Here is a 61,370-nt window from a genome sequence, read left to right on the forward strand (position 1 = left end):
AATTTATTCCGGCACGTGCTCCAAATTTTGGGGGGTTATGGGAAGCCGCCGTAAAATCATGTAAACATCATTTAAGGAGAATATTGGTTAACTCTCCTCTTACATACGAGGAATTTGGTACTCTTCTTGCACAGGTTGAAGCTGTTCTAAACTGCCGTCCTTTGGTCCCTCTTTCCTCTAGTCCTGACGACCTTGAAGTATTAACACCTTCCCATTTCCTTATCGGACGAAAGCTCACTGCAGCTCCTGATCCAAGTTTAAAGGAAATTCCAGTCAGTCATCTGTCTCGTTGGCAACATGTACAGATGCTTCATCAACATTTTTGGATCAAGATTTTGTTTTATTTTTTGTGATTTATGGTATACAACCAGTTACAGGAATTTTTCCTTGTGATATAATTATGTTTTAGTTAGAGTATTAAAAAACTGGTCAAAGTTCAGAGCGTCATTTTCAGGACAGTGACAGTCGTCTTCAGTCGTCACAGTCTTCATTGGAGATACCTATATATTTAAACAAAACATTATAAACAGGTTATAATCTCTAATTATTACATAAAATATATCGTCAACTTAATGTGAAAGTGTGTAGTCTTGTTTATTCAACTAAGCAGAAAATGAGGATATATTGATGAAAAACATGGCTGTTAAAGTACATAACTTTTTTATTATCCAACATCAGCGAATTAATCAACAAACAGAATGTTGTTCTGAAGCTATTTCCTTGTGGCATTTTTATGATTAATTATTTATATGGGAAATAAGCCACAATTAAAATGAAAAAAATAATTTTATTAACGTTTCGACGCCCAAATCGGGTGCCGTTGTCAAAATACAAAATATTACTAAAATAAACTAAAGTGTTGTTGCTAAGCAAAAAAATTCTTCTAATAATTTATTTAATCTCACTCATTTATATTGGCAATTCAGACATATATTATACATTTTAAAGTAGAAGACTTTAAAATGATATTGCCAATATTTATGAGTTGCGTTCCTGGGACGACTTACTGAAAGATAGTTCATTCGATTACATGAAATTAACCCCAACTCAAGAATATCCGTCATAAAAAATTATAGCATGTGATATGTCTTTAAAAAGACAACCAAATGCAACGACAGTAAAATTCTCGCGTTAGAGACTTCATAGTAAATCACAAGGGAAAACCAGGAAAAACCCTGTGATACTATCCCGACATCGTAAGTATTTGGTCTTACATTAATTTACTCTCAAAAAATAATACCAAATTCTGACTTGTAACATGTTTAAATTATAAATAATATTAATAATACTAGATATATAAGTAATACTAAAATATAAAATATGTACTAGCTCGATATTATTGACTTACTAATCTTGGTATTTTCTTTCTATTGACTTCCTCTTTCAGTATGGGTAACCACATCCTACTGCATTCTACCGAGGAATTTGCGACACAATTGGTTTCATTTAGCATAATTAGAGCCGCTTCTTTGATTTTTCTCTTTTTACTATCTGATTCTTTCAGGACTATACTTGAATCTCTCCACTGAACTCTATGTTCATTATCCCATGCGTGTTGACATATTTGAGATCTCTCAAATTCTCTATTTTTAATATAAGATTGATGTTCACTTATTCTAACGTCTAATGGTCTTGATGTCTCACCTAAATAAAATTGTTCGCATTCACAAGGTATTTTATAAATGCAATTCTTTGTTCTTTCTTGATCATTGTTAGGTTTAGTTTTAGATAGAATAGATCTCAATGTGTTTGTTGTTTTGAATGTTGTTGAAATGTTGAATTTATTTCCTATTGTTTTAAGTTTCTCGGATAGTCCTTTTATATATGGTATTGATATTTTCCTCGTATTATTTCTGGTGAATGTTGTAGGATCCCGTTCTAAGTTGTTCTGTTCCATTCGATCCAATCTTGACAATTCAATTAGGTTAATTTCATGTAATCGAATGAACTATCTTTCAGTAAGTCGTCCCAGGAACGCAACTCATAAATATTGGCAATATCATTTTAAAGTCTTCTACTTTAAAATGTATAATATATGTCTGAATTGCCAATATAAATGAGTGAGATTAAATAAATTATTAGAAGAATTTTTTTGCTTAGCAACAACACTTTAGTTTATTTTAGTAATATTTTGTATTTTGACAACGGCACCCGATTTGGGCGTCGAAACGTTAATAAAATTATTTTTTTCATTTTAATTGTGGCTTATTTCCCATATAAATAATTAATAACAAACAGAATGTTAAGAAAACATGAGGCAATAGTTGGGTTTTAATTTCAGTATTTTATACCTAGTTAGAATATTTCACAGGGTCATGCAAACTTTGAGAGAAAAAATCACAGTTTGATTGGTACACCCGGTATACAATGACAATTTACTTGTCTAGCAACAACATTATTACAGCGACATTCTTAAAGAATAAAGACTATAATATATTAAAAAATCACACAAATCGAACAATAGATTTAGGAAATTTGCGTTAATTTCTTGGAGAAGTGTACCTTAGTGGCAGGTTATTTTTGCGGGCCAGTGTACATATACAGGGTGTTTCATTAATAATTGTCCATATAATAACTGGAGAAACCTTGCACAAAATACGAAGATTTAACCTAAAACACTTAAATATAATGTGGTTCCTTACTGAGTTACAGGGTGTTTTCTCTAAAAATTTAAAAACTATTTTTGCTCAGCATTTTAAAACTGTTCTACGTATCCTTTTCATACTTGGCAGAAAGTGCGACTACTATACACCCTAATAAATTATGATAAGCAAACGATTCTAGCTACTACCAGAGGAGTACGACAGGGGATAGTGAATGGTTGACCCTTCTCAAATTCTACGCCACTGGAGGAATTACTATTTTAGTGCCATTTTTAGATTCTCCAATACTTTCTACGTAAATAATATACTCTTCATTGGTCACGATAACGTTATTAGTTTTCGAGATATTTGAAGTTAAATATGAAACGGCACAGTTATTAATTTATAATATGATTCATATGATTAAAATTTAAAAATTATTTGTACCCAGTACTTTAAAACTATTTGGTGTATCCTTATCATACTTGGCAGAAAGTGTAGGCACTGTACACCCTACTAAATTAAGATAAATAAACGTTTCTAGCTACTACCAGAGGCGTACGACAGGGGATAGTGGTTGGTTGACTCTTCCCAAATTCTACGCAACTGACGAAATTGCTATTTTAGTGTAACTTTTTGATTTTCCAATACTTTTATGTAAATAATATACTCTTCATTCGTAAAGATAAAATTATTAGTTTTCGAGATATTTGAAATTAAAAATGAAGCGACACAATACATTAATCAAAATAACCGTGTCATTTCATTTTTAACTTCAAATATCTCGAAAACTAATTACTTTACCGTTACGAATGAAGAGTATATTATTTTCATACAAAGTATTGGAGAATCCAAAAATTGAACTAAAATAGTAATTCCGCCAGTGGCGTAGAATTTGGAAAGAGTCAGCCATTCACTTTCACCCGTCGTACGCCTCTGGTAATAGCCAGAAACGTTTGTTTAACGTAATTTAGTAGTTTGTATAGTACCTATACTTTCTGCTAAGTATGAAAAGGATACGTAGAATAGTTTTAAAATGCTGAGCAAAAATAGTTTTTAAATTTTTAGATAAAACCCTGTAACTCAGTAAGGAACCACATTTTATTTAAGTGTTTTAGGTTAAATCTCCGTATTTTGTGTTAAGGTTTCTCCAGATAATATATGGACAATTATTAATGAAACACCCTGTATAGCTTCATATTGATTTGATGTGCTTAGAACTATCTACCACGAGAACAAACATTTAAACCTCCTGTATTATTACGTATTTCAGTTAAATTTATGTTGATATTATTGCTACGTCTATAATTATCACTTTAACTGGTGACACACCAGTGTCTTACATAAGAATACTAAATAAAAATAAATATATCAAAAATTGTGTATTACAGGAACATTTTTAATACTGATGATATAAGACATTCAGAAACATTTCACTTAGTTATTTAATACGAACTTTAACAGCGAAATGTTCGGGTAAACGAAAATTTATAGAAAACATTCACCTTTACCACCTTCCTTATTGAGCTAAAGATCGAAATCAACAATACATTAAATTATATTATTAATAATAAAATATTGAAATGGGCTGGTTTCTATAAACTTTGAATTGCAGTGTTGGTGGAAAAATAAACGAAAATATTACATAATATCGTTGCAACTAAATATTCGGAATTATCTATACTAAAATCACAATAAAGATCACTAGAAATAAACAAACCAAGGCACGTTGAATGTTACGAGAAGCACTCCCGAATCATGATTTACAATGTATAAACTTTGTAAATCATATTTTGGGATTTACAATGTACACACACCGGCAAAATTAGCCGAACACGTTAAAAATTGGACATGTTTGATGTCTCGTATTTCATAAACCAGTGGTCTGATTTGAGTGATTCTTTTAGTATGTTATAGCCTTAATATTTAAGAATATCGTTGTAATAATATTGTTGCTAGACAGGTAAATACCATTTTATACCGGGTGTACCAATCATACTGTGTTTTTTTCTTAAAGTTTGGAACACCCTGTGGAATATTCTAGCATATGTAAAATATTAGAATTAATACTCGATTGTAGACTTAGGCTTGTTTAACATTTTCCTTTTCGATTCATTTACTTATGTGAGATAATAAAAAAGTTATGTGCGTTAACAACTATCCATGTTTTTCATCAATAAATCCTCATAGTAGGGGAGGAAAGTATACTAAATTTGCAGTTATTCGAGCGCTATGGGGACCTATTGGATTGTGAAGAGTATGTGCTAAAATCAGAAAAAGGTTAAGTGAAGTTTTCCATAAAGTGGGGGACTTTTCATTTTTTAATTAAATTTTCCATTTGAAACAATCATTTTTCTCCGATTATAGCGCTATCTATCCATAATTCGAAAAAATATGTCGAATAAAAGTTGCTTATTTTTAAGTAAAGAATCCAAATCTGCAATAAAAATTGGGGGCTCCTATTTAAGATTTTAAATTAAATCCCCCACCCCACCTCCGTGGGGGCTCGTGACACCCCACGGAGAGGGGTGGGGGGTAAATTAAAAATACGAACCCTGCGATATTTTGCGAAATGAACATCAGATCGTAAAACTGCAAAATACACATATTCAATATTTTTCAAAAATCTACCGAATGGCACCAAACATAACCCCCGCGGAGGTGGGGTGGGGGTTACATTAAAATATTAAATAGGAGCCCCCAATTTTTATTGCAGATTTGGATCCTTGACGTAAAAATAAGCAACTTTTATTCACAACATTTTTCCTATTATGGATAAATGGCGCTATAATCGGAAAAAACGATTGGTGGAAATGGAAAATTAAATTGAAAGATTGAGAATACCACACTTTATGGAAAACTTAACTTTTTTGGTTGTAGCACCCACTCTTCACAATCCACTTCAGGTCCCAAGAACGCTCGAGTAATTGCAAATTTAGCATACTTTTCTCCCCTACTATGAGGATTTATTGATAAAAAACATGGTTAGTTGTTAAAGCACATAACTTTTTTATTTTCCAACATAAGCAAATGAATCAAAAAAGAAAATGTTAAGAAAGCATAATTCTAAAATCGAGTTATAATTTTAATATTTTATATATGCTGGAATATTCCACAGGGTGTTCCGAACTTTAAGAAAAAACACAGTATGCTTGTTACACCCGGTATAAAATGACATTTACCTGTCTAGCAACAATATTATTACACCGATATTCTTAAATAATAAGGCTATAACATACTAAAAGAATCACTCAAATCGGACCACTGGTTTATGAAATACGAGACATCAAACATGTCCCATTTTTAACGTGTTCGGCTAATTTTGCCGGTGTGTGTATATATGTTACGGGTAAAGTTAACTAAACGGGCAATTCTAGTATTACCCGGGTAAAGTGCGAAATACTCGCGAGGTATCGGTAATATCCGATAGTAAGTCCGAAACATAATTTAAATATGAAAGATGAAGTAGTTTTCAATCCTAATAGCAAAATTAATAATATTGAAAATATTAAAAACATTACTAAAAGATTTTTAAATTGAAAACTTATTGGTACACTTTCCTGGTGACACCTCCAAGGCTTCTACAATTTGCAAGCACATGGATGCTGCAGTGAAGACAAAGGGAAGGAATTCTACACTATGCAATTCACATCCCCCGTCTGCAGCTTGGTAAAGTTCCAACAGAAAATGCACCTGGTTACTCTACAGAGTAATACGACTATAAAATAAAAATGTATACCATTTTTATTCAGTTGCAATGCGAAGGCAAAACAATCTTACTTTTCAATTAGAATACGGAGCGCAGTCCAGTCCTCTGAATCGCGATTTTCGGCTCTTATTGGAGCCTCATCGGAGATAACGTAGGCACTGTTCTCCATATCCTAAATGACCAGCACCGAGAGTTTTTCCGACCCATTGCAACCGAAGTAAAGGTATTAGGTGACTAGCGTCATCTGGCAATTGAAAGATGAAGTACATAGTTTTCAATCCTAATAGCAAAATTATACCAAAGCTATACAGGAAAGAAATGAAGCACATAAGAATTACATACTCAGACGTACTAGAGAGAGAAAAACAGAATTTGAGAACAAAAGACGAAGAGCAGATAAACTGTGCAGGCAGAAAAAGAGAAAGTACGAAAACCAACGGATACTAAACATAGAGAGGGAGTTTAAGGAAAACGAAACACGTAGTGCATACCAATTTATCAAACATTTAAGACAGGGATACAAACCGAAGACTAGCCTCTGCAAAAATAAGAAGCTTGAAATCATTAGCGATATGGACGAAATTAAGAGAACCTGGATGACATATTTTAACCCTTTGACTGCGGGAACCGCATATTTGCGTAATTTCAGTAGTGCACGAGATGTGCGGGAAACGCATTTATGCGACAGGGCTAACCGCTTCGCTGCGGTTAGCGATTATTTGCGGATAGACAAAAAATAACATAAACAAAATATAAAATATAATGTCATCAGATGTTTTCTTAATGAATGGGCGTGAACCGCCCACCTAAAGTGCCTCGAGCGGGATGAGTAGGAGGGGTAACTGGGTAACTGAGAAGGTGTTGCGAAGTATTGCGAATGCGTTAGTACCGTAAAGTGAAATTGTCGCTAATTATTACGTTTTGTTTGAGATAAAAAATACTGGTAATAACTATTACATCATGCCGCTGCCACCAAAAAGGGGTAAACATTATTCGATGACGGAATTGGAAGAACCATAAGAACAAATGAACCCTATCATTTGTTTTACTACATTATTTATTATATATATTATAATAGTTCTAGAATTGGCAATAAATAGTTGAAATAAAATAATAAAGTAAAACAAATGATACAATTCCAACAATTAAATCAACTGTAACCTAAAAGCCAAAAATAATTGCTTCACTGCGGGAGACGTCTATTAGCGCTGCAGTGACGAGATGCAAATACTCTCAGTAGCTCCGCAGCGAAAGGGTTAAGGAAGTATTAAACAAAGGGGCACAACCACCATTACAACAACAGAGGCAGCAGCAGGCACGGCAGGAGGTACAACAACAAGAGCTGGGGGAAGATGGAGAAGAAAATGAATTAACTAGACCCCCAACGCTAGAGGAGGTCCAAACGGCAATCCACATACAAAAAAGCCATAAAGCACCGGGAATAGATAAAATACCGGCAGAACTACTCAAGCAAGGAGGAAGGAATTTGAAACAACAGATGTACCAGCTAATACGAGAGATATGGATAGAAGAAGAAATCCCCCAACAATGGAAGAAAAGTATAATCTGCCCTATTCATAAAAAAGGAGACAAACTGTTGTGTCAGAATTATAGAGGCATCTCTTTACTTTGTTCGGGATACAAAATATTCACAAACATCCTTAATAGAAGACTTCAATCTCTCACGGAAAACATCATAGGGAATATCAAGCAGGGTTTAGGCAAAATAGTTCTACCATTGACCAACTATTTACAGTTAAACAAATACTAGCCAAAGCATGGGAATATGACATGGACGTTTACAATCTCTTTGTAGATTTTAAACAAGCCTATGATTCAATAGATAGAACAATTCTACCTAATTTATTGGCAGAATTTGGCATACCATCAAAATTAATACGATTAGTGCAAACGGCAATGACAGAAACAGAAGCACAGGTATGTATTCAAGGACAGATTTGTCTGTTGCTCGTTGGCTCCAACTCTTTTAATCTTGTTCTTGAATATATAATTAGACGGTTGACGGTGAGCGGAAATAACATACTTATAAACAAATCTACCCAATTAGCAGCATAGGCAGATGATGACAGCAAACATAATGAGCAGAACAAAGAATGCAGCGGAAGAAACCTACGTTGAGTTGAAACAGAGTGCAGAAGCAGTAGGGCTAGCAATAAATACAAATAAAACAAAACTACTCATACAAACCAGATCAAATAGACCGGCGCAACAACACTTTATTGACGATATAGAACATGTTACTAGATTCACGTATCTAGGAATGGATCTGGTCGCAAGCAATGAAGAAGAACCGGAAATAAATAGAAGGCTTGTGCTGGCAAATAAAGCCTATTTCGCGATGGGCCACATATTCAAATCGCGAGACGTACACCGGAAAACAAAACTACGGGTCAATAAAACAATAATCAGGCTCATAGTAAGTTACGGCTGTGAAACATGGGTGGTGACACAGAAATCTGCCAATGCATTAGATGTGTTTGAAAGAAAAATATTACGTAGGATATTGGGCCCAATAAGTGAAAATAACAACTGGCGAATTAGGTATAATAGAGAAATATACGAGCTATATAGCGAACCAACTCTAGCACAATACACTAAACTGCAGAGATTATGGTGGGAAGGGCACGTGGTCCGCATGCATGAGAATAGAATCCCCAGAAAATTGCTAAATGCAAGAACGCAGGGAAAAAGACCTGTTGGAAGACCTAAAAAGAGATGGGAAGACGAAGTCGATGAGGACGCCAGGAACTACCTGGGAACGCGTTCATGGAAAAGAACAGCGGTAAATCGAAATGATTGGAGAAGCTTGTTGAAGGAGGCCAAGGCTCGATTTGGGCTGTAGTGCATTGGATGGATGGATGGATATTATGTGGAAGAGGATATTATGAGGATTAGGATGACCTACAAAGACAACTTTATCGATTCTAACAAGCATGTCGACGACTCAACATGAACATATCCACGCAGAAAACAAAATACATTACCATTGCAAAAGATCTAATTAGATACAAGCTCGTGATATAGGAGAAACCCACAGAACAGCTAAACCAGTTCAAATACCGTCCTATTAGAGGTAAAATTCACTAACTACACTTTTCAGAAAGTGGAGAAAAATCGATTTAAAGGTACAAATTGTTTTTAAATTCACCTGACTTGAATATTGGAATTTTTTTAATGCAACTTTAAAGAATAAATAAAAACACATATTTTAAGCCATATTTCGTCACAGGAACTATGATACAATCAATATTACATCAATTATTGGATATTGATATTTTATTAGAGGTAAAACTCACTAACTACACTTTGTACTTTATGAGTTTTTCCTTGAACACAATTATGGATATTGAGAAGTTAATGAATTTGTCTCCATAAAATTTCGCTGACTTACAACAAACAAACTATAAAAAATCATTATTTAAAAAATGAACAATAAGTTTTGTTCTTCAAAAATAAATGCAATTCTTTCGGCATTTATGACAGCCACAAAAGTCGCCTGCTTAATCGCAAAATGGGTTATGTTATCTAAAGTATTGTTTGAAAGATCACTAAGTACCGATTCGGAATTCCAGATTGTAAGGAAAAATTCACTAAGTGCAATAATAAGTTTTAATGAGTTTTACCTTAAAACCGAAATTCACAATATTGCATTCCACATGGGAAGGAAAAATTCACTAATGGCAATAATACGTTTTAATGAGTTTTGCGCCCTGAAACCGAAATTCACAATAATGCACTTAGTGAATTATACCATAAATTATCTCAGCAATTAGAAGGGTTAGAGCCCCAGGTGACTTCTCCAGAGCTGGGCAGTAGCGCATTGAGTTCAAATTGATGAAAATGTCAAAATCTCAAAAAAGTGCCCTTAGCGAGTTTTATCTCTGATAGGACGATATGTAGGTGTAGATTTATAAAGTTAACATGACCCAGTCAGAGACCTAAGAGGGCAAATAAACAAGGCCGCAATCATGTCCGGATGTTTGAGAGATGTGGTCTGGAATAACCCATATATGAGAATGGACGGCAAAGTTAGAATTTATTATAAAACTTGCATCAGACCTATTATGACCTATGCTATTGAATCAAGAAAAGACACCAATAAAACCAAAAGTATGCTACGAATAGCCGAACTGAAAACACTAAGAGCAATAGCAGGGAAGACAAGAAGGGATAGAATACGAAACAACATCATCAGGGAACAATGTGGCGTGCAAGATGTAGTAAGATGGGGTAGGCAAAGACGAAGAGAATGGAGGAGCACAGACTACCAAGAATTGCAATAGAAGGAAAACCAGCTGGCAAGCGTTCACCGGGGAGACCACCAAAAAATGAAGAGATAGCGGGCAGTCTACCTCTCAAGAAATACTTCAACGTCGGAATTAACAGATCGACAGATCTACAACAAGTATAAGAAGAAGAAGATATTATGCAATATTTTCGTTTATTTTTCAGCCAACACTGCAATTCAACGTTAATAGAAACCAACCCCTTTTATTATTTTATTATTAATTGGGGTGGCGATTGGGCTATGCTGGTCTATTACGCAATCGAATTTAAAGCGGACTGTATGGAAATAATAACAAAAAAATTCTTACCTTATTTTAACTGGTAGGTCGAGAAGTCTTCAGTTATTAGTAAGGTGAAGGAAGGAGGGAGAAAGGGTTAATTTATTTTTTACTATAACTGAAACCGGCGTTTTTTGGCGACACTTGATAACTACAGGAAACGACTTAACAATTCAATTTGTTCTTACTTACTGACGACCACGACTAGTTAGTACTAACGAAAGGTAATTAAAGAGAAAACAAAAAATTTAGTACAATATCTGGGCAAGAAAATAGGCCAGGTACTTCGAATGAAATAAATTTAATGAGGCCAAAACATTAATGATAGACTTTAATGTATTGTTGATCTCGTCGTTTAATTCAATAACCAAGTTTGTGAAAATGAACGTTTCAATAAATTTTCGTTTGTTCAAACATTTAGCTGTTAGGGCTTGAAGTTATAATAATAGAAAAATAATACTTGTTATATTCTACACGTTTATGCGTAAAATAAAAATACGAATTTCTATTACTAAAGATTTGTAGTTTATAAATAATTAGTTAAGTTAAACTAAACGAGTATTCGATTAGAGATTGATTTATCTGTGAAAAAATTTAAATAAATATTTGCAATTTCTTTTAACCCTTTCAGTAATGAGTTTTGTTTGCAAAGATAAAAATTTAAAACTTTGAGGTTAAAATATATGTTTTTAAAGATTTATAAACAACAAATTTTGCCCATAAACATTATTATGCCTAGTACAACATACAGAGACGATTACAGAGATTCAATGTAAATAATGGGAATTAGTTGATGTTCGTTTAAATGAACATGGTGACTGAAAGGGTTAAATGCGAAAATAAACAATTCAACAATTTATATAGTACTAGAGTATGTGATGTATTTTTATAATTAATAAATAGTGGGAAGTAATTGTAAAATTGGAATTACTTTATTTACATCCAAGTTGACAGCCTTTTTCAAAATACAAGTTTTGAAAAATCAAACAAATCATTTTGTTTTTGGTTAGGTTATAAAATAAATGATTCAAATAGTTAAATTTTTTCAATATTCAACACATCACATATTATCATTGTCTGCCTGCCTGAGAGACTTTAAGTTGACGCCAGTGGCGGCTGGTCAGAGGAGGCAAGGGAGGCTTAGCCTCCCCATACATTTTTTACGTATGCTACAGTGTTTTGTTTACTTTGCTATTTTGCTTCGCGTTGGAGATATCGGAAAAAGTTTGAACAAGTTGTTCCAAATAATGTTCTAATACCACATACCAAATTTCATCACAAAATTCGCACTTTTAGTTTTTTCATTATTTGTAGTCAGGATCCTAAAATTGGAGCGGAGGCTGCTGCCCGGAAAGTCTCACTTGCTAATGCTCCGCGCAGCCCAGCAGCGTTTAAGGAGACCCGGTCTCCTTAGCGCTGCATTATCGCTTAACGCACACGCTGCCCAGAGATTTACCAAGGGCGGCTAATGGGCCAGCAGCCTCCGCTCCAATTTTAGGATCCTGACTACAAATAATGAAAAAACTAAAAGTGCGAATTTTGTGATGAAATTTGGTATGTGGGGTTAGAATAATATTTGGAACAACTTGTTCACATAACTTTTTCCGATATCTGTAGTGCAAAGCAAAATATCGACAAAAAACGACACAAACTTTGATAATACACTTTTACAATAATTAGTCTAACTATTTTTAAAATGATATTATGAAATTATGAATTATGAAGATATTACAAAATGTAAATAAAAAATGGTCAAAGAAATGGGGCCTTAAATTAGATTTTTTTGGCGGATTTTTTTTGCCACTGCAAATTTGTCTAGATATTTTACAATTAGGTATAGCCTCCCCTATTGTAAAAATCACGAGCCGCTACTGGTTGACGCATCCACTTATACAGGCGCCGGACTTTGAAAACATATTACATAAAAACCGGTATGGTGTAACCCGCCTATACAAAGAAATATGGAATGTAGTTTTTGATCAAGGCAACTAGATGCTTTGCGATTCGTCGGTGTCGAAGAAGATATCTGACGGTTTCTCGTTGGGACCAGGTCGAGAGTCAGGGTAGAATTTAATTTGAAGAATTTAGAATATGGCATGATTATGCTTTAACCGAATGGAGACATATGTTCACCGAAACATAAAAAAATACACTGAAATTTTTATTATGATGAATGACAATGCGACCATAACGGAAAAGGAAGATTTTTTCAACGCACTAAAAGGTATATTAGACAAGGCAAAGGAAAAATAAGATATTCTACTAATTGGAGATTTTAACAGCCGGATAGGATACGAAGACGAAGATATAGATATACATGGGAGGAACCTAAAAGGAATCCAAGATCAATTATTCATATAATAATAGTAAGAAAAGCCAGCAAAACAATAATACAAAATGTAAGAGTATACAGACAAGCAGAATGTGCAAGTAACCACCGATTAGTACTAGAGAAATTCATATACACGGGAAGGCGACAAAAGGACAATATCCAAAGAGATGAGGAGATGCCAAAAATCGAAAATACAAAAATAAAGAGATGAGGAGATGAACGAAGAATGGACACCATCAGAACAACACTTAAGGAAAAAATAAATAAAGCGGCAGACAAAGTGCTGGGTATTGAACAACACAAGAATAAATATTTGGAGGAATATAGTGACGAACTATAAGAGATGATTAAGAGTTTCATAAATGGCCAAACGAAAGAAACCCAAGAACACGAGAAGAATATGTTACCCTCAGAGAACAAGTCAAAGACTTAGTCTAGTCGCAACATAGGGGTCCCGTGGACACTTTTAGTTCGCCGCGATTTGATGGTGGTATTATAGGTTTTTTGGGTCGCTGAATCCAATGGAAGTAGTCTGGAAGGCCAAATGCGGTGCGTTTAATTGTTATTACAAATTATGGTAAAATTAGGTGTTTTTCAGGAATTATTAGAAGCCCTGTAAATAAATTGATAGTGTTAAGGTGTTCTCTGGTGTATTCTTGGCCGCTGAATCGAATGCGACTAGTCGCGACTACTCAAAATATGTTCTTATTTTGTTAATAACAAAATAATAGTTTATTCGCCGAACAGCTCGAAAAGTGCTATCTACAGCAAGTTTGTAGTCTTTTTCATAGTATTTTTATACGCTAAATCGATTGCAGCTAGTCGTGATAGCTTAAACCACGTTCCGACTTTGTTATTAATAAATTATTGCAAAGATAACGGTTTATAGTACGTTCACTCAGGGTTTTTGCTCTAAATTTTAAAAAATCACTTGGATTGACATGAAATTAAGTGACCATACACGTAGCTAACATGTCAAACAAAACAAGTGATATTGTGCCGATGTCTGCTTTTACCCTGGGGGTGAGCTTCACCCCTTTTCGTGGGTGAAAAAAGAAACCTTTAAAATAAGTCCGGAAGTGGATAAAGTGATTAATTCTAAGCAACTTTTGTTCTATACAGTTTTTTCACTAAGTCAATACGTTTGGAGTTATTTGGTTGTTTTGTTGAAAAATGAACATATTCACTCGCAAATAACTCGAAAAGTATTGACTTAGTGAAAAAACTGTATAGAACAAACGTTGCTTAGAATTAATCAGTTTATCCAATTCCGGACTTATTTTAAAGGTTTTTTCTTTCACCCACGAAACGGGGTGAAACTCAGCCCCAGGTTAAAAGCACACATCGGCACAATATCACTTGTTTTGTTTGACATGTTAGCTACGTGCATGCCAAATTTCATGTCATTCCAAGTGGTTTTTTTAAAATGTAGAGCAAAAACCGTGAGTAAACGTACTATAAACCGTTATTTTTGCAATAATTTATTAATAACAAAGTCGGAACGTGGTTTAAGCTGTCACGACTAGTGATAATCGATATAGCGTATAAAAATACTATGAAAAAGACTACAAACTTGCTGTAGATAACGCCTTTCGAGCTTTTCGGCGAATAAACAATTATTTTGTTATTAACAAAATAAGAACATATTTTGAGTAATCGCGACTAGTCGCATTCAATTCAGCGACCAAAAATACACCAGAGAAGACCTTAACGCTATCAATTTATTTACAGAGCTTCTAATAATTCCTGAAAAACACCTAATTTTACCATAATTTGTTAATAACAATTAAACGCACCACATTTGGGCTTCCAGACCACTTCCATTGGATTCAGCGACCCAAAAACCTATAATACCACCATCAAATCGCGGCGAACTAAAAGTGTCCACGGGACCCCCTATGTTGCGACTAGACTAACTCGAGAGAACGAATACTGGGAGATAATGTGCAGGGACATAGACAACACGATAGGGTTTAACCGATCAACGGAATCGTGGGAAAAAATAAAAAACATCAGAAGTAATAACCGAACATAAAATTATTGCAGGAGAATAGAACGGAGTATATCTAACAAGACCCTGTGACAATAATGATGGAGGAAACCGAAATTATAGAGGAAGATATAAAGCACTAAAGAAATCCAAAAATAACAAAGCAACATGACCAGGAACCATAACAATGGAACTGCTGAAATATGGAGACGCAAGGATCGTGTCCTTTATACGACTGTTGTTCAATAAAATTGAAGCAAGATGAGATTCCAGATGAGTGGAATCTATCATATAATATGTAATCCATTTTCAAAAAAGGTCAAGAGAAATGGGTGAATATAACACAAAGACTGTTTAAAGAAACAAAGGGGCACATAAAGTTAGACAATAAAATAACAAAAACAATGGTATGGAAATGTAGAACAATACCAGTATAAGAGAATGTATTACATTTACTACTTTTAGCCGATGACCAAGTCATTTTTACACAATATAGGGAGGATATCGAATATGTATATGATTAACTATTTATATGGGAAATAAGCCACAATTAAATTGAAAAAAAATAATTTTATTAACGTTTCGCCGCCCAAATCGGGTGTCGTTGTCAAAATACAAAATACTACTATTAAACAAAAATGTTGTTGCTAAGTAAAAAATTCTCCTAATAATTTATTTAATCTGACTCATTTATATTGGCAATTCAGACATTTATACATTTTAAAGTAGAGGACTTTAAAATGATATTGCCAATATTTATGAGTTGCGTTCCTTTCGATTACAGAAATCAACCCCAACTCAAGAATATCCGTCACAAAAAAAATCATAGTATGTGATCTGTCTTTAAAAAGACAACCAAATGCAACGATGACAGTAAAATTCTCGCGTTAGAGATTCCATAGTAAATCACGAGGGAAAACCAGGAAAAGTCTCGTGATACTATCCCGACATCGTAAGTATTTGGTCTTACATCTAATTTACTTTCAAAAACTAATACCAAAATCCGACTTTAATATGTTTAAATTATAAATAATATTAATAATACATACATATATACAGCGTGTCTACTTAAGTTGGAAACATATCAGAAACTTTTTTATTATTAATTTTACGAAAAAAAGTTATTCTTCATAAAAAGTTCTGCATGCTCTAAAACCTAAGATTCAATCATTAAATATCAAATTTTATCAATATTATACGAGGTATGTCAAAAAATATGAATTTCGTTCAAGGGTAAAGTACATTTATTTCTCTGAATATCGAAAATTCTTATTATGAAAAGTTGTTTGGAATTAAAAACTAAGATCAAATATGCATTTATATGCATCTAACTGAAAAAAAAAATATTTTCCAAACTTTTCTCAAAGGACAACGCACACATCTTATGGAAAATCTAATGTAACTCAAATTCAATAAAATTTATACGAATAGATTCGTTTTAAATTAACGGTCAATTCTTATCATTGCGCCAACTCTTAATTATGATTAATTACGGCGCAAATTGCAATTAAAGTTTATCGAAATCACATTTTTGGAGTCTATAAACGTGTCAGTTATAATCACTATTGCTCTGGGTGCTATTCAAAACAGCTTAAACCCCGCTGGGCCTAAGCGGATTAGTGAAACTATTATAATAAGATGGTTAATAGCCCGAGAAGATTTATGAAGTACCCATAATTTGGGTTTTTTTTAAATATTTTTTCTCTCTAACTTATTTACCTACCTATTTGATTTCAGATTGATTTATATCAATTTCTGCTCTTATTATTGAAAATTAAGAGTTGGCGCAATAATAAGAATTGACCGTTAAATTGAAACGAATATATTCATATAAATTTTACTGAATTTGAGTGACATTATATTTTCCATAAGATGTGTGCGTTGTGGATACTTAACTTCGTTTTTATTTATTACACATACAATAACTCTTTTATTATTACTTTTTCGAAAAAAAGGTATTTTTATAAAAATCTCTGTATGTCCTAAGCCCTAACGTGCAATCATCAGATATCACATTTTATTAATTTTATACGAGGTATGTCAAAAAATATGAATTTCACTCAGGAGTAAGTACCTTTATTTGTCACAATAGTGATAATTGTTATTACAAAAAGTTGTTTAGAATTAAAAACAATGTTTCAATATGAAATTACATCCTTCTATTTGAAATATTGTGAAATATAAAGGTACATACTATACTCATGAGCGAAATTCATATTTTTTGACACACCTCGTATAAAATTAAAAAATGTTGATATATTATGGTTGTATCTTAGTTTTTAGCCCATACAGAGCTTTTTATGAAGAATAACTTTTTTTCGTAAAATAAATAATAAAAGAGTTAAGTATCATATTATTTGTAATAAATAAAAATGATGTTGGGTATTCATAAATTTGAGAAAAATTTGTAAAATATTTTTTTTCTTCAATTAGAAGCATGTAATTGCATATTTGATCTGAGTTTTTAATTCCAAACAACTTTCCATAATAAGAATTTTCGATATTCAGAGAAATAAAGGTACTTTACCCTTGAACGAAATTCATATTTTTTGACATACCTCGTATAATATTGATAAAATTTGATATCTAATGATTGAATCTTAGGTTTTAGAGCATGCAGAACTTTTTATGAAGAATAACTTTTTTTCGTAAAATTAATAATAAAAAAGTTTCCCATATGTTTCCAACTTAAGTAGACACCCTGTATATATACAATAAGTAATACTAAAATATAAAATATGTACTAACTCGATGTGTTATTGACTTACTAATCGGGTTATTTTCTTTCTATTGCCTTTCTCTTTCAGTATGGGTAACCACATCCTACTGCATTCTACCGAGGAATTTTCGACACAATTGGTTTCATTTAGCATAATTAGAAAGAATCAGATAGTAAAAACAGAAAAATCAAAGAAGCGGCTCTAATTATGCTAAATGAAACCAATTGTGTCGCAAATTTCTCGGTAGAATGCAGTAGGATGTGGTTACCCATACTGAAAGAGGAAGTCAATAGAAAGAAAATACCACGACTAGTAAGTCAATAACATATCGAGTTAGTACATATTTTATTATTAGTATTAGTTTTTGAAAATAAATTAAATGTAAGACCAAATAATTACGATGTCGGGATAGTATCACGAGGTTTTTTTCTGGTTTTTCCCTCGTGATTTACTATGGAATCTCTAACGCGAGAATTTTACTGTCATCGTTGCATGTGGTTGTCTTTTTAAAGACAGATCACATGCTATGATTATTTTTGTGACGGATATTCTTGAGTTGGGGTTGATTTCATGTAATCGAATGAACTATCTTTCAGTAAAGTCGTCCCAGGAACGCAACTCATAAATATTGGCAATATAATTTTAAAGTCCTCTACTTTAAAATGTATAATATGTCTGAATTGCCAATATAAATGAGTCAGATTAAATAAATTATTAGAAGAATTTTTTACTTAGCAACAACATTTTTGTTTAATAGTAGTATTTTGTATTTTGACGACACCCGATTTGGGCGTCGAAACGTTAATAAAATTATTTTTTTCAATTTAATAGTGGCTTATTTCCCATATAAATAGTTAATCATAAAAATTCCACAAGGAAATAGCTTCAGAACAACATCGAATATATGATAAGGAAATTAAAAGAAGCGTATGGGGACTCAAGATAAATATTTGTAAGACCGATTAATACTTATGTATTGGATCCGAGGTTGCTGATTTCAACTTAGGTTTAGACGAAGCTATTAAGAGTTTCGTAAGACTAGTAAGACTTTGAAATATTTAAGGTCGGGAAAAGTATAGAAATGAAAATATCATGGGGAAAACAAGCAACGAAAGCACCATGGAGTGATATGGAACACAACTAAAAATCAAAAGAAGACTCTAACCGAAGAAAACAAAAAAGGATCTTCATGAACGCCAAAGTAGGACAAGAAGAGATGTAGAGACCAACCATGAGACTTTATAGTATACACAAAGAATTAAATGATAATGGGACGAAACGGAAATTATTAGATGGAAGATTGAAGGAAGAATACAAATAAGTATAATACAGCGACTTTCACCTATGAAGATGGCGCTGACAACTAAGGATGTACTATAATGTTATCTAAAATGTTGATGTCTATTATGATGGTATTTATAAATATATAATCTCATTGTTATAATCTCATTGTTTATTAGCAAACAAGATTTATTTTATCAGTTACTCAGTATAAAATATAAGTTTATTGCAAAATTTATTTCACAAATTGATAAGAATATACTTTACCACTTAACTTTAATAGGCAGACAGCAACAAATTCATTCACTTTACCACTACCATTCAAATCACTTTAATATACCTGGTACTACAATTTATTATGATAATGAACTTTTAAAATTTAATTTAAATATGAATAAACACTTCATAAGTAAATGATAATGAAATAAGCTGTTCTTAAATCAAATCTCATCAGTATGTCTTACGAAAACTTCCATGTTACTAGTAATAATATATGAAAATGACTGACCAAACTTGAGAGTAACATGGCAATAGTTGTATTCACATAACCTGTAGAATTTGGCTAGCTTCAAATGCTGTCCCTGGTAAAAGAATTACAGGACTTGATACGTGCCCCGCTTCTACACAAACCATATTTGGATACTCGTCATCTCCAAAATCTGACATGTCCTTCGCTTGGTCTATCCATGGATTCCAAATCACAGTATCAGGAAAATTATATTTTTGAATGCGCATCTTCCGACCAGATACGACATTGGTTATTATATGTTCTTGGGGAGTATTTTGGTAAATCCTATCAGTCCATTCTCCAATTGTTACAACATCACGAGCCTGAAAATTACATTGTTTAATTTTTTTTTGCTACCTAACATAATATAGAAATACAAGTATATGTTCTTCAGTAAAAACATGACACAACCAGCACATATTAGTATAAACGGCATTCAAATTGAAAAAGTATTAAGTTATAAATACTTGGGAACTTTAATAAACGAAACTGGAGGCCAAAACAATGAAATAAAAAGACGTATCGAAATTGGACCACCTTCATAAAGATGAGAAAATTCTTCTTCAACAGAGATATAAGCATCCCTCTACGATTAAGAATGCTAAGAGGCTACATATTTAACACGCTATTATACGGTGTAGAGGCCTGGACTCTCAAACATAACAACATAAAAATATTGAGTTTCGAGATGTGGTGCTACCGTCGAATGCTGAAGATAAGTTGGGTTGAAAGAGTCACAAACTGTGAACTAAAACGAAGGATAGGAAAAGACCCTGAGAGAGGACATAAAGACGTATTACTTCAAAATATACTGCAAGGAAAAATAGAAGGAAAACGGAATCCAGGCCGTAGAAGAATGTCATGGTTGCGGAATTTGGGAGAGTGGTTTGGCTGCACCACTAAAGAACTCTTTAGGTCAACTGTAAACAAGGTCAGGATAGCATTGATGATTTCCAATCTCCGATAAGAGTGGCAAAAGACGAAGATAGAAATACAAAAAATTTAAAAAAAAATTGTAATAGTCAATACAAGACAACACTATATGAATCTTTCTCCACTGCGCGTCATTTTCTTTTGTTCTTTTATCCTAATTAAATTAAATGAATTATCACACGTGTATTGAGAAGGTAGACCGAGCATGTAAAGAGAATAAACAAATTTGCAAAACCTATTAAATTATAAAATTCTCAGAACTCATTATTTACCAACTAACGAAGCTTCGCAATATTGTGGGAACTCTATGAATTATTGTAGTGTTCTAAAGAGTTTCTGAGATATCTTGGTGTTGCCCTTGTAACGTTCCTGTTTTCTTTGAGAAAAATTTCTCACTTGTGTTCAAAATTTTTATGATGGGTGAAAGGAGTGTGTAACGTTACAAACGTCACATCTTTGCTATTTTATTTTTAAATAATTATTTTACTTTATTTTCGTTAATATTTCATTAATAATTATCTTATGTATTCGTTTAACTTGTTTTTTCCGTTTAAAACCTGTTTGGCGCCCGTTCTATAGGCAACTCTCTTTTCATCTAAGTCATACTGAACATACTTCATAATCTTACATTCTAGCATCTGATCTAATCTTGTGTTCCATGGTCGTTATTTCAAACTTCATGTTCTGTGTTGTGTGTTTCGCTGATATGACAGTGACACTTCGTCTCTCAAAATGGTGGTGGAAAATTAATTTTGCTATAAAAGCCAATTACAAGGCTGATACCAGCTATTTTTTTCAGACTTTCATATCCTCTCTTGGGGTAAGTTTTTAACCATCACTGTACAAGATTTTCTAAGCCTGTATTAATTTTTTATAACCTTTTTAACCCATCTTCTAAACACATGTGTTCTGATATTTCTTTTCATCTATTAATATGCGTTTAGTAATCAAATTTTAACTAGTAGTATCAATTTTAATTCCATTTAATTTACCCCTTGCCACCTGCTACTTTTTGGGAAGGTACCTTTCTTCTAGATGTCAAAAATTATACACGTTTTGTATTCTAATTTTTGGATAAAAATCAACTTTTCTACCTTCGGAAGCCACCAGCTTCCATCACCGGTGATGTAACTTTAAAGACAAGACAACAAGATGCATCGAACAGACAGCAGCACCCGACATCTCTAGTTGCAGCGACCTAGGGCCACAACACCTGCCCAGGTCTACAAGTCTACAGCTGTACCATCCGACATCAAGAAGATCTACCATCAAATACCACAAGCCATACATAAGTATAATCCAGAATTGTTAGTTTTTGGCAAGAATTTGAATATATCTTTTAATGCATTTAATAAGTCACATTTTTATTACATCTTTATTGAACAATAAACATGATTGGTTAAAATATTGTTTTGTTTGCTTCCATTCTAAATTTTCAGAGTTCATTATCTAAGATTAGGACAAGACGAACACACACCCTGAGAGACTGAGCTGAGCTAGGGTGAACGATAGCTATCTTAGTTGGTTGAAATATTATTTTCGAATGGTATTTCGATTAGCTGGAGTAGTCTATCGAGTCCTTTTTTGTTTCACCCTGGCCTCCTTACAGTGAAGTGTATTTTTTAATAACGATGTTGTTACATTGCTGACTTGCTTACACTGCTTGTAATCAAAAGTCTGTTCATGCTGTTACGTTGCTAGAAACTGGAGCATGTCAAAGGGATGTTGTAAGGGAATTGAATATTAGTCAATAAACTATGGAGAGAACCTACCAACGATTTCTTGAGACCGGATCTCATCAACGGCGATCCAGTACGGGTGCCAAAAGGAAGAAAACAGTCAGAGAAGATCGCGTTCTCACTATTCCTGCATTGAGACACCGGACGTAAACTGCTAGAATGCTCCAAAGTCATATTCAGAAAGCTCAAGAAACAGTAATCAGAGTTTCTACTCTTCGACGAAGGTTAATAGAACATAGTATGGCAGCTTACAATCCCAGCAACGGGCCCATTACTTTCTGCTGCTCACAAAAGACGCAGACTTGCATTTGCCCGTGAATACCTTAATTAGACAAGAGACAATAGAAAAAAGTACTGTTTACGGACGAGTGCAGAATATCAATTTATGGTAAAGATGGCCGAAATAAGGTTTACAGAAGGGCTGGGGAACGTTAAGCTGCCCGCTGTTCGGTCACACCTGGTTGCTTTTGGTGGTGACTCATGTTTTGGGCAGGGATTTTTTTTGAAGCACACACGGATCTCGTCTCGATTGAGATGGTGCATTAACAGCACTCTTGAAAGTCTTCTATTTTTTTCCACTCCACGCATTTCCCACTTTAAAAATTGCATCTATGAAATACAAAACATTTACACACCCTGATCCATTGGTTGAGCAATTAATGTAACATCATGGCTGAAAAAAAAGGAAAAAAGAAATTTCCATCGTCAGATCTAAGGACTGCCTCATTTAGAGGAGCACCTACATTATCTATATCCAGAAGAAGAGTCTTTTGTGGCAATGTTCCTTCTTTAAGTAAGACTTTACTTGAGGAATTAACTTTTTATGGAACTAATCTTGGAAGTTATCAGAAGTTATCCAGGCAGTTTGATGGTTATAATAGTCAACTGGAAGATTCTGTGGCTTCATATTTTTAAAAGCGCGAGAATTTTGACTTTTCAACCCCAATGAGCTACAGTCTATGGTTGCCAGACCAGTGGCACAATGCAGTACTGTTACCATCGGCCTAATATGAAAAGGGCATAAGTTAAAAAATACCTACTTTTACAGGAGAGACAAAAAACTAACTGTGCATAACTCCATTTGTACACAAGTAAATATAATATGAAAATTGCACAAGTCAGTTTTAGTAATCAATTAGTTTAATTATCAAACAATATGTTGTGTACTTTAACCTGTACTCTGTAGGTACTCACCCGTTTACAATGAAAAGACTTTTATTGTATAAATATCAGAAAAGCACCTATAAGTTTGAACGGTTGGCCACAAGATCGGACTTGTGGGACTTGTGCAGATTTTATATAGTTTAAACATTAATGGACTTATACAGAATTCATTTTCGCAATTTTAGCAAAATCTAGTATACGATATTAGAAGAAAACAGAGCAGTACACAGCTTTTGGATAATGCTAACAGATGCCATCAAAAGTCTAAAATTGAATATTTTGGAATGGATGCATTTTTCACATTAGGCCGACATTATCCGGTTTTTACTTTTTATACCCCAATGCAAATATCTTTTTTCTGATCTCTGCATTTTTGTAATAGCACCGTTACCCAACGCGGGACAAAGATGGAAATCTTATTGTAGATCTAGAGAATAAAATAAAAAGATGGACAGAATACCTGAATGAATTATTTGAAGACGATAGAAACAACTTAACTCAGATAATCAATGCAACTGGGTCAGACATATTGAAAGAAGAACTAGAATACGCAATAAGAAACGCTAAAAATTGAAAAGCAAACGGACCTGATGAAATCCCTACAGAACTGCTGAAGCTTTTGAATGATAAATCCGTAACCATAATATTGCATATATTCAATACAATATACAGTACTGGTATAATACCGCAAGAATGGTTGCTGTCTACGTTTGTCACCATACCGAAGAAAACTAAGGCAATGCAATGTTCAGATCATCGAACAATCTCCTTGATGAGTCACCTGCTTAAAATATTTTTCTTAGAGTCATTCACAACCGAATCTATCAAAAACTAGACATTGATATTAACGATACACAGATGTGAACAGAAAAGGATTAGGTACAAGGGATGCTCTCTTTGCCTTGAACGTTCCAACACAGAGATGCCTAGATGTTAACCAAGTGGTACACGCCTGCTTTATAGACTTTGAAAAGGCCTTTGACAAAGTCCGCCACAGTAAACTCAAAGAAATCCTGGAGAGTAAGAACATTGACACCAGAGACATACAAATAATATTAAATCTGTACTGGAATCAGCGAGCTAATATAAAAATAGAAGACCAAACATCGGACGAAATAGAAATACGTAGAGGGGTACGACAGGGTTGTATATTGTCACCGCTCTTGTTTAATATCTACAGCGAACAAATATGCCAAGAAGCTCTCTCATATGTAAACTAAGGGATAATAGTCAATGGAGAAGCTATCAAAACATTCGATATGCTGACGATACTGTGATAATGTCAAGAACAGCGGAAGATCTACAACATCTAGTTGAAAGTATGAATGAGATATGTAATAACTACGGCATAAGGATGAACGTCAAAAAAACCAAATATATGACCTTCAGTAAGAATCCAATAAATGACACTAGTATCACAATAAACGGTACCCAACTTGAAAAAGTAAACGAATACAAATACTTGGGAACCCTTATCAATGAAACAGGTGACCAAAATCACGAGATAAAAAGACGTATTGAAATTGCCAGGTCTACTTTTATAAAAATGAAAAAATTATTTTGTAATCGTGATATTAGTATTCATCTACGAACTAGAATGTTAAAATGCTATGTATTCAGTACTTTGCTCTACGGTGTTGAGTCATGGACTCTTAAACAGAGGAATATTAAAAATCTTGAAAGCTTTGAGATGTGGTGCTACCGCCGTATAGTAAGAATAAGTTGGGTGGATAAAATTACAAATGAAGAAGTAATACGCAGAATAAATAACGAGCCAGAAGTTCTACTGAATATAAAAAAGAGAAAACTTAAATACTTAGGCCACCTGATGAGGGGACAAAAGTACACATTCCTAGAAAATATAATGCAAGGAAAAATCCAAGGACGAAGAAATCCAAGGACGAAGAAATCCAGGCCGTAGAAGAATGTCCTGGATGAGAAATTTGAGAGAGTGGTTTGGCTGTACCACTAACGAATTGTTCAAAACAGCAGTAAATAAAATTAGAATCGCCCTAATGATATCCAATCTCCGATAGGAGAGGCACTCAAAGAAGAAGAAGACCCAACGCAAAAAAATAAGAGGCCCAAGTCAAACCTTCGAAAGCCCTGATGCGACTTTGTCGTCAACATTGTATGGGTCTCTAAACGGCAAACACTCTTTTATCTGGTATATTTTTATTGCTTTTAACAATTGCTACCATTAAGTTGGTTAGCTTTTTCACTTGATATGATACTTATTCTTCCTACTACGCACTGAGTTTAATACTTATTTAATACAATGAGACAATTTGTGTAGTTTATTTCCGAAATTCGAATTAAATGGTGGTGAATCATTTCATTGAATCATTTCATCCGCGGTAGCGGGTAGGAACTCTTTAAATTCTTGAAGATAGTCCTATCAGGGAAATTGAATCAATCCCTGCCCTCCGCAGATTCCGGGGGTTTCCTGACCCGGGAAACTAGTACTTGTTTAGGGTCCCTTGTCCAGGGTTACGGATGAAGTCCACAACGGCAGCCACGGCGGAGAAGCGGAGCTTCGGTACGGTACGGATGGCGGAAGTGGCAACCCTCGACTTTAGGGTTACTATAGAATCAAACCAAACCTGCAGCGTCTGATCCAGAATGGGCGGTTGCAAACAGCGTCTGACCCAGAGTGGGCGGCTGATTTAGAAACTCACCAACACGCAAGGCAAGCGTGGTGTTTTAACTGCCAAAATTACCCCCGTCATGGCGAATTTCAAACGAATCGTGAATAGTGAACCCCAGGTGGGTAGATCAGTAATGGTAAGTCCCACACCTCATAAGGTCTGCCTCAAGGATTCTGGGGGAGGCAAAAATTCGCAAACGACAAAATCCAAAAAACACATATTGATGCATATTGCTACCTACAATGCGAGAAATCTGTTGTCAGAAGAAATACTTACAGAGATGGATAGTGAAATGTCAAATATCAAATGGGACATAATAGGAGTCAGCGAAGTGGGAAGGAAAGGAGAAAGTCTGAAGACCCGAAGTACAGGGCATCTTTTCTACAGTATGGGTAATGAAGAAACATCAGAGGGAAGCATTGGGTTTTTTATACATAGAAAGCATAGCGATAAAATTACATCTATTAAGGGCATATCGAACAGAGTTGCCTACTTAACATTACAACTCAATAAAAGATACAGCATTAAAATAATTCAAGTCTATGCACCAACAACCACCCATTCAGATGAAGAAGTCGAAGAATTCTACGACGATATCTCAATAGCCCTAAACGACGTACCCACACAATACGTGATAATATGTGGTGATTTCAATGCGAAAATAGGAATCAAAGCATGTCAAGAAGAAACATCACTTGGAAAATTTGGACTGAATGGAAGGAATGAAAGAGGAGAGACCTTAATTGGTTTTCTCCTTCAGAATAATCTAGTCCAAATGAATAGCTTTTTCTATAAGAAACCACATAGAAGATGGACCTGGGCAAGCCCAGATAATAAAACAAAAAACGAAATTGACTTCATAATTACAAACAAAAAAGAAATCATCCAAGACGTAACGGTCCTAAATGCATTCAACACTGGTAGTGACCATAGAATGGTAAGAGCAGAAGTTAAAATAAGCACAAAACAAGAGAGACGCAAATTAGTAAATACGAAACCAATACCAATATGGACCCAACCTAGGGATATTAAAGAATATCAAAACGACAACGAAACCAAACTGAGAAACAACACAGACATAACTCCCAACGAAAACATAGATGCACTAAACCAACATATTACGCAAGCCATTGGAGAAAGCATGAGAAAACACTGTCCAAGAAATAAGAACGAAGAAAAACTAAGTACTGACACCAGGAATTTAATGAAACAAAGAAATCTTATTACAGAAAGAAATGATCCAAATGGAGAGCAAAAGAGAAAGATAAACAGAGAAGTCAAGAAAGCAATAAGAAAAGACTTAAGAAAGTACAATACACTAAAAATCGAACAAACCATAGAAAATAATAAAGGCCTAAAAAGTCTACGAAGAAAACTAAATAATGAAAAAAGCCAGATCATTAAATTAAAAAACAAAAAGGGCGACATAACAACAAATAGAGAGGAGCTTTTAACAATAGTAGAAGACTTCTATGGAGAACTTTATAAAAGCAGACGGATGAACCAAACACAGCTAAATCATGCAATAAACAAAACAATATTAAATCAAGGCTCTGAACTCATGCCAGAAATATCTCTCAGTGAAATTAGACAAGCGATAAATAAAATGAAATCCAATAAATCACCAGGTGACGATGGAATAGTGATCGAGGCTGTGAAGAATGGCGGTGAACCTCTAATGAGAAAAATAAAAGATCTCTTTAATCTATGTTTGACAAAGAAATCCATACCATCTGAATGGAATAGAGCCAAAACAATTCTTCTGCACAAAAAAGGAGAAAAAACTGATCTGGAAAATTACCGACCGATCAGTCTGTTAAACCATCTTTATAAACTTTTCACGAGAGTAATTACCACAAGATTAGACAAGAAATTAGACCTATATCAAAGTAGAGAACAAGCTGGATTCAGAGCAAACTTTGTAACCAACGATCATCTCCAAACAATAAAACAACTCATCGAAAAATCCATAGAATATAACAAGCCCTTAGTTTTAACATTTGTAGATTTCCACAAAGCATTCGACTCAGTAGAACTCGACAGTGTTATAGAAGCACTAAACGAGAGCCGCATTGATAGCCGATATTCGAGGCTAATATGTAATGTATATATAAAAATGCGACAGGCTCGATACAACTACACGCTAACAGCAACCAAATAAAAATCCAAAGAGGTATCCGACAAGGTGATACTTTATCACCTAAACTTTTCATATCGGCTCTAGAAAAAGCGATAAAAACCCTCGAATGGGGTGACAAAGGAATAAATGTGGACGGAGAGATGCTACACCACCTAAGCTACGCAGACGATATAGTCCTGATTGCAGACGATTTGGGACAAACAAAGAAAATGTTGGAAGAACTTAGTACAGCCTGTAATAAAATAGGCTTAAAAATGAATATAACAAAAACAAAATATATGACGAACTTAGTACCAAGTAAACACGTTGAAATACAAAATGAACAAATAGAACTGGTAGACAAATATATATATCTAGGTCACGAAATTAAGATAGGTAAGGACAATCAAACAACCGAAGTATCCAGAAGAATAATACAAGGATGGGCAGCATACGGAGCTCTTAGGAACGTTTTTAAGAGTGACATTCCAACTAATATGAAGAAAAAAGTTTTCGATCCATGCGTGCTACCGGTGATGACCTATGGTGCAGAAACATTATCGCTCACAAAGAAAAACGCACAAAAACTAAGAGTAGCGCAGAGAAGATTGGAGCGATCAATGATAGGGGCCACTCTGCGAGACAGGATTAGAAACGAAGATCTACGAGCTAAGACCAAAGTCACAGACGTCATTGAAAGAAGCTGTAACTTAAAATGGAAATGGGCTGGACACGTTGCCAGAATGAAGGACGGAAGATGGACTCGTAAACTAGTTGAATGGAGACCAAGAGCCGATAAACGTAGCAGAGGAAGACCACCAACACGATGGCAAGATGACTTACGAAGGACAACAAAAAACTGGGTACAGCAAGCACGAGATAGAACACTTTAGAGACAAACAGGGGAGGCCTATGTCCAGCAGTGGATTGAGAGAGGCTGATGATGATGATGATGAATCATTTCATCACACCTCGCACTTAATGCCACGTTGTGAATCCGAACACTTCTTCTTCGTGTGCCTCATCATTTAAGGCCGTTGGCGATCATTATGGTCCATTTTACTCTGTCTGCAGAAGTTCTGAAGAGTTTTATTGTTGTTTTCCACTCCGCTGCTTTAAATTTTTCAACCAGAAGGTGCGTCGTCTTCCCGGTCCTCTTTTTTCTTCCACTTTTCCTTATATAACCAATCGTATCAACTCATATTTAACACTAATAATAAAAAATACTTTGGGGATAGAGAGACCTATGAACAACTGCAGGATAGATTCTCGATACAGAATGCTCATACACAATATTTATAAGAAAGCTACAATGAAAATACAAATAGATCAGAAAACCAAAGCTATACCAATCAACAGAGGAGTTCGCCAGGGAGACGTTATTTAAACAAAGCTGTTCACACTGGGACTTGAAGACGTGTTCAAAGACATTAACTGGGTAGATAAAGGAACAAATGTTAATGGAAGAAAACTGAGTCATTATTTGAGGTATGCTGACGACATTGTAATATTCGCTACAAGTTTCGAAGAATTACAGACCATGATGACGCAACTATTTCAAGCTTCGGAAAAAGCAGGTCTTAAGATGAACTTGGAAAAACAAAAGTAATGACGAATACACCGAACATTACAAAAATAACGTTGAATGACATATATTTAGAAACAGTAAGCGAATACATCTACCTGGGACAGATAATGAAAATTAAGTATTTTCGATGGGAAATAAGTTACAATTTTACCAAAAAAATGAATTTATTAACGTTTCGACGCCTAAGTCGGGTGTCGTTGTCAAAATACAAAATAATACTAAATAAACAAAAATGTTGTTGCTTAGTAAAAAAATTCTTCTAATCATTTATTTAATCTGACTTATTTATATCGGCAATTCAGGCATGTATTATACATTTTAAAGTAGAAGACTTTAAAATTATATTGCCAATATTGATGAGTTGCGTTCCTGGGACGACTTTACTAAAAGATAGTTCATTCGATTACATGAAATCAACCCCAACTCAAGAATATCCGCCCCAAAAAATCATAGCATGTGATCTGTCTTTAAAAAGACAATCAAATGCAACGAAGGCAGTAAAATTCTCATATATATCGGCTATAATGAAGTTATTGACATTATGTACTAATAATACCTATTTTCAACTAAATAATGAATTCTATAAACAAAATTTTGGTCTAGCAATGGGCTCTTCTTTATCTCCATTATTGGCTAATATATTTATGGAGGATTTCGAAACTAATATCATTTCTAAACAAAATTTAAAACACACAGTATGGTGGAGATATGTAGATGACGTGTTTTCAATATGGCCTCATAGATCAGAATTGTTGGATACATTCCTACATATTATAAACGATCAAGAAGAGACAATAAAATTTACAATGGAAAAGGAATATAATAACACTCTGCCTTTCCTCGATGTTTTAGTCTCAAAGAAGGATACTGGATATGAAACTCAAGTGTATAGGAAACCAACACACACCAACAGATATCTCAATTACAAATCAAATCACAACATCAACGTTAAAAAGGGAATCATAAATCCTTACATGATAGAGCCAAAATTACTTGTTCTAACGAAAATTCATTTTTAGAAGAAAAACATTTATTAACATCTGTTTTATTAAAATATGATTATCCTATATCGTTTATAAATAAGGAATTGTCAAGATTGGATCGAGTGGAACAGAACAACGCAGAACGGGATCCTATAACATCCACAAGAAGTAATACGAGGAAAATATCAATACCATATATAAAAGGACTATCCGAGAAACTTAAAACAATAGGAAATAAATACAACATTTCAACAACATTCAAAACAACAAACACATTGAGATCTATTCTATCTAAAACTAAACCTAACAATGAACAAGAAAGAACAAATAATTGTATTTATAAAATACCTTGTGAATGCGAACAATTTTATTTAGGTGAAACATCAAGACCATTAGACGTTAGAATAAGTGAACATCAATCTTATATTAAAAATAGAGAATTTGATAGATCTCAAATATGCCAACATGTATGGGATAATGAATATATGCAGTGGAGAGATTCAAGTATAGTCCTAAAAGAAACAGATAGTAAAAAGAGAAAAATCAAAGAAGCGGCTCTAATTATGCTAAATGAAAACAATTGTGTCGCAAATTTCTCGGTAGAATGCAGTAGGATGTGGTTACCCATACTAAAAGAGGAAGTCAATAGAAAGAAAATACCACGATTAGTAAGTCATTAACATATCGAGTTAGTACATATTTTATATTTTAGTATTATTTATATAATATCTATGTATTATTAATATTATTTATAATTTAAAATAGCATATCACGATCCAATATGTGTTCAGTTTGTGTCACGACACACTATAGACATGGTATTTCAAAACAAAAGGCGCCTGAAAGGTTCCAAAATGTTAATTACGGAGCTACTCACAAAAGAAAATTTAGAAATCTATAAAAGTGCTAGGGAATTATTTAAAAATTCGGCATGGTCGTATAATGGACTGGTATATATTTCAGATTCTGTCGGATCGAAAAAACTAATTCGCAAATTTCCAGAACTTGATGTTTATCGCAACTAAAACAATATAAACAACAATGGTGGCTAAATATTTGTGTGCGTAAATTGGTGTACGCGAGTGATGTGCCATAAAGTATAAGTTTGGATTATAATACCATCAAGGTCTGTACGTGAATATTTATAAATAACATTTTTTTGCATCACTACATTATTAAAACTCATTTGTTCGATCTGCAAAATAATTCGTAACATAATTGCCTGTTTTTAGTATATTTATATTGGTCTGTATTACTTATGTTGGGTTTATTTATTATTATATACTATTTTGGAACACCGCTAATTGTGCTATAAGGGACAGTGCGATCTGTTGTTTTATATTTCTTTTTTATATTGCAGTTTTTTTAATCTTTTAAGACGTAAACACACTTAAAACCAAGTACTCTTTAGTTCTTCTTAATTCTTTTGGAGCTAAGCCCATCCGAATTGTGTATTTTGTGTGGCTGAATTACGCAGCAGTGTTGATTGTAGTTTATGTTTATCGAGTTTCTTACACCTTGCAACAATAAAGTTTTACCTACTTAACGTTTCTCCGTGCAGCAAGATGTACAAAACAGAATAGAACATTAGCTTATCATGATTTCTCCTTTTTGTTATTCTTGAGTTGATTAGTAAAATTATATTATGAAATTTGCACATATTAATATTAGGTCATTACTCCCAAGCTTCAATGAGCTTTCAAATTTAATCCGTAGTCAAGATTATGATGTAGTACTAATAACAGAAACTTGGCTTTCTTCTAACATCGATAGTAACACTGTAAAAATTGATGGTTATAATTTTTTTAGAGCGGATAGGCAAACTAGAGGGGGTGGTGTAGGTGCTTACATAAGAAATACATTACAAACGCAAGTTATAAATTTCAGCTTTCAAATAAATCCAATTTTGGAGTACTTGTTTCTTCAAATTTCACTTAATATGAAACAAATTGTGGTTGGTGCGTTCTATAGACCGCCTAACTCAAATCCTAACTCTTTTATATCTGATTTTGATAATATTTTTTCATATATTTGTCCTATCTTTGATCAAATCGTTATTCTGGGAGATTTAAACATAAATTTTTTCAATTTAAACTCTCCTATTTTAAACTGTTTTGAGTCTTATGGTCTACTGCAAATTCTTAATGAACCCACCCGCATAACAAGGACAACGAGCACACTTATTGATCCTGTTTTTGTAAATTGTCCGGACGTTGTTGTTAACAAAGGTACTCTTCCTACAGATAATATTTCTGATCACAATCTTGTGTATCTAACGCTTAATCTTAAATCACATAAACCACCACCTAAATTTATAGAATATCGCTGCTTCAAAAATCTTAATTATCAACAATTTTATAATGATTTAAACTTAACTGGAATAACATTTTTAGAATATCAAATATTGACAAAAAGATCGAATACTTTAACACACTATTAATTGAACTTTTTGATGTTCATGCCCCTTATAAAAGATGTCGAGTAACAAAAAATAAAGCACCTTGGTTGACGGATGATATTACACTTTTGCAGAAGCAGAGATCAAAGGCGTTGCAAAAATTTAAAAAAGTAAGGATCAGGAAGATAGAGATAATTATAAACTACTAAGAAATAGAGTTGTAAACTTCACTAGAACTGCCAAAAAGAACTACTTAGAAAATATATGTTATGAAAAAAATTCAAATAAAACTTGGAATGCAATAAAAAATTTAAATGTTCGAACTAATAAAAACTACGATCTTCCTCCTAAATTAGCTGACCCCGAAGCTATTAACAAGTATTTTGAACAATATTTGTCCAATGTTTCTAATAAGGGTAAAAATAAAGTACAATTTTACAATAGTAACAAATTTAATAATAATCTAAATTTCGCTTTTTCGCTCACCTCACTGAATAGCATCAACTTGGCATTGCATTCCATTAAAACAAACTCTTGCGGAGTAGATAACATATCAGCGAAAATGCTTCAACTTTGTAGCCCCTTCATAGATATTTATATTCTCCATATAGTAAACTCTTGTATAGAAAAAACATATTTTCCCTATTTATGGAAAATGGCTATTGGTAAACCATTAGCCAAAAACAACAATCCTCAGACTTTCTCTGATTTACGAATTATAAGTATACTTCCAGCCCTTTCCAAGGTATTGGAAAGGATTCTATATGATCAAATATATCTTTACTTTACAAACAATAAAATACTGTCTGATAAACAATGTGGATTCCGGAAAAACTATAGCACAGCTACTGCTTTGGTAACGGTTATGGATGAGATCCTAAGAGCATCTGATAAAGGTCAAATAAGTCTGCTCGTTCTTTTAGATTTCTCCAAAGCCTTCGATACCGTAGACCATGAGTTGTTATGTTCAAAATTGCGATACTATGGGTTTGAGGCAGAGTCTGTAAACCTAATACAGTCTTTTTTATTAAATAGAACACAAAAAATATCTGTAGATAACAAACAATCTACCCCAGTAAATATTCTTTCAGGTGTACCCCCCATTCTTTCTCCATTATTGTTTTTAATTTACACTACTGATATTATTAACTCTTTACAATACTGCAGCATAGTTGCTTACGCTGACGACACTCAATTGTACCTTAGTTTCGATAAAGAAGATTTATTTAATGCTTTGGATAAAATTAATTCTGATCTTGAAATAATAAAAGAACTCTCTGACGAACACAACTTAAAACTTAATTCGACCAAATCAAAACTATTATGTATCGCAAATGAAGTCCAACGTCAACTTGTAAAAAACAATTCAAGCATAAAAATCGATCATGTTAGTTTACCATTCACAGCCTCAGCTAGAAACCTTGGAATTATATTTGACGAAAATCTAAGATTTCAGGAACATGTCAAAAACATTAACAAAAAAGCTTTTTCATCATTGAAACTCATTTTTATGAATCGTCACATTTTAAGTAAAGACTTAAAAAAGCTTCTTTGTGAGAGCCTTGTCCTGTCTCATTACACTTATGGTGATTTTATTTTTATGCCATGTCTACTGGAGGCGGAGAAGAATAGGATACAGAAAATGCAAAACTCCTGTTGTAGACTGATTTACGGGATTAGAAAATATGACCACATTTCACATAAAATAAAAGAATGCGGTTGGCTTAATATGAAAAATAGAAGCACATATCATCTGGGTAACTTTATTCACAAGTTACTTCTTATGCCAAACACCTCCAATATCCTTAAACAAAAGCTCGTCCGAAGAAAGGAAATCCATATGCGAGACGTGAGATTGAAAGACACTTTCACAATGCCACAACACAGATCAGCCTGGTTCCAAAGGAGTTTTACCTACAACGCAGTAAAGCTATATAACTCAATTCCTCATAATATTAAACTATATTCAATTAATCAATTCAAGTATAAATTTCGTTTATATCTTTTTGATAAACAATAACATTGCTTAACAATTGTGTTGTGCATTGAGCTTCATGGACATATTTTTGGTTGGGCTGTTTTGAAAGAATTTTTTTCCCAATGATGAGTTTGAAAAAAAAAATATTTTTTTTGAGTACTTGGTTAATATTTAGTTTTTTTCCCCGCCTTTTTTTGTAAGTTAGGTTCCTTTTTAATTAGTTAGTTTAGGTTTATTTTTAGATTAATTAGAAGCGTCGGGGATTAACATTTGGTTAAGTAAGAGTAGCTTTAGCTAGACTTCGCCAGATGTTATCCCAATAGGGTTTAACTTTTTTGCTTTTGTTCTATATTCTTCAATGTGCTGTAACTATATGCTTATTTGTTTTACATACCAAATGAATAAAAAGTCTTTATTATTATTATTATCCCAGATTTAGCCATACGGCTCACACTCCCTCTAAGGGGAAAATTGACTCATCCCAGATACCTACGGTATCAAAAGGATTGAGCTCTTGTGGGACTCTTTCCGTGTTATCGAGCCCTAGGTGACTTGGAATGCAGGTGTATCTCCTAGAAATTTTCGTACGCATCTGGCCGTCGCGAGTAGTACAGCTTTCTGCATGGTCTTATAAAGATGTTCATTCAGACCCAGCTTTTTTATGCTTTCGAGGAGGGTCTTCGGAATGACTCCAGTAGTAGACATAATAATCGGTATCGTCTGGGTACTTTCCATTCTCCATTGCCTTCGTATTTGAATTTCTAGATCTCTGTACTTGGCGATCTTTTCAGTAAATTTACTACGTAGATTATTGTTGTTAGGTATCGCCACATCAATTAGTGTTGTTTGTCTTGTTAATTTATTAACTAGTACGAGATCTGGTCTATTATGTGCCACTGTTTGGTCTGTGAGCACAGTGCGGTCCCAGTATAGCTTGTAGTTGCCATCCTCAAGCATACTCTCAGGGACGTATTGATAATTCCGTGGTAATGTTGTTCTTTCTACTGCACTTTTCGGATGGTGTTTTTGTGCCTTTGTGAGGTGTGTTATTATTATTATTATTATTATTATTATATATACGTTACAGTCAGAATTTGGTATTAGTTTTGAGAGTAAACTAAATGTAAGCCCAAATACTTACGATGTCGGGATAGTATCACGAGGTTTTTTTCCTGGTTTTCCCTCGTGATTTACTATGGAATCTCTAGCGCAAGAATTTTACTGCCATCGTTGCATTTGGTTGTCTTTTTAAAGACAGATCACATGCTATGATTTTTTGGGGCGGATATTCTTGAGTTGGCATCAATATTGGCAATATCATTTTAAAGTCTTCTACTTTAAAATGTATAATACATGTCTGAATTGCCGATATAAATGAGTCAGATTAAATAAATTATTAGAAGAATTTTTTTACTAAGCAACAACATTTTTGTTTATTTAGTATTATTTTGTATTTTGACAACGACACCCGACTTGGGCGTCGAAACGTTAATAAATTCATTTTTTTGGTAAAATTGTGGCTTATTTCCCATCGAAAATACTTAATTATAAAAATGCCACAAGGAAATAGCTCCAGAACAACATTAAGATAATGAAAATTAACAAAGAAAATCAAACTGCCGAAATTACCAGAAGAATAAGGTTAGCGTGGGCAGGATTTGGAAAACTGAGTTGGATCTTGAAAAACACTAACATAAAACAATATTTGAGAACCAGAGTTTACGATCAGTGTATCCTCCCTATACTTACGTATGGTTCACAGACGTGGACACTCACCAAGGCCAATATGGATAAAATAGTAAAGGCACAGAGAGCGATGGAAAGATCAATACTCGGGGTGAGGCTCATAGACAAAAATACAAATAAATAGATTAGAAGCAAAACCAAAGTAAAAGACGCAGGAGAACATGCTGCCAAATTAAAATGGAGCTTCGCAGGACACAATGCTCGACTGAAGGATAAAAGATGGAATCACGAAATACAACAATGGAGACCGTAGTTAGGAAGAAGAAGTAGAGGAAGGCCACAAATGAGATGGGCTGATGACATAAAGAAGTTTGGACGACACAACTGGAAACAGGTGGCGCAAAATAGACAAGTGGATTGAATTGGGGGAGGCCTATGTCCAAAGTTGGATTACTGAAGGCTGAAGAAGAAGAAGAATAAAAAATAAAGAAACTGAACGTCAAATAAATTAATTATCTTTTAAATTAAATCAAATAAGATCATAAGCTACGTATTAACTATATTTCTCGAATTAAACTGTAAAAATTGAAGGTTACTGTAAGAGTACAATATTTACCTCTTGATATATTGCTCCTTCCCTGGTTTTATCCATAAAGGTGCAGCCTTGTAAGCCTGTAATTTGGCAACGTCGTACATCAGGAACTTTAAAATACGTGTGTAGTAACATGTTAAAACTGAATGATAACTCCTTACTCGGATTATATACAGCAATATTAAAATGTAACTCCTTTTCACGAAGTATCAGCCTATATGTCAGTCTGAACCTGAAAGATCCAATCAAAGTATTAAAAAATCATATATCACGAAAATAAAGTATAAAGGTTAATTATTTCAAATATATAATACATTTCATACATAAATTGGCTGATGGATACAGCCAAAATAGCAGAGTTTCATCAAATATTCTATCAAATTTTCCTACACTATTTACTGCCACACAGGTTGTTTTAAAAACTTTGTGTTCCTGCATACTAACAGAAAGAACAAAAACTTTCCAAGAGAAAATTTACAAGATCTCCAGACATTAGTAAACAAATAATATCATCATTGTCCATATTTGCATCATTAGAATTATCGTTCAAGCAAATTAATGGAATAAAGATATAGATATAAGTTCTACCGACTTCGAACAAGGCTGTGTAAATAGGTTACAGACCTGTAAAATCTGTAAAAAATCTGCAAAGTCCAGAATTTGCAGATAACATTTGCCTGCCAGCTGAACACCAAAATCATAAGCATACAAAACTTGATAAGTTGACACTCCGACATCATCGGACTTCAAATAAACAAGGAGAAAACCAAAATCTTAAAAATAGTAACACCTCAAATAATACAGCAATGATAAGTAAAGTCCAGCAAGAAAAAATGTAGACAAGTTAACATATTTGGGAGCAACTATATAAAGAAGAAAGGGGGATGTAAAAAGGATGTACAAACGAGAATAATAAAGGATCAGTATGCATTCAATGCTTTAAACAAATTTGGAAAGCAAGTGAAATATCGGATACAGCAAAACATAAAATCTTTAATAGCTGCATCAAAAGTATACTACTTTCAAGAGCAGAAACGTGGAAACAGGGCTAAAGATCTACACACTTTTGAAAACAAATCCTTAAGAAAGATTCTGAAAATATACTGGCCCAGCATAATACAAAGCTATGAGAACGAATAAAAAAAAAAAGAATGTGTGTGTACTTTGTACGCACGTAAGAAGTTATACTTCTATTACATGATTTCTTAAAAATAAATATACTTTAAACAGTTTGTTTTAATTTTTTTTAAACACCAAACTAATTTTGTGCTTACCGCTTTAAAAAAAATAAAAAAAAGTATAGTATTGCACTGGATTCGAACTCAATACCTCTCGATCTCTGGCCGAATGCTATACCAAATACGCTACGAGGACTGTGCCTGTATCGGTTCGGACGTACCTAATGACAATTCACGGTAACAAACAGACAAGGTGAATAAATATACAATAAAATGTTTTAATAATACTCATCTTACTCCTGAGGAAGACAAATCCAAAGACAGAAAAATTATAATAAATATATTTACTAAAAACACTAATATATTATTTTTACACCTTTTCTTGCACTGATATATTTATACATAACTATTAGCAACTAAACGCCATACTGTCTGTGTGCGCATGTGCGCAATAATACGAAATTTTACTCACAATCGCGCCTAAAGAAGTATAACTTCAAAAACTAATATATCTTCTACAATCAAGGACAAAAATGGATTGGCCATACCTTGAGGAAAGATCAAAACAACACAGCGAGACAAGCACTTGAATATAAACCTGAGGCGGAAAGAAGGAGAAGAATAGCAGACAACAGCTGGAAAAGAACTACAACTAGAGAACACGAAAAAATTGGAATAAGATGGGGTGAAATCAACAATAGAACAAGGAATAGAAGAGAACTAGTACTGAGTTTATCCAGAGAATGAACAAGAAAGAAGACAAGCTGACCCGACCAGCCATCCATCTTACACTTTTGGCCAAGAAACGCAAAAGCGCCCAATATTCCACAAGAAAGGACGGCACTCGAGAGAATAAGTAAATAAATTATTCTATCATTAACGAAGAAATAAAAAAATCTGCTTAACTTTGATTTTTTACCGAGGTGGTCATCTTGCACGGGCTTAACATCGCAATATTTACATATAAACCTGTGCTTTGCATTTTTTACATATTTTTGGATGTTATATTTTCAAATACTATTATATTATTTGTATATTTTATAAAAATAAAATATTATGTGTATCATATTGTCAGGACCTCAAAAAAATGGGATATTTTGGAGTATGGTTGATATGCAGACTGTGACAGATAATAAAATGTGACGTCACAATATTACGTTTACTTTCCAAAATCAAGCTTCCTATTACACGGAATTTCCTGTCTCCTATTGGCTTATCTAGTTGGCCCAGTTATTTAATACAAATGACCAAAAACTTTCTTTAATTTTGATTATAATATATAATTAGTCAGTCAGAATCTGGAAGAATTAGGAAATAAAAGTTTTTTTAATATTAAGTTTTTAATTAAATTTCAATATAATCTAAGGTCTATTAAATTCCATGTTATTTAAAAAAAGTAAATACATAATAATCTAATTCATGTTTTTATGGATTATCTATACTTGCGAGCAAAAAAATAAACTAAAAAAAATTAGGTTATATTTTTTTTTTAAATTTACATTGAAGTAAAATCTTCAGTTTGTTAAAAAAGTGTTGTCTAAATGGAGTAAAACAACAGAACGTTTTCGATATGATTCAGACCATCCTCAGTGCATTCCGTAAAGTACATGAAAGCACACTAGCACACTAGTTGTAATAGTGACATCAAAATATATGGTTTTATGTAAATATTTGTAGTAATTAAAGTGACCCTAGGTCGATGTTATTAGATTAATATTAAATACCTACTTAAAGAGCCACATGGCTTCCTTGCTCGAATTAAACACTAAGTTCTTGTCAGTTCGAATGAGACAGACCAAAATGATTCTGGTTCGGACATATTAATAGAACAATGTCAAAAAGAACTACAAGGCACATGTATAATTGGGAAGTAGAAGGAAATGGATAGATCAGATCGAAGAAATATGAAGGAATATCAAATGCACATCAAAAAGTGTCTGCTCCCTTGATTATTGAAGTTATACTTCTTTAGGCGCGTTTGGGAGTAAATGTATATGTGCGCGAATTCATCAAAATTCTTGGTCCTGGGCGCAGCTGAAACGTTATACATCCTCTGATTGGGTGATAAAATGACCTGTCAATAATTGTTCAACATGGAGGTTATGGGTAAACAAATGTTGTGTAAGTATATTAGTTTTTATTGTTTTGATTAGAGACAAAAACAAGTTTATAATTATTGTAGTGACTTTTTAAATAGTTTTTAAAAGCAACAGGTAGGTACGTAATTGTAAATGTTTCAGTATTGTAATAAAAAATTAAATAGGTACCTATTTGGAAAATGTAAAATGTAGGTACCTACCTAGTCTAGTAGGTAATGCTTTGATTTACATAATTTGATTACCAACAAAATTTCTAGCAATCTTCATCTAATATATTGGTTTCTTACTCTATGTTTTGTTGTATTTCAATATTTTAATTCCACAAAAATCAAACTAGTTTGATTAAAAATGAGAATAATAATAAGCAACTGTCAAAAAGTTTAACGTTCAGGTGGTGTATCTTCCCACATGAGTCGTGCGTCTAAGTGACTAAGTTGTCATATTAGCCCGATCAAAGAACAATCTGACCCCAAAAAAAAATAAAGGAAGGATAAAAATTTGGGAATATATCGTCGGTATACTACGAAAACCAGGTAAATGTCGAAATACTGAAATCGAGAAAAGACGTTTTTAAAGTTTAGTGCTTTATTTTGAATTAAGCGGACCAGTTGTGTTTGTTATTCGATATGCTAGTGAAAGATGCATATATCAGAAATAACATTCTATCATTAGTTTGAAAAAGGTAAGAGACCTAGCTGATTAAACCTAAATTTAAGATCCAGGTGCAATCACTTACCTGGTTTTACCTGTAAATCAAAATAAATCACACTGTATTAAAGACACTTATCACCTTTTTACTGAATATGGTAGATATACAGCAGTAGAAATATATTATTGTCCGGCAAATATAAATGTGCTCTTAGTTGGTTTTACATGCAACAGAACTTTGATTTTATGGAAGTAAGTAGCGATATATTGTTTTATTTGAAAATGAAAAGTTGGTTAGGTGTAACTTATTTGTTTATTACACAAATTATCTGCTGAATGGTAAGTCGTATCATTTATTAAGTTTTACGTGTATGTAGAGCGTAAAAAGCTGAGAATTTTGGTATACTTAACTCAATATTTTAAAATTTGTCATTTATCTGGTTTTCGCAGTATACCGACGATATAGTTGAAATTGTCTATTATTATATAAGAAAAAGTTTACAATTCTACATCCCCTCCTTTTACAAAAATGAAGGGGATACCTCCTTCTCGGGGGTGAAAAATATACATTTAAAATAAGTCCGGAATTGGATAGAATGACTAATTTTAAACAACTTTTGTTCTATAGGGTTTTTCACTAAGTCAATACTTTTCGAGTTATTTGCGAATGAATATGTTCATTTTTAACAAGAAAAAACATGTTTTTGGACGGTTTTTCCCAAATACCTCAAAAAGTAAGTATTTTATCGAAAAAAATATTCTTAGCAAAAATAAAGCTTATAAAAAATTGAAAAAAATGATGTACGCATGAAGTCTGTAGACCCAGTAGGGGCAGAGTTGTAGCTAATGAAAAGTAGGTTCTTCTTCGTCAAATTCCAAATCGAATGTTTCAATGTGAAATAACCAAAAAACGAAGCACTTTTCGGGGAAATTTCATTAGAACTTTTTTAAGTTATTTAAAAAAAAAGTTTATTTTTGTTTTCAAAAAAGTTCTAACATTACAAGTAAGTGAGTTACGCTCAAAATATTGTTGGTCCCTTTTATTTTTTGGTAAAAAGAATCACGAAAATTATCCCCTAATTAGCACTCCAAATAAATTTAATCGTTATCGCTTCATAAGTTACTTTGATTATGTCTTCTCTATATGATCTGTAAGTTTCATAGGTTCAGAGTGCTTAGTTTTGAAAACGCTGTAGTTAAAATAGCTTGAACGAGTAACTAATCACGAGTTTATGTAAATTTTGAACACCCACAGCATAATCAATTTTTGTCTAATAAGAAAACAAAAAATCCAAAATATTCAGAAAAGCAAAACGTACATTTTATTACTCTTTGAGATTATTGGTATTACTAATAATTTTTAGTTAATTTGAAAAAAAAAGGATTTTTTTTAATTAAAAAAAAATGTTATATTTTAAAACCAATTTTTTTCAAAACTGAGCACTTTGAACCAATGAAACTTATAGATCATATATATAATACATAAGTAAAGTAACTTGTAAAGCGGTAACGATTAATTTTATTTAGGAAGCTAATTAGGGGGTGATTTTCGCGATTTTTTTACCAAAAAATAAAAGCGACCAACAATATTTTGCGCGTAACTCACTTACTTTTAATGTTAAAAGTTTTTTTAAAAATCAGAAATAAACCTTTTTTAAAGACTTTAAAAACGTTGTTATGAGTTTTCCCCGAAAAGTGGTCCGTTTTTTGGTTATTTCACGTTGAAATATTCGATTTGGAATTTTACTAATAAGAACCTACTTTTCATTTCTGTTTCTACTGAGTCTAGCGTCTTCATGCATACACCATTGTTTTCACGTTTTTATATGCTATATTTTTGCTAAGAATATTTTTTTCGCTAAAGTACTTACTTTTTGTGTTATCTGCGAAAAACCGTTCAAAGACATATTTTATTTTTGTTAAAAATGAACATATTCACTCGCAAATACCTCGAAAAATATTGACTTAGTGAAAAAACTCTATAGAACAAAAGTTGCTTACAATTAGTCACTTTATCCAATTCCGGACTTATTTTGAACATATGTTTTTTCATCCCCGAGAAAATATTTTTCACCCCGTATTTCCCAATTTTTGTAAAATGGAGGGTATGTAGAATTGTTAACTTTTTCTTATATAATAGTAGACAATTTCAACTACCTATTCCCAAATTTTCATCCTTCCTTTATTTTTTTGGAGCTATTCGTAAAGTTTTGTGTTCATTGATCGGGTTATGTGCGTTGATTCCAAACAAAACGACCCTAATATACGCAGGTTCAATCCCCAATGCAAATTTTTATTTTTTTTATATATATTTTATGATTGTAGGTTTATTTACTATGTATATATATTTTTTCAGAAGTACGTATTTAGTTAAATTTTTGCCAACAATTATTGTTCAGAAATCATTTCTTTGTTGCATTTTTCAATGTGTTTGTGTGTGTGTTTTTTTTTTTTTTTTTTTTTTTTTGAGAAATTCGCATCAACCCGAAGGTTATTAGCGAGGAGCAGATTTACAATATTAAATATTATATATTTACAAAATTAATAGCTTTTAAATAGTTTAACATATTTGTGAACGAACAATTTGCACCAAGTGCTTTCTCTAAGTTTGTTGGAATACCGTAAATTCTTCTTGCTGTGGAGAAAACTGGACAGTCTACAATTATATGTTTTACCGAGAGTTTAACGTTACACTGATCACATTTCGGTTCAGGTTCTTTTGTTATTAAGAACTTGTGTGTGGCACTGGTATGACCTAACCTAAGGCGGGTTATTGTCACTTGATCCCTTCTTTTGGTGGGGAAACATGTCCATGGTTTAATGTTCGGTTTAATATTCCAAAGATTGGACACTGAAAATTGCCACCGGTTTTGCCACTCACTTAGGATACGCGATTTGATAACACTTGAAACATCACTAGTTGTCACATATTGCACGATAGTAGAGTCAGCTGAGTTGACGGCTTCACGCGCACACTTATCTGCTTCTTCATTGCCTCTTATACCAATATGTGACGGGATCCAGATGAAGATTACCTCCTTATTACGATTTTGTATCTCGATCAGATTTTGTTTTATTTTTCCCAGAATGTAATTCTCTGGGTATATTTTTCCTATGGATTGTGGTGAGCTTAGTGAATCAGTCAAAATGATGTATTTCTGATTTGGTGAGGATATTATATATGTCAGTGCCCCGTATATGGCATATAATTCTGCATTAAAAGTACTGCAGTGTATTGGCAACTTATATTTTTGGCACATATTCGAGGATATAACTGCTGCTCCCACGCCATCTGTTGATTTTGAAGCATCTGTATATATTTGAGAGAAGTTTGTATACTTTGATAATAAGTTTTGCAGATTTTGATGTATTATACTATGGTTAGTAGTATGTTTGTCCAATGAAGTTAAGGTGGTAATTATTTTTGGTACTCCCAAAATCCATGGCGTAGCAGGTTCAAAACTAACAGGATAGCAAGGAGGTAAGGTGGTGTTAAGAGATGAGAGATCCATTTTGATTCGGTGGTAGAAAGGTTTGTGTAGACGTGGTTTATTGGAGAAAAATGTTGATAATCGGTTAAGGTGGTCATATTTGAAGGTGTGGTTATTAGGATTTGCATTTGATTTAATTGCATAGGTTAACTTTAAGTACATTCTTCTGTAATACAGAAGAATGCTTCAGCTGCTTCACAATACAGGCTTTCTATTGGTGTGGTTCTGAAAGCTCCCAAGACAATGCGGAGTGCAGTATTGTGGATTGAATCTAAAATTTTAACAGAAGACTCAGTAGCCTATGAATATGCTATCGCGCCATAGTCTAATTTAGATCTGATTAGAGTTCTGTAGAGAGAGAGCATAGTTTGTCTATCTGCTCCCCAGTCTTTTTTTGACAATGATTTAATGATATTAAGTCTTCCTTGGCATTCGATTGCCAGTTTCTTAATATGTTCTTTCCAATTTAGATGTTGGTCGAATATCATTCCTAAAAATTTTACAGTATTTTTCCGAACTAACGAATTGTTATATAGTGAGAGTGAAGGGTGATTAGGGCAGCTTTTCTTTGAGAATAATATAAATTGTGTTTTTTCTGTAGAAAATTGAAACCCACAACTTTGCGACCATTTCTCTAGTTGATGTAAGAACGTTTGTAGCATATTCGTGATGTTTTCCATATTTTGACTTCTCGCATAGATAACAAGGTCGTCTGCGTATAAGAGACCTTTCAGTGGTAAGTTCATATTGGTTAGGACATCATTTATTGCTACTAAAAAAAGTGTAGGGCTTAACACTGATCCTTGTGGAATACCATTCTCTAGTTTTGTTTTTGGTGATAGCATACCATTAGTTTTAAGTTGGAATGATCTATTGGTAAGGAAATTGTTAATGAACGCTAGGCAGTGTCCCCTGATATTTAAATTATGTAGTTTCTTGACTATTAGGTGTTTCCAAGTGACATCATAGGCTCCCCTGATGTCAAAAAATATAGCGACGCATTTTTGATTGACAGCAAAAGCTTCAAGTATGTCATTTTCTAATGCTAAAATATTGTCTATTGTTGATCGATTTCTACGAAAACCACTTTGATTTGGAATGATTAGGTTTCGATTCTCAAGAGTCCATAAAAGCCTTTTATTTACAATTTTTTCCATTAATTTACCCATAGCACATGTCAAAGATATTGGTCTATATGAATTTGGATTACTTTTTGGATTGTTTGGTTTTAAAATTGGTATAATAATAGATTCTGACCATTTTGGTGGAAATTTATGTTGAGTCCAGATTAAATTAAATAACCTTAGTAAGTACTGGTGAGCGTTTGAAGGTAAATTTTTTATAAATTTTACCGGAATATCATCAGGTCCCGCTGCCGAATCTTTAAATGAGTTAAGGGCTTCGTTGTATTCTTCCATTAAAAAAGGAGAGTTTATAGGACTTTTATCTATCTCATCGAAGTTAATTAGATTACGTTCTTCATGTTGCTTAAGTGTAATAAAGCTCTGGTTATACTGGGTATTACTAGATCTGTGTTTATAAGTGTTAGCCATTTCTTCTGCGATTTCGTTGTCGGAGGTAATAACCTTATCTTGAATATTTAGTGAGTTGATTTTTAAATTTAAACTTTTTCCCGATATTCGTTTTATCTTCTTCCATATGTCACTCATAGGAGTAGAGCTGTTTATTTTAGAAACATAATCAATCCAGGATTGACGTTTGGCTGTCTTTATTGTCAATCTAGTTATGGCTCGAGTTCTCTTATATTCTAGTTGGTTTTCAAGTGATTTATTTCTTTTATATTTATTAAAGGCAGTTTTACTTTCTCTAATGACCTTTTTACAAGACTCGTTCCACCATGGAACTGGTGTTGAATGTTTCGTTGGAGCTGTTTTACCGATTGAGTTTTCAGCTGCCTTAATAATTATTTGGGTCAAATTGTCTAGACATTCTTCGACATTAATTATTGTTGTCGAGCACTTGTTTATATATGATTCTATCTGTTGGGCGAAATGCTTCCAATCGGCTTTATCTATTTTCCATTTGGGAGAGAAATGGGTTGTGTGTTTATGTTGATTGTTTTCTATAATTAATGGATAATGGTCACTGTTGTATGTGTACTGCATTGGATACCAAGACAAATGTGGGTAAAGATCACTGTCACATATTGTTAGATCAAGTGGTGTAGCTTCTCCAGTTCTTATATTAAATCTAGTCGGGCTTCCGTCATTTAAGAGAGACAAATTAAGATGATCTATAATTTCTTCAATGGCGGTACCCCGTTGATCTTTATATGCTGATCCCCAGATGTGATTATATGCGTTTAGGTCACCCAAAATGATTCGAGGAGTAGGAATTTGTTTAAAAAGATCCTCTAGTTCGTTTCTGGAAATTACTGCTCCAGGAGGTAGATATATGTTGCAAATGTTTATATTAGTTTTCCCAATAACGGTGACAGCAATGGCCTCTAAGTTAGTATTTAGAGGTATTCTTATCGAGTCATATGAATTATTAATTAAAATTGATACACCGCCACTAGCAATGTTCTGGTTAAGTCTTATTTGATTATGACAAACATAGTTTCTTAAGGTTATATTTTGATTTGGTTTAAAATTGGTCTCTTGTAAACATACAAAAGCTGGATTTTGTTCTGAAAGAATGATCTGTAGCATAGGTAAATTATTGAAATAGCCATTTATATTCCACTGTATTAATTTATTAAACTCCATTTTAATTTATTAAATTTATTTATTGATTTGTTTGTGAGGAGTCACTTTCTGTATCGGATACTAGGTCCTGTGGGATTTGCATCTGTAAGTGTTTTAGAAGAATTTTCCTTAATTTGGTATTTCGGGTCTTTGTAGATCTGTCTTGAGTATAGGGATATATTTTGTTTAACATATCGATGAGAGCTGTAAAGTTATCTGTATAATTTTCAACGGTAATAAGTGGATCGGGTGAACTCTTTATGTTTTCGAATAGGTCTGTTATCTGAACATAACTTAGAACAAATGGTGGCGACTGCTGGTTTATGAATGCTTCTAGAGATTTTCCTTTATTTTGTTTTTTCTTTTTCTTGGGATTAAGTGCTATTTCTGCAGGATTGGTGAACATCGGTTTATCAGTGGTATCATTAGGGAGCGGGGGAGGACTTAAGGTATCGTCAATCGTTCTTTTTGAACTATTTTGTGAAGACTCAATATTCATATGTAAGGTAGTTGATTCGCTCTCAGTTTCTTTGGGGTTCAGTTGATTGTTTGTAGTTGGGGTAGCTGATTGAATTGAAACAGATGCTAATGTGATGGTTGATATTTCTGGAGGATTTAATATTGGGTTTTTTTCTACTGTGGTTGGAGCAATAGGATTTGGTTTTGGATTGATAGGTTCTGGTATGCTGGTTGGTATTTCTGGAGGAGTGAATGTTGGGATGTTTTCTACTGAGGTCGAAGCGATAGGATTTGAGTTTGGATTGATAGGGTTTTTGCAGTTAGTTGCCGTATGACCATTTTGTTTACAGTTGTAACATGTCAAGTTGCCACTCGATAAGAATATTCTGTATGAAGTATTATCGTAGTTGATTAAAAACGATTCTGGAATTGTGAGGTCTGTTGGGCTGATAAAGATTTGCCTTCTGAAGCTCATTATATGACTAAATTCAGGTAACGGTGCACCAATTTTTAAAAAGGACATTGTAGATTGAATAACAAGTCCCATGGACTCGAGTTCTTTAATTAATACATCATGAGGAATTGATGGACAAACATTAGAGAGAATAATTCTTTCGGAAGGAGTTATATACCTTCGAGCTTGTATAATCTGATTGTTAACCACAATGTTGCCGTTATTTTCAGTCATGAATTTTTCTACGATATTTTCAGATGATAAATACAAACATATTCTATTGTTTGATAATCTAGAGCAGAATAGTATATTTTTTGGATGGATGATTTTTCCCAGCGGGAGGAGGTAATCTTGTATTTTCGCATCTTCAATGGAATTAAAAATGATTGCCTGGCGCTTAGAGGGATGTTTTTGTTGAATAAGGGCGGTAGAGTAACTTCTTGGTGTAGAATTATCCATTTGAGAATTTCCTGGTAAATTTATTTCATCGCTTTGTGACATCTTGATCGATTTTTAAACATTTCTAAGTACGGACCTGTCCCCGGCTGGGAAAAAAGCCGAGTAGACACACAGGTCGATGGTAATTAAATGTTTTTGTTTAACGTCAAGCAGATTTCGATATAAAAATTTACAATAATGTTAAATACTAATTAGATGTTTTCTGTGGAAAATTACAGTAAAACTGTACTTACAAATTTGGAAAGTTGAGATTCAATTGATCACTAATAACTTCACCAAGTTTGGTTAAATTTTGAAAACTTATTCTCACTTAATTTGAACTATTTTGTAGAGCCAAAATAAACACACCGTTCCGACATACAGTCAGGATCGGCCTCCTTTGTGTGTGTTTTATTCTTTTATTTTTTTAATTTTTGGTATTGTTTTAATAAAAATTTTTGTAAAGTAGTAAGTATTAAAATTAGTTTAAAATTTATATAAAATATAAATAAACTGTTTAAATTATATTGATTTCGTTAAAATCATATAATAGAAGTATAACTTCTTACGTGTGTACAAAGTACACACACATTCTTTATTTATATATCTTTTGGGCATAACTTTTGAACAGTAATTTCGATTTGTCTCATACTTTGGTAAAACATTACACCACTACTACCCAATTAACTAAGTTATTGAAACTAAAAAAGATTCATAGCTTGTTCATATAAAAATTTCACCTGTATCTGTTTCAAATATTTCACCCTGTATAACGTAAAACTCTAATAAGACTTTTACAAAGTAAGTACACAACAAAAATGCCACAATTTTGTTGCCCACATTATTCTTAAATTTTTAATAAAATAATCAAATTTAGCTATAAATTAAAAATTCAGAGAATTCGTAATTTGACACTTCCATTGTTTGAAGTTCAACTTCATTTATTCATGTTAATATACAATAAAGTGTTTACATACCTCAAACAATAGTATAAAATATTGGTTTACAAATATGTATAGAGAGTACAACATCCCTAATTATAAACATAAGGGATAATATATAAAATAATGCACACATTAAGTGTGCAGTTAAGACAAAGATTACACTTTGGGTTCCCAGGCATAAATAGAATACGATTCATCAATCCGCATCCAAGTTTCAATAATTAAAGTTAACATTTTAAGTAAAATAATAAATACAGGAAGAATTTCAGAAGAATGGAGAACCACTCAAATGATAGCGTTATTTAAAAAAGATGATAGGGCCGACCCCAGTAACTATAGACATAGAGGGATAAATTTAATGAGCACTATACTGAAACTCATAACAAAAATACTGATGGAGAAAATAATGGCGTGCATACATATATCGGATGAACAACAAGGATTTAGAAGTGGAAGATGCAGTTTTTGTGATAAGGCAAATAGTGGAGAAATCATTAGAATATAACAAACCAGCCTTTTTCTGTTTCCTAGACCTAGAGAAAGCGTTTGATAGAATCCAATTAACACATTGCGTGCCACGCCGCTCATATATGAGAGACACAGATCTTTTGCCAGGGGCCACGTCGCTCATTTTTGATATACAAGTATGACTAACTTTCATGGCCGTGGAAATCAATGGTCCCTGAGACTAGTATCCCGATTAAAGCGTGGCACGCAATGTGTTAAAAGATGTGATACACCTACTATATGACAAAAATTTACCACTGGATATCATAAAACTGATAGAAAACATATAATATGTAAGAAATAAAATAGAAATTAAAGTCAATGGAATAATAATAGAACCCATAGAAACAAAGACAGGAATCAGGCAAGGAGATTCATTAAGCCCTCTACTATTTAACATAATGTTGGATGCAATAATAAAACAAGTGAAGGAAAAAAGAGGGTACAAAATGGGCGATAGAGAGATAAAAATACTCTGTTACGCTGATGACACTGTGTTAGTAGCAGAGTGCGAAGACGACCTAGAAAGATTACTGCACGAATTCAACATTAATGCAAACGAAATGAATATAAAAATATCAGCCAAAAAACAAAAAGCTTAGTAATAGCCAAAGAACCAATAAGATGCAAATTGGAGTTATACAAGTAATGACTTTCAAATACCTGGGAATTAATATATCAGCCGACAACAATATCGAAGAAGAGGTAAAAGACCAAATAATTAAAGCCAGTAGAACGACCGGATGCCTAAACGACACAATTTGGAAAAACAAACACCTAAGATTGGAAACAAAGGCCCGAATATATAAGTCAGTTATCAGGCCAGTTATGACTTACACGGCCGAAACAAGACCAGAAACAAGCAAAACACGAGGACATCTGGAGACCAACGAAATGAAGATCTTAAGAAGGATTGCTCGAAAAGGACTACAGGATAGGGTAAGAAGTGAGGAAATCAGATGCATATGTGGGGTAGACAATATAAATACCTGGGTAAAGAACAGAAGAGAAGAGTGGAATGAACACATGAGCAGGATGTCTGAATCAAGGATAGTAAGAATAGCCAGGGACTAGTCACTGTTAGGCAGAAGTATAGGATGTCCAAGGAAAATATGGAATGACAACTTATTGGCAGAATGAAAGGCACCATTGAAGAAAAACAGGCAGTACTGCTTATATAAAAGAAGAAGAAGAAAGTTAAAATTTAAAAATTCATCACTGCTACAAAATGCCTAACAGATGAGAAAATTCTTCATTATTTTTTAAATAGTACATTTGGTAATTCAGTAATTGCAGAAGGCAGCTTGTTGTTATACCACTTTGGTACATCTCTACTTCTTTGAAGGCTGCTGTAGAACAGCATTAAGGCATCCTTATTCCTGGTTTCATATTGGTGTACATACACATTCATGCCTTTGATGACAATCTAAATTTTGTTTTACATGAACAATACTCTCCAGCATAAATATATAGTGAAGTTAATATGTGTAGTGCAACAAATGCTTGCCGACATTACAGGGTGAAATTTTGAAATTGTAGTGTGTGGAAATCACTTATGGAATACAATAGTTTGTGTCCTTATTTTAGAAATTTCTAAAAAACGCTAGGATACGTCAACTTTTAAATTCAAATATGCACTGTTTAAACATAACTTTAAATATAAAGGGTGATTCACGCAAGTCTAGCATAGTACATGATCTTTAATTTTAATGAAACACCCTGTATATTTTTATGTTTTTAGAATCTGCTAAACAACCTCACGTCAAAAAAGTGTATTATGTAGGGCCTGTTATGAATAATACAAGGTGAAATTTTAAAATTATGTATAATTTTCGTCAGTATATTAACCTTCCGTGACTAGCATTCGGTCTGTGAGACGAACCACTTACGAGTTTTTACGATTATATCCAAATTGTTCGTTGTGTATCTTCGCCGCCATCAGCAGCTGCCTGTTTTTAGTGTTGAAGTGTGAGTCTTCAGTGGCAAGTGATTATGCAATTATCGGCAAATTTTGTCTCAGAGACCGATGTTGGACGTGACATACTCAATGAAAAAAACATTTATATTAACGAAAGACCGACGAACAAGTGCTGATAATTTAGTAACCCAATTGCCAGAAGTGAAAGCTTAAGCTAGGTACAAAAAAACAGCAGTGGAACAATTGAGCTTGTTTTTCACAAATGAGATGTTATATACCTAATTGTTTTTATTTTCTTTGGTATTTTGCTAATGTTTAAAAGGCTTATAAATTAAAAATAGGTATCATTCTTCTTTAATTTCACTCCTTCAAGGAGTAAGCACAACTCTAAGCTTGAAAGTGTGTCAATAGAAATATTTTTGGCGGAAGGTTAAAAACCTACATAAAATTTTGAAATTAATAATTTATCATACTTCAAGTAATGGTATTATTTTTAAATTAGCTAAATAAAGACATGCATTTTCTAAACTAAGTACAGTGGAACCTCGATTATCCGTCTCTCCATTAACCGTCACCTCTGTTAACCGTCAGGGTACATACAGAAGTTGTATTGACTACATAAGCAAAAATTTTGATGTAAAAAAATAAAAAAAAGAAAGTTAATTTGGTTTGTGATGAGGACACAAACGGCTATCCATTGCTGACAGATAAAGAAATCGTTGAAATGGCAACGAAGGCGGACCAGACAGATTCAGAAGCTGACACAGACTTGGAATTTGATTGTGGCTATGTTGATGAATCTATTGTAACTGACAAAGATTTGCGTAAATAATCTAGAGAAGCTGCAACGCATATGCAATAATTCATCGAGTGGTATTCTCAACAAGAAGAAGCCAATAAAGTAGACTGCATGATCTTATGCCGATTAAGAAATTCAGCCGTCGCAAAATGTGAAGCAACAGTAAAACAAACAAAGATTTCAGAATATTTTAAATTGATTCGATTTTACGAACACAAATCCCTCTTATTTTGTCAAACAAACCATACAAATGAAATTTAAGAGTTGTACTATAAATTTTTTATTTTTTTAATGTTCTATTAACCGTCTTTTCGATTATCCGTCATACCCTGGTCCGGTGCCCTGACGGATAATCGAGGTTCTACTGTATAAATCTATTGGATTTTGTATTTAATGTCTTGACGAAATTTATAAATAATTTCAAAATGTCACCTTGAATGTTCATAATGGACCCTGCATAATACACTTTTTTGAGATTAGGTTGTGAAGTAGCTTCTAAGAACATAAAAATATACAGGGTGATCCATTAAAACTAAAGATCATGGACTATGCTGTACTTGCGTGAATCACACTGTATATTTAAATTTATCTTTGTAAAGCGCCCATTTGGATTTTAAAGTTGATGTGTCTCAGTGTTTTTTATAATTTTCTAAAATAAGGACACAAACAATTTTATTCCATAATTGGTTTCCATACTTTATAATTTCAAAATTTCACCCTGTATTATTCATAATATGCCCTACATGATATATTTCATTGATATAAGGTTGTTAAGCAGCTTTTAAAAATATACAGGGTGCTCCATTAAAAATAACGCTTATGGACCATGTTGGACTTGCATGAATCACCCTGAACATTTAAATGTATGTTTAAAAAGTGCATATTTTTATTTAAAAATCGACAGGTCTCAGCGTTTTTTATAATTTTTTGAAACAAGGGCAGAAATAATTTTATTCCATAAGTGCCTTCCACACTGTATGAGCTTGTATGTATATTTGAATTGACAGTTGATCTAGTTTCAAGCCTCATAAAAACAAGTAGCGACCATCTGTTAAAACTTAGACTCAAGGTGGTAATTCATGAGTACGTAATATAATTTAAATTTAGATTTATGGTCATTTGAGCTGTACCTATGCATTTTTTGTTTCTCTAATTCTACCAAAAGTTTTTCATAATCAACCACAAAAAAGACTAAGTATTGCTTCCATACTCCAAACTACGAATCTATAAAAAAGTTTGTTAAAAATATAGGTAAGTTAAATCCCCTGTGATAAGATTTCCTGCAAAATGTTGTTTCTTTTTTTGGTACAAAACACATTCGATAGTCATCAGTTGGGACGACAACACTCATCACATGCCCTACATACTCGCATTTCTAACCTGTTAGTTATCGTTGGAGTGATCATTCATTGTGAATGATAACTCAAGTCTTTAAAACTCACAATTCCCAAGCTTAGACCTTTCGCTCCACCAAAAATCAATTCGTATTAAGACACAGAGAAGTAGTTAAAGTTGGTAATTTGTTGTATTGCAAATTTGACAATACAAGTGCTTGTGCTTCAAAGTAAAACAAAATTACTTAAACTTACCGTCTGCTATTACTTATTCCAATACCTCATTGCACCTTGCTTCCTAAGATTTATTAATCAGTCTTCCTAATCAACCACTTAAAAGTTTGGTTTTCGTTTTGTGTAGATGACAAGAGACATCCACACAGTAAAGCATTCTGGAGGAGCATTCTACACATCTACGTTTGATGGATAATTCCACAATATGATACATGAATCAGTAACAAGCAGAACTCACGGATATAGATTCCTGGTAGGTAGAGGTTATGCAACTATATGCCCCTGGTATGTTGGTATTAAAATGTTTTATATAAAACATTAAGTAGGTATGTAAGTACTTACGGATAATTCCACATGGTTCTAGTGTACTCTGTATCCATAATAGAAAATACAGCTTCCACATCTCCACTGGGAAGTCTTTCAGGAGCTTTTTCTAAATTCCATCTAACAATTCTAGCAAAACCATGTTGGGGGCCAAAACTCCATGGTCCAAATTGAGCTTAAAACAGTAATTTTCTATGAGTCAAATAATTTGGACATGTAATGCAATGAACATAACATTAATTTATTTGGCATCTGAATATATGTTCGTGTCACAGTGTTGCCATACTTTTTTGTTTACTTTTTGTATAATGTATGTATAAGAATGTTTACAATACTTATACAAAATTATATGTTTTTATTATTCTAAATGGGAAATAAGCCACAATTTAACTTAAAAAATTATTTTATTGATGTTTCGACTTCCACCTCGGATGTTGTTATCAAAATACAAAATATTACTAAATTACACAAAAATGTTGTTGCTTAGTAAAAAAATTCTTCTAATAATTTAATTTAATCTGACTCATTCATGTCGGCAATTGAGACATATATTATACATTTTAAAGTAGAAGACTTTAAAATGATATTGCCAATATTTATGAGTTGCATAATATTACTATTTAATAATAATATATATTTGCCGATAATAATGAGTCAGATTAAATTAAATTATTAGAAGAATTTTTTACTAAGCAACATTTTTGTTTCATTAAGTAATATTTTGTATTTTGAAAACGAGATCCGAGGTGGTTATTTTCGAAATGTGAATAAAATCATTTTTTAAGTTAAATTGTGGCTTATTTCCCATTTAGAATAATAAATTACATAAATACCACAAATAAATAGCTTCAGAACAATATATTTTTTGTTATGAGAAGCTGTAATTTTTAAATTCATATAAAAAAAATCATAAATATATATTTTTTTAAATTTAACCCGCTCGCTGGCAAGTGACTCATATCTGAGCCACATCGATTTTTCCCATAGACCAATGTCTCACCTGTGAGCCAGGGATTGCACTTCACATAATGACAATTTAAATAGCTATGGTCTATCTATGGGGACGAAACTTAAATATCCCCTTGGTAGCGAACATGTTCAATGAAGCTAAATATTGTGTTTTGTTACGAGCATTAGATTACTTTTATAAAATTATATTGTTTGTTATGAGAAGCTAAAATTTTTAAATTCATATAAAGAAGCATTCATAAATAATTTTTTTAAATGTAAATGCACCTAAATATTGTGCTTATTTGTGGCAATCTGGCTTTTATTTGCTAGTGAGTTGATACATTTGGCAATCTTTTTCAAAAAAATGTACCTGCAGTAATGTAACTGTAGTGTAGTGCAATAGCAAAATGGCTACATTTATTGTTAATCCTGAAAGAACATTAACTTTTAACCAAATGAGGGAAGAGATTTGCACATTAGTTTCCTAGGAGCTGCATTTACCAATATGTGTGAGGTGATTGTGAGTTGCGCATTTTAATTAAAAATATAGTACTGTGTAAAACATGCAATATTCATTGCGTCATTCTTTTCAAAGAAGCCACCTGGCCCTTTCCCAGCTAATTATATTGATCTATGGGTTTGCACATGACTTCCCACAAAAACTATTCTGTATGGAAGCACAAGTGGGTATCTTTACTGGAACTAGTACCAACTGGTGCAGTTTCAGCTGTGAAATGTGCAGCAGATATTTGGAGCAGCATCTGTGGAACTAGGAGGATTCAATGAGAATAGAACCCCACACCTTGGAACTCGACGAATCCTATTTCTTCCACAGGAAGTATCAGCAGAGGTCATTACAGGAAAGAGCAATGGGTTTTTGGGGGGATTGAAAGGAACAGTGGAAAACTGTTCCAGCAAGAGTTGAGTACCAGTTCTAGCAAAAGATGAGCTGACACTGCTGCCCATTATATCAAGGTACGTTAATATTACAAATATTTAGAATAAAGTAATATTCTTTTTAGAACAGTTCTACTGAGTACAGTAATTGTTACTGATGAATGGGGAGCATATAAGAGCATTGGTCTCCTGGATGGAGGAGTGTGTGAGCACCAGACTGTTATTTAGCAGAATCACTTCATGGTTCCAGATGGTAACAGTGGTCATACACAAACTATAGAAAGTGTGGACATTTAGTTTGAGGGTCCGTGAATATAGCTATAAGTGATTTCCACAAAACAAAATATTTGAGTTTGGCAGTGTTGCCATGTTCTTATAAGGTGTATGTTGTATGTTTCAAATATACAGAGAAAGCTTTGAAAAGTACATTTTTATTATATTATTTTATAGATTCTGCTAATTTTTAATCTATGTAAAACATGAAGAAATAAATATTTGTTGTTTGCTTTAATATTAATTGCAGTTAATTATTAGAATTTTTTTGGCAATTGCTATGATACGTTAGCGGATAGATTTTGCAGTAGAGCCAGAACATTTGAATTTGCGGTTGTCAGATAGCCACATTATTTCTTAATGAATGTACCTGAATACTGTTTATTACTGTTAGTTGAAATTTTTAACATTAAACATTTTTCTCGTTATTTCACCTGGTTTATATTTTCCAGTTAATAAATTAATTAATAAATACATCACATTTTCTTTCCTGATTTATTCTAAGAGCATGACAGTACTGTCAAACACTAAATTTCATTGTAGCTATCTTCACAAACTCTCAAACTAAATCTTGTTGGAAAGTGCGAAAAAGAAGCTCCAACAACAACGCCCAACTTCCAGTGATTTGTTTCATAGGCGTAACCAGGGGGGTTTTGGGGGTTATAAACCCCCCCATTGGGATGAATTTTGAGCTCTATACGCTTAACACCATACCCCTCAGAGACCTTCCAGTAGTTGTAACCCTCCCCTTTCCAGTGGTTGTAACCCCCCTTAGGATCATCCTGGTTACGCCTATGATTTGTTTCCCTCATATCTCCACGAATTTATGTGTAGGGAACGTATGAAAAACAAAAATCAATTTGTGGAATTTCTAATATGTGTTACAGAATAGTATTTAGTTTCGTTCAGTTTTAGTTTAGATCAATTTAAGTTTAGTTCAGTTTACTCCATTTCGAAAAACTTTGAACTTTATATTGCCTCCAAACTTTTAAGATATTGTATTTACAAGTATCAAAATCATTTACGTATTAAATAGGAACAATTATAATAATTTTAACTTAAAACTTACGAAAAACAAAAGGTATTCCTCCTCGGATTGCTTTTTTTCCATCAAATACTGCTAGTTTACTAAAATGTTATTCAAATTATTTTTTCAATTCTAACAAAGTTTAACACTACTATTCATTACCTCACAAATAATTGTTCTTGATTATTTACTCTCCAAGACACAACTGTAGCACCTAAAAATTGAATAAAAGTTATAAAACATAAAAAATGTTAGGTTATGTTGATGTTGTTAGGTAGTATAAATATTTTGAAAGATGATATAATGGAGATAGTTGAATATGAAATTTTTCATAAAATATCTCACCATGTAGATTAATAGTACAAGTGGTGTTGTTTCCTCTGTCTAACACTACTACACTAGTAGCTGCCATAGTCAAGTTTTTTTTGGTATCCCGATCCCGCCGGCCAAAAGATGCTTCTTTGGTTAATGTTTTTAATAGTGTTCCACACTTAAAATCTCACTTTACGCGGTATTACCTGCGCGGACACACCACAGGTGTTAAGTCCCTCTGTCGGTAGTGAAAAAAATAATATAGAATCTAAAAACCAGATATGCTATCCCTAGCGTCGATTCAATGAAATCACAACACTAAGAACAGGGCAGAAAGGCATCTAACGATCTAAATATGTAGAAGCTCAAACGACTAGTTTTTCATTCATATACAAAAAACGGAAACAGGACTAGATGGCGGAATCGAATTTTTTGGCGCCATCTGTTGGGAGATAGTATACTAATCACAATGTCTTGAAGAATTCTGTACGAGTAATTAATGTTTATGGTGTGAATCATTGTTCTATTTTATTATTTTTTTTGTTTCAGTTTCTACACAAAGATTAAAGATAACACTTTATATAGTACAAAATACTAAAATTAGATTTACGGAATTGCAAACAATATCCATTTTTAGTCCAGAGATTTTAATTCATTTAATAATTATATGTACCGGGTGTCCCAATAAGAATGGCCCTCGGCCATATTTCAGGAACCGTTTATAGTACAGCTTTGAGAAAAAAAGAATGTGTGTGTACTTTGTACGCACGTAAGAAGTTATACTTCTATTATATGATTATATGATTATAAACGAAATTAATATAAAATAATGAATGGGTTGCATGTGTGAGTCCATACTATTGTAGTAAAGAAAAGAGAGACGTTCTCACAAACAATTTATTTTACCACTGACGACCGGTTTCGCTGTTTACAATTTATACAGCATCATCAGGTCCGGTTAAAGTAAAATCAAATGCTACAAACAACAAAAACCAGAGTTATTTAGGTGGTCTGGTTTAAATAAAATTTAATGATACAGCCAATATCAAAGTACATATGTTCATGCATGTACATGAATACCCACATGTATGTGCGCATGGTGTACAATCCTCATACTCACAAACATGCACGCATTCATGTGCAGTGGCAAGCAAAAGTATGTCAAGTATATGATATATACTTACTTTCCGGTATAAAAGGTCCGCTTGCCACTATGCTAAATTTAGTACTGAAATTAGTACTAAAAATATTGTATCTACAAATTAGATGCGCGCGCCGATTTAGTACTAAAAATTAAAACATGTTCTAATTTCTTGTACTGAAATTGACACAATATTAAAAAGTGAGGTTGTATTGTATATTAGGTACTTTTGTTTTGTTTATAGGTACATAATAATAATAGTGATTTCAACTTTCAACATGTGGAGCCAAAGGCAGATTGAAACATTAATAGAGTTTTACAAATCGAATCAATGATCAATGTTTGTATGTGCCAAAGCACCCTCTCTTTAAGAATAGGGACGCAGGAATTAAAGTTTTGGAAGAAATAAAGGCAGAATTAGCCAAACTAGGTGTGGATATATCTGTAGCAGAAATAAAAGCCAAGTTTGCCAGTTTTGCAAAAATACTTCTTCCCATCTTTTATTGTTAATAAGTTAATGGATTTCAACTTGCAATATCAATTAGTAAAGCTACTATCTATGAACCTTGAGTAAAGCTCATGTAAAGTTAGTAGAGCGCATGCCTATATGCTGATTACAATTCGTATAGTTGCAAACACAAACTTGGCACAAACTGACATTTTTCATACTAAATCGACTCGCGCAACTAACCAATATTTTTAGTACTGAAATCAGTACTGAAATTAGTATAATGGCAAACGGGTCTAAGGGAAGAATGTAGTAGTATTCAATATCATACTTTTCTGTGCACTTTGCTAGAGGGATGGTTGGTGAAGGGAAAGATTTCAATGTAATATATTAACTAAACATCGGTGGGGTCTTGAGGGGTTTAGTAGGGAAATACGACATTAAACCGATAGTCTAATTTGTTTTATATAATAGTGATGTTATTTTAATTTAATTATATATGGTGATGTTATTTTAATTATTAATGTAGCTTTTAATTATATATGATAGTTAGATGTTGTGCTGGGTGTGCGACTTTTAGAACAGATTGGTCGTTTATGTAATAGATGTGATCACATCACTGTACATAGACTGTATATCACTTCTAAATAGGTCAAACCGGCAAACAGGTGTATGTTCTCAAAGAAATTGAAAGTGTGTAAAAAAAAATTTTAATAATCAGCTAAGTACTTTCAACACATAACGTGCCATCATCAGAGCTTCGTCCTATTATAAATCCTTCACAGAAGAGCAATTGTTAAAAATCACATGAAAAATCATGGATACTGGGCAAAATCCACAGATATCGCGTATAAAACCCTTAAAATTAAAAGTTTTTCACATCTAAATTCTCTTTTAGTTTTAAAATTACAACATGGCTGCGTCAAACCATTGTGAGTTCACGTGAAGAGCTGTTTATTAAAAAAAATTTTTTTTACACACTTTCAATTTCTTTGAGAACATACACCTGTTTGCCGGTTTGACCCATAACTATTAATGACCACAACTTAGAAAATGTCATGTCATCATTCAATATTCGCTTGTCCACTGCTGGACATAGATCTCCCTCATAATTTTCCATCTGTTTCGATCTTGTTACTCTTGCATCCAATTCCCATCCAGGGCCGCCGCTACCATGTGTGCAAAGTGTGCATCGCACACGGGCGGCCGATTATAGGGGCGGTCAAAAGCAGGCCACTGATGATAATACT

The 61,370-nt window shown here is 33.2% G+C and overlaps 1 protein-coding gene across 1 annotated transcript; it reads right to left on the bottom strand.

Moving 5' to 3' along the window:
- Positions 1-19,409: 19,409 nt before the first annotated feature.
- LOC126878473 (uncharacterized) lies at positions 19,410-58,931 on the bottom strand. The gene is made up of 6 exons (XM_050641219.1): positions 58,565-58,931; positions 58,382-58,433; positions 58,262-58,320; positions 55,090-55,246; positions 37,561-37,768; positions 19,410-20,031 (listed from the first exon to the last, which is right to left on the bottom strand). The coding sequence occupies exons 1-6, from the start codon at positions 58,629-58,631 to the stop codon at positions 19,741-19,743; spliced, it is 834 nt and encodes a 277-aa protein (XP_050497176.1). The 5' UTR covers positions 58,632-58,931; the 3' UTR covers positions 19,410-19,740.
- Between the last annotated feature and the right edge of the window lie 2,439 nt (positions 58,932-61,370).

Source organism: Diabrotica virgifera, chromosome 10 (assembly GCF_917563875.1).
Source record: "Diabrotica virgifera virgifera chromosome 10, PGI_DIABVI_V3a".
NCBI lineage: Eukaryota > Metazoa > Arthropoda > Insecta > Coleoptera > Chrysomelidae > Diabrotica > Diabrotica virgifera.

Bases quoted from the DNA above. Each gene is read 5' to 3' on its own strand.
- LOC126878473 (XM_050641219.1), bottom strand. From the start codon at position 58,631: ATGGCAGCTACTAGTGTAGTAGTGTTAGACAGAGGAAACAACACCACT. The intron at 58,321-58,381 runs GTAATGAATAGT...ATAACATTTTAG, and splicing joins CAAGAACAATTATTTGTGAG to TAAACTAGCAGTATTTGATG. The intron at 37,769-55,089 runs GTAAGTACTTAC...TGGATCTTTCAG, and splicing joins AGAACCATGTGGAATTATCC to GTTCAGACTGACATATAGGC.